Here is a 72089-nt window from a genome sequence, read left to right as displayed (position 1 = left end):
GTGGCTAGGCAGCAGTTCTGCAGAAAAGGACCTAGGGGTGACAGTGGACAAGAAGCTGGATATGAGTCAACATTGTGCCCTTGTTGCCAATAAGGCCAATGGCATTTTGGGCTGTATAAGTCGGGGCATTGCCACGAGATTGAGGGACATGCTCCTTCCCCTCTATTTGGCATTGGTGAGGCCTCATCTGGAGTACTGTGTCCAGTTTTGGGCCCCACACTGCAAGAAGGTCAGGATTGACAAAGCCCTGGCTGGGATGATTTAGTTGGTTCTGCTTTGAGCAGGGGGTTGGACTAGATGACCTCATGAGGTCCCTTCCAACCCTGATATTCTATGATTCTATGATTCTATAAGGATGTGGACAAATTGGAAAGAGTCCAGTGGAGGGCAACAAAAATGATTAGGGGACTGGAACACATGATTCACGAGGAGAGGCTGAGGGAACGGGGATTGTTTAGTCTGCAGAAGAGAAGAATGAGGGGGGATTTGATAGCTGCTTTCAACTACCTGAAAGGGGGTTCCAAAGAGGATGGCTCTAGACTGTTCTCAGTGGCAGCAGATGACAGAACAAGGAGTAATGGTCTCAAGTTGCAGTGGCAGAGGTTTAGGTTGGATATTTGGAAAAAAAACTTTTTCACTCGAAGGGTGGTGAAGCACTGGAATGGGTTACTTAGTGAGGTGGTGGAATCTCCTTCTTTTGAAGTTTTTAAGGTCAGGCTTGACAAAGCCCTGTCTGGGACGATTTAGTTGGGGACTGGTCCTGCTTTGAGCAGGGGGTTGGACTAGATGGCCTCCTGCGGTCCCTTCCAGCCCTGATATTCTATGATTCTGTGACTTGATCACAATTTGTCAGTACTACATGAGGAACAAATATATAGCAACAGACTTTTCTGCCTAGTGTACAGAGGTGTAATGGGATCCAATGGCTGGAAGTTGAAGTTAAACCAATTCTGAGTGGAAATAAGGGATATAATTTTAATAGTGAGAGTAATTAACCATTGGAGCAATTTACAGAGGGTCTTGGCAGATTCTCCATCACTGAGAATTTTGAAATCAAGGTTAGATGTTTCTCTAAAAGATTTGCTCTAGGAATAATTCTGGGGAAATTATCTGGCCTGTGCTCTTCAAAAAGTAAGGCCAGATGATCACAATGGTTCCTTCTGGGCTTGGAATCTATGAACATGTACCCAGGAGTCAACTGGAGGCATTTTGTCTGCAAGCTCATGCTTGAGATTACTGAATGCATTTTTTGTCCTCTGGGAGCAGACTGGGAGCATGGAGAAGACACTGGTGACTGTAGTGGGAAGAGAACCTACCGTATATCGACAATGAAGTTGGTGATCAGCTAGAAACCATTGCCAGTTAAGTTAAACTTGCTACTATGTACAAGTGACTGTATTACTGCTGTATTGTTGTATTTTTGTTGTACATCGTTTACAGTGTGCGTAACATTGCTAAACTGTTTAACCAACACATACGTGAAAATCAGCAGAGGAATGGCAGCGAAGAACATGAAGGCTTGGAAAAAACAAATTGGTAACACAGTGACTATAAAGTGGGTAAACAAATTCCCTGACAGTCCTGTCAAGGTTCCTACCCCACTCTGAACTCTAGGGTACAGATGTGGGGACCTGCATGAACAACCTCCTAAGCTTATCTTTACCAGCTTAGGTCAAAACTTCCCCAAGGTACAAAATATTCCACCCATTGTCCTTGGACTGGCTGCTACCACCACCAAACAGATACTGGTTACTGGGGAAGAGCTGTTTGGACGCGTCCTTCCCCCCAGAATACTTCCCAAAACCTTGCACCCCACTTCCTGGACAAGGTTTGGTAAAAAGCCTCACCAATTTGCCTAGGTGACTACAGACCCAGACCCTTGGATCTTAAGAACAATGAACAATCCTCCCAACACTTGCACCCCCCCTTTCCTGGGAAATGTTGGATAAAAAGCCTCACCAATTTGCATAGGTGACCACAGACCCAAACCCTTGGATCTGAGAACAATGAAAAAGCATTCAGTTTTCTTACAAGAAGACTTTTAATAAAAATAGAGGTAAATAGAAATAAAGAAATCCCCTCTGTAAAATCAGGATGGTAGATATCTTACAGGGTAATTAGATTAAAAAACATAGAGAACCCCTCTAGGCAAAACCTTAAGTTACAAAAAAGATACACAGACAGAAATAGTTATTCTATTCAGCACAATTCTTTTCTCAGCCATTTAAAGAAATCATAATCTAACACGTACCTAGCTAGATTACTTACTAAAAGTTCTAAGACTCCATTCCTGGTCTATCCCCGGCCAAGACCCAGCATACAGACAGACACACAGACCCTTTGTTTCTCTCCCTCCTCCCAGCTTTTGAAAGTATCTTGTCTCCTCATTGGTCATTTTGGTCAGGTGCCAGCGAGGTTACCTTTAGCTTCTTAACCCTTTCCAGGTGAGAGGAGCTTTCCCCTGGCCAGGAGGAATTTCAAAGGGGTTTACCCTTCCCTTTATATTTATGACAAGTCCCAATCACACTTTGTGGTCAGTAACACTGCATCCTAATTAAGGCACATGTTATTCAAAACTATCTTTTTCAGTATCTGGATCCAACACTAAATCCTGGAACAGCAATATTTAACAAATTGGTTACATCCATTCAGTAGATTATCTGAGAGACAGCATGCATAAGAAACAACTGGATCTATGTCAGCTACCGGTGTATCACAGAGCAACGTGACCCGTGGGAACAGGAAGCTGTTCCTGTTTCCTGCCCAGTAAAGTTTACCAGAAGGTGACAACTGGCAGTATGGGTAACCTGTAACATGAATGGCCAGTACTGTGGAGTAACGAATTACAAGACATTTGCATATAAAGGCCTCATTTGTAATGTCACCACTCCACTCTTCTGTTTTACTTCTCCTACACAAAGCACTGTTGGACACACTGCAATAGTGCCCATCCCAGTATTTTAGACCACTCAGCCTGCCACCAATAATAATTCAGGCGGTAACTGTAATTGCCCTACTAGGAAAGTGTTGCTATCTGCAGTGCCACAAGAACCAGACTACACCATGGAGACTGGAAAAGGATTGTTATGCTTGGATATAAGGTGCTGTCGTATGTACACATACATACTAGTGTAGCCCATAGCATTATTTTGCTAGCTGTTATATCCTACTAATCCAGCCAGCAGAATCAATTAATATGTTTCTTTTCCTGAAATTAATCTATTTTATCAGTATTAATTCCTTGGAATTTAAGATGTGCTGAGGCATGTGTTTCCTAATAATAAGTTTTGCCAAAATGCTGAAATGCAAGAAGCCTACCGGTCTGTATGATCTGGTAAGATCTGCTATATAGCAAAAAGTATAATCAGTTAAGAATATGTCAGCATAAAAGCTGGCAACCTTTGGCACAGATAAGAATGGTTCCTGAACTTTGGGGAACCAAAGGGAGGAACTATCCACATCACTTCACAGGTTTATCTGGCATCTACAACCAGTTGGTAACCGCAGGGTACACCACAACTTGGAGGTCACCAAGAAAGCCTAGGCTGACAGTTTTGGAGTGAGATAATCCTTATTAATATATTTAGAAAGTAAGTGTCATAATCCACTAACCTATAGGAGAAGGGTACCCATACATTTCTTAGGGTACGGAAATAAAATTTGGGTATAGTAGCTTAGGCCTGAATTACATAGGTCAGGATCCTATAAAATACCTGGTAAGAGGACAGATGGAAAGCTCTTCTAACACCTGAAGCTTCGGTGTCTCGGAGTGCTTTTTCCAGTTCTCCTATACTCCATAGACTATCTTTTCATCTATCTGTCTAGTCTATCTTCTATCACGCTATCAGCTCCGCTTGTGCAGTATAACTACTCAACATTCCTAACCATTGGGGAAGCCAGCACCATCGCGTAATCGGGCAAGCCAGGAGTGAGGCTGGTTCTTCACCTCCTATTATCATGTCCTCAAGGAAGGGTGTGAGTATGTTAGGTTAAGGTACTTATAATAGAAATATTACCACCAGGAGTTTTGGAATTCTTTTACTGTTTCACAGTTATAAGTTTCATTGCATTTCTTATTTTTATGTTAATGTCAATAAAGATTTTATCAATTTGTTATTGTCCTCAGTGTAAGTGTTCTTGTCAAGCATGCTGAGAGTCCTCTCCCGATATAGAACTCTCTGAATTGGATAAGAACATATTAATCTTCTGGTCGGATGCGATCAGTGGTGAGCCATAAAAACTAACCCATCAAATTCAGGTCAGCACTAGGCATACATACCCATATGTAACATACAAATATATACACATATCCCATACTATCCATACATTTTAATTATCTAAAAGTGCCCCCAAGGGTCAATCATAAAACTACATTCCTCAGTCATGGTCCCAGCCCTAACATTCCCAGATCCTCTATAAGTAACTAAAAACAATTGGAAAATAAAATCTGTCTATTAGTCGTATGAGGGAATGTGCAGACTCTGGGACCGATGGGACATAAGTGTGAGGATGGGAAAGTAAGGTGACCTCATAACAGTGTTTAGCCCACTGGATCATCTTCAGTCCATGAATTATGCTTTTCCGAGATGATGGGTAAACATCCTTCCCATAAAAAAGACAAAAAGTGGGGGAATGTAGTAGGAAGGGAGCCTGAGACATAAACCCTTGTATCAGAGGCCTGAGGCTTGGGCTAAAGTAGTAGACAAAGGTTTATGATATAAGGCAAAGAGAAGCTGTGACCAAGAGGCAGAACCTGCTTAGAGAATCTGGCCCTTCCTAAAAGATAAGATGAGGATGATAATACATAATAGAGATGTTTTGATCTAACCAAGATGTAGAAGGAGATGGGTGATAACTACTCACATGAGGGGCAATAACTAACTATATCAGAGGGGCAGTATGAAACTTGTTTGCATTGGGATATAAAGATTTATCTCAGAGGGAGTGTCTTTGTCTAGCCTAGGGAGGAATGGAAAGTCTCATCGTTCACTGAGCTGGTCCATTGTTACAGGCATACGTGTATCAGTGATCTGTCTTCGGGATACTAGTGCTGTGCTTCATTGACAATAAACCTGGCTGGGAGCCTTCATCCCTTAACAGATCTTGTGAGTTTCGCTTGAGGTCTGCTGTGCCAACTGTCTGCGAAGAGAGAACACACACACGCAGCCAAATGTCTAACCAAAACGACCAGCATACTGCTGGAATTGGGCCAGCCTAGGATGGGGAAGGAGAGTACAGACAGGGGAATATTAGACTATGATGGGAGATTGAACCAGCTGAGGAGCTAAGACCAGTGGTTCTTTCCACTGGTGAGATACCTGAAGTTACGTAAATAGCATTCAATAACAACAACTGGAAACCAAACTGAGTGAAGGTTGTGACACCCAGGCTGCAGTTCTGTGGCTCGCCAGGGGAAAGAGACCCAGAGCCCAACCACAGGTACTTGGGGCCATGAAAGGTCCCAGTGCTGGCCTTGGACTAACAATCACAACAACAACAACATTTCAGTAGAGCTGCCCACCTGTCCGTGTACACCCCCTGCCAGCCCCACAACCCGCAGTGCTGCCCACCTGTGTACACCCCCATCCTGTTTCTGCAAACTACAGCATTGCCCACCTTTCCGTGTACACACCATTCCCTACCCCCTAAACCCCCAGCACTGCCTGCCTGCCTATGTGGGTCCCCCCACCCCTACAACTTCCAGCCCTGCCGCACAGTGGTACCCCTCACCAAGGCCCAAAGACAGGTACCCAACCCACAGTAACAGCTCACAGAAATATCTCCTCAGGCGAGGTTAAACTGAGTGTCTGCCTGCACCGGGGAAAAGGGGGAGATCAGCCTGAACTGCCTTTGCGGGGGCGAAGGGAACCCCACTAGCAGCTCAGCCTGTGCAGGGAAGGAAAGAGGGACAGACTCGGTGGGAGAGAAAGAGGACGTGGAGACTAAAAGGAGCCAATGTGAATAACTCTTCGGCAAAATGACACAAAGCATTAATGTATTGCAGCCCATTAGAAACCCGGACACCCCTTCCTGCGGTTGCTTTTCCATGTTGGCAATTACTGACTGTGCCATGAGGCCGCACAGAGATTGCTCACAGGATTAGGCATGGTCTGGATGGGGGAAGGAGTCAGATAATCTGCTACGGCGTGGTCCACATGCCTTTACAGTCTGACACCCCATGCCACCCAAACAGGCCTCGTTACACCTCTTTGGTCTTTGCATTTGGCAGGATGTTTTGCTCAGTTTCAGGGCTCTGCACCACTGTGATCTGGATATCACATGCTCCTTCCCCTTCACATACACACACTGTGTTCCTAGATCTCTCCTGCTCAGATTTCAGCAACTCTCCTGTCAGTTCTTCCTTGGTCCAAACGAGCTCACCCATCCTTAGAGGCCACGGGACGACTCCAGCTGAAGTCACTGGAGGTTAATGGCTCGTGTACATCATGAATTTATTTTGGTTCCTATATGTGGATTTAGGGTGAATTCCTGGCCATGTTGGGAATTTTGCCACTGATCTTCATGGGACCAGATTTACCCTTAATGTTTAACTTTTGGCTCTGAGCTTTGAAAATCACGGCTTCATGTCCTGCTACACAGAATGCTACTGTTAGGGTACTGAAAGCATCTGAAGTAAACCCACACTTTTTGTGGCTTTCTGAGACTGAGAATGAAAGATGGGGATTCCAAAACACAGGGGCCCTGACCCTTGGGGAAGACCCCTCTCCATCCTGAAAATTTACCATTTATTCCTACCCTTTATTCCCTGTCTTTTAACCTTTAACCTTTAGGCCTGTGAGTTTGAGATTTCAGCAACTCTCCTGTCAGTTCTTCTTTGTTCCAAACGAGCTCATCCATCCTTAGAGGCCACAGGATGACTCTAGATGAAGTCACTGGAGGTTCATGGCTGGTGTAAATCATGCCATTTATTTAAGTCCCTACATGTAGATTTAGGGTGAACTGCTAGCCGTCTTTGGCAATGGAACCAGATTCACCCTTAGTGTTTAACTTTCGGTTCTGAGCTGTGAAAATCACAGCTTCTTGTCCTGCTACAGAGAGTGCTATTCTGTTAGGGTGCTGAAAGAGTCTGAAGGAAACCCACAGTTTATGTGATGCACTGAGACTGGGCATGAAGGACAGGGATTTCAAATACAGGGGCCCTGATTTTGCTTTCAGGGAAGACAGTGTCAACCAGCAGTGACCCACTGAAGGCAGAATGTGCGAGTGGAATCTGGCCAGTGTGTGACCCATTCTTGTTGTGAACTCTCTGGTAATACAGATACCCACTGCAGAGGCTTTGGCTACACTTCCTAACAGGGCAGTGAAGTTGTTGAGTTGGAAACGTGGACAGAACCAAACGAATACCACACAGCCCAGAAAATGAAAGCCCCTGAGACAGATCAAAGGACAAAGTAAGAGGCAAGAAACTGCTCTTAAAAACAGATATTTATCTAAACTATTCCCAGTACATTTGCAGTTCCAATTTTACCAGGTAAATCCCTTGGTGTTTCTGACAATACTAAACAGTTCAAGTCACCGTGCTGGTGAATTCTTGCCCTGATAATTCTTGACTTGAACCCTGAAACCCTTCCTGAGCCCTCAGCACTAACCTTAATACAGAAACAGGCAACTCACCAAAATCCTGCTCAGCAGAGAGAGGAAATCTCCTTACTGTGACAGGAAGGCAGAGCCCTGAGAATCAGTGTATGAATCTCAAAGGTCTGATATTTGGCATGCTGGAGAGAGTATGCTGCAAGAATCACCAATAAACATGGGGAAATAGTTTTATTTTTTTCCCCATGTTTATTCCCCCCCACCCCCGCTGTTCCTCAGAGGTTCTTGTTAACTGCTGGAAATGGCCCACCTTGATTATCACTACAAAAAGTCGTCCTCCCCCCCGCTCTCCTGCTGGTAATAGCTCACCTTACCTGATCACTCTCCTTACAGTCTGTATGGTAACACCCATTGTTTCATGTTCTCTGTGTATATAAATCTCCCCACTGTATTTTCCACGGCATGCATCCGATGAAGTGAGCTGTAGCTCATGAAAGCTTATGCTCAAATAAATGTGTTAGTCTCTAAGGTGCCACAGGTCCTCCTGTTCTTTTTATAGTCCAATACATTCTTCAATTAAGAAATTTTCTCAAGACTTTGTGGGCATTTGCTAGAAGAATTTCCTAAACACACAGTCGGTACAAGGAAAAGCTTATGAGAAAGGTGTCCTTCTGCAGGTGTTCAAACTGGGTGATTGAGTGTTAGTGGTACTACCAAGCTTGCTGTTCAAATTACTGGTTTAAGAGCAGGGAAAATTTGAGGTATTGAGGTATGCGGGCCCTGTCGACTATGTCCAGCATCCAGAGAAGAAAAAAAGAGACTCAGATAAGAACATAAAACTTTCCACACTGGATCAGACAAATGTTCCATTTAGTTCAGCATCCTGTCTTCTTACAAAAAGAAAAGGAGTACTTGTGGCACCTTAGAGACTAACCAATTTATTTGAGCATGAGCTTTCGTGAGCTACAGCTCACTTCATCGGATGCATACCGTGGAAACTGCAGCAGACTTTATATATACACAGAGAATATGAAACAATACCTCCTCCCACCCCACTGTCCTGCTGGTAATAGCTTATCTAAAGTGAGCAACAGGTTAGGCCATTTCCAGCACAAATCCAGGTTTTCTCACCCTCCACCCCCCCACACAAATTCACTCTCCTGCTGGTGATAGCCCATCCAAAGTGACAACTCTTTACACAATGTGCATGATAATCAAGTTAGGCCATTTCCTGCACAAATCCAGGTTCTCTCAGCAGAGAGGTAGCCTATTTCCTCTTTTTTTCCTACCGCCCCCACCTCCAGATGTTCTGGTTTAACTTGGATTTAAACTTGGAGAGTGGTCAGTTTGGATGAGCTATTACCAGCAGGAGAGTGAATTTGTGTGGGGGGGTGGAGGGTGAGAAAACCTGGATTTGTGCTGGCAATGGCCTAACCTGATGTGGGCTATTACCAGCAGGACAGTGGGGTGGGAGGAGGTACTGTTTCATATTCTCTGTGTATATATAAAGTCTGCTGCAGTTTCCACGGTATGCATCCGATGAAGTGAGCTGTAGCTCACGAAAGCTCATGCTCAAATAAATTGGTTAGTCTCTAAGGTGCCACAAGTCCTCCTTTTCTTTTTGCGAATACAGACTAACACGGCTGTTACTCTGAAACCTGTCTTCTGACAGTGGCCAGTTGCTTCAGAGGGAAAGAATGGAACAGGGCAATTATGAAGGGATGCATCTCCTGTTAACCAGTCCCAGCCTCTGGTAGTCAGAGGCTAGGGAAACCCAGAGCATGAGATTGTGTCCGTGAACAAACTGGCTAATAGCCATTGATGGACCTATCATCCGTGAACTGATCTAATTCTTTTTTGAACCTTGCTACAGTCTTGGTCTTCACATCATCCCCTGGCAATGAGTTCCACAGGTTGACTGTGCATCGTGTGAAGAAATACTTCCTCTTGTTTTAAACCTGCTGCCTATTAATTTTCTTTGATGCCCCCTAGTTCTTGTGGTATGTGAAGGAGTAAACAACACTGCTGTATTCATTTTCTCCACATCAGTCACTGTTTTATAGATCGATATCCTATCTCCTCTTAGTTATTAGAACGTTGTTCGGCCATACTGGATCAGACCAAAGATCCATCTAACCCAGTATCCTGCCTTCTGTCAGTGGCTAATGACAGGTGCCTCACAGGGACAGAACAGAAAAGGTAATCATCTAGTGATCCATCCCTTGTCACCCATTCCCACCTTTTTTGTCAAACAGAGGCTAGGGACACCATCCCTGCCCATCCTGACTAATAGCCTCTGATGGACCTGTCCTCCAGGAACTCTTTGGACCTATCCTGTGGAACTGTTTGCCAGAGGATGTTATGACGGCCAAGACTATAATTGGTGTCTACTGCCTTTGTGCCTCTAACAACCTGAGTCCCACTGAATGCAGATGAACCATTGGGCACCTAACTCACAGCTGTTCCTCTGAACATCTCCCTCCACCCTCCCTCTCCTTATTATAGCCAGTGCAGTGATTCTAGCAGCCCACCGGCTTCAGGGCACATGCTGATCACTGAAGTGTCTCAGGAAGCTGCTCCTGCCCATGGCATGATATTGTGCTATGGTGGGTCTATGACTGTTACGATACTAAACTGGGAGGAGTGGTAGATACGCTGGAGGGGAGGGATAGGATACAGAAGGACCTAGACAAATTGGAGGATTGGGCCAAAAGAAATCTGATGAGGTTCAATAAGGATAAGTGCAGGGTCCTGCACTTAGGACGGAAGAATCCAATGCACCGCTACAGACTAGGGACCGAATGGCTAGGCAGCAGTTCTGCGGAAAAGGACCTAGGGGTGACAGTGGACGAGAAGCTGGATATGAGTCAGCAGTGTGCCCTTGTTGCCAAGAAGGCCAATGGCATTTTGGGATGTATACGTAGGGGCATAGCGAGCAGATCGAGGGACGTGATCGTCCCCCTCTATTCAACATTGGTGAGGCCTCATCTGGAGTACTGTGTCCAGTTTTGGGCCCCACACTACAAGAAGGATGTGGATAAATTGGAGAGAGTCCAGCGAAGGGCAACAAAAATGATTAGGGGTCTAGAACACATGACTTATGAGGAGAGGCTGAGGGAGCTGGGATTGTTTAGCCTGCAGAAGAGAAGAATGAGGGGGGATTTGATAGCTGCTTTCAACTACCTGAAAGGGGGTTCCAAAGAGGATGGCTCTAGACTGTTCTCAATGGTAGCAGATGACAGAACGAGGAGTAATGGCCTCAAGTTGCAGTGGGGGAGGTTTAGATTGGATATTAGGAAAAACTTTTTCACTAAGAGGGTGGTGAAACACTGGAATGCGTTGCCTAGGGAGGTGGTGGAATCTCCTTCCTTGGAAGTTTTTAAGGTCAGGCTTGACAAAGCCCTGGCTGGGATGATTTAACTGGGAATTGGTCCTGCTTCGAGCAGGGGGTTGGACTAGATGACCTTCAGGGGTCCCTTCCAACCCTGATATTCTATGATTCTATGATTCTATGATTCTATGACTGAGCAGGGGCAATCTGTGCTGCCCTCAATCAGAAAGAGGCTATCAGATGGGAGGGATTATTATTCTGTGTTTGAAACAAGGATTTCCCAGAGACTTTCCATTGCTTGTTGCTTTCCCAGGGATTCAGCACAGGGCTCGTCAGCCAGGAGGATGAGGAGGAGATGCTCAGATTCTTGGATGATGGGCAGCAGCACGGAAATGCTGATAGATAAATGAGTTTTTTCTAAGCTTTGGGTCTTCCTTTTCTCTCCGGGGATTCAGTACCGCTGGACAACTCTATCATGTCTGCAAGACTGTGTGCCCTGACAACCCGAGGCTCTCTTATTGACGAATCATTTCCCAGTGGAGGCTCTCAGGCTGTAGTTCTCTCGGGTCTATTTTCTGCTATTCCCACTGCTCACAGAGTCTTGGGAGTCCTGGCCAACCTGAGAGTCTGCAGGGACTGTACAGGGGATTCATAAAGGTAGCTGAGTGTCAGACATGGGAGATTCGTACACTGATTCTCAGGGCTCTGCCTTCCTGTCGCAGTAAGATTTCATCTTTCTGTTCAGCGGGATTTCGGTGAGTTGCCTGTTTCTGCATTAAAGTTAGCACAAAGGGCTCAGCAAGGGTTCAGTTCCGAAAACACCTGGGCAGGAGTTCACCAGCATGGCAGCTTTTACTATTTAGTACTTTCAGAAATACCAGGGGATGTACCTGGTAACACTGGATCTACAAAATTATTGATTTTAAGATCAGTTCCTTTTCTCTTACTGTGTCCTTCTATCTGTCTCAGTAGCTTTCTTTTTTGGTTTCAGAGTAGCAGCCATGTTAGTCTGTATCCTCAAAAAAGAACAGGAGGACTTGTGGCACCTTAGAGACTAACAAATTTATTTGAGCATAAGCTTTTTGGGCTTTTTTGGGGGGCTGTCTCTTTTTCATCTGGTTCTCTCCAGTTTTTCAATTCAATTCAGAAACGTCGCTGCCCTGTTAGGAAGTGCAGACAAAGTCTCTTCAGGGGGTATCTCTGTTACGAGAGGGTTTAGAGCAAGAATGGGTCACACACTGGCCAGATTCTGCTCTAACATTCTGCCCTCACTGGGTAATTCCAGATTGACGCTGGGCCTCCCTGACATAACAATGAGAGTCGCCACGCAAACTGGGGTTTCCTTCAGACTCTTTCACCATTCTAACAGAATAGCACTCTCTGTAGCAGGAATGGAAGCCATGATTTTTGTAGCTTGGAGCAGGATCCACTAAGTTCAATGGCAAAACTCCCAACACAGCCAAGAGTTCACCCTAAATCCACGTGTAGGGACTTAAATAAATGGCCTGATTTACACCAGCCATGAGCCTTCAGTGACTTCAACTGGAGTCGTCCCACGGCCTCTAAGGACAGGTAAGCTCCTTTGGACCACAGAAGAACTGACAGGAGAGTTGCTAGAATCTCACACTCCGAGGCTTAGAGGTTCAGAACAATCAGGATAACAATTTTTTTCAGAGATGGAGGGTGTCTGCTCTCTGTGCCCTGCACCTCTGCGTCTGGAGAGGACGAGAAGCCCCAAAAGACAGTAAAAAAAAAGCACACATCTGGCTCAGAGGAAACCAGACAGTGTTGGAAATCTCCCCGGGGGAGGCCCAGGAACGCACAGTGGGGGTGGGGGGTGCGTCTTCAGTATCCGGATCACAGTGGCACAGAGTTCTGGAACCGGGCGAAATAGAGAATGCACATTCTGTCTAATGCACAGACCAAAGAGATGTAAAGAGGCCTCCTGGGAAGAGGGGTGTCTCAGACAGTAACGGCATGTGGACCACACTGTTGCAGACTGTCTCTGACACCACCCCCTCCCAACCACCCCTCCTCGCATGAGCAGCCCCACTACAGCCTTGTGGTAACATCAGCAATTGCCAAGATGGAAAAGCAGCCTCAAGAAGGGGTGTCTGGGTTTCTAACAGGCTGCAATACGTAAAGCTTTGTGTCATTTTGAGAAGTTACTGTCTCCACATCCTCTCTCCCTCCCACCGGATCTGTCCATCTCTCCTTCCCCGCACTGACTGAGCAGCTGCTGGGGTTCCCTTCATCCCCAGGGAGGCTGTTCAGGCTGATCCCCCCTTTCCCCCGGTGCAGGCAGACACTGAGTTTCACCTCATCTGAGGAGGTATTTCTGTGGCTGTCGCTGTGGGGTCTGATACCTGGTTTTGGTCCTGGGTGAGGGGTATCACTGTGTGGCGAGGCTGGAAATCTGGGGGGTGAAGAACTTACATGGGCAAGTGGCCAGCGCTGGGGTTAATGGGGGCATGGAGTAGGGTCTACACAGACAAACTGGCAGCGCTGGGGGTTCTGTGGGTGGGGAATGGCATGCACACAGACAGGTGTCCAGTGCCAGAGGTTGTGGGTCAGGCAGAGGGCTGTACTCAGACATTTTAAAAACAAGTTCACCTTAGAATGAAAGAAATAGGGACCCCAAAATCATTACACCTCTCTCAGAATCAACACAAAAGAACTGACAGAAGTATACCAGTATTTTATAGTAATAAATGCACAAACAATGTAAACAATGTGTATTACTTTTAGGATAGGAAGAAAATCAGTCTATGCATTATCAGTTTTATATTCTGCATTATCAGTTTTATATTCTGCCCCTTCTTTGTGAGGGCTGGACAGGAAGTGAAAGTCATATACTTATAATGTATGGAAGACAAGTTTCAAACAGCATATAAAGTTATAATGACAATTGAATCAAAGCTGGAAAGGGGAAAAACAAGAGAGCTGGTTTGCAGAATGAGAATGGAGGAAGTGTAGTTAATGTGTGTGAGGAAAGGGGAGGAAGATGAAACTTACAAGAAAGAAGTACGTTCACAATTCACTTATCTGATCCCGTCTCTTGTAGTGTCTCCCTCCACACTCCCAGCTTTGCAAGACTTGACTGCCCACTCATGTGAGACTTCTGCAAATGTCATCTTGCTTTCTTCCACATAGACTCTTATGGATATATGGTCCTCTTTGAACTAAGCTGTAAGACTGCTACCCTCTTCTCCAAATCTCTTCCCAAGACCTGTTTCGGTCTCAACTCCTAACACCAGCATTTACATAATTAAGCTGAAGGTCATTTGGAAAAAGTCAATATGTATTAATACAAATAAAGTAAAAACAAACAAAACAACTCTCCTTCCCCCTTCCCCACCCTTTTTTTTGTAAATTCTTCATCTTAGGCCGTAAGCTCTCTAGACCAGGCACCCTATCTACTTTTAGTTCTGTAGCACACAATGTAACAGGACTGCAATACTGATCAGAATATCTGGCCACTACTGTAATACAAATAATATGTTGTATTCCCCCTTTTCTCTTATCAAACAACGTGTTTTTTTTCAGGATAGGAACTGTTTCCTCTGATTAGGAACCAGTTACTATTCTTTGGGTGCTACCATAATCTTAAATAATAATAAGGAATGGAAATCAATCTCCTTAAAAGCTGAGTTAGAGAAGCATTTTGAGTGTTTTCGGAGAACTAAAATGTTGGTGTTGTAATAAAATAATCTTGAACAATAACCCCCCATCAAGAGCCATTTCTCCACATGGGCTTCCAGGATATTTGTGACTTCATATTTAAGGTTATAAATTAGGACTTTCATAACTTTCCAAAAACCCTGGCTTATTTTTCTCTGAAGAAAAAAAAAAATCCAGCAACTTCTGCTTGAACTGTCACAGGCTGAGTATAGGAATGTTGGAAATTTTTCTTTTAAAATTTGAGATAAATTGAACTGAGATTCTAAATATTCTTTTCATTTTGAAAATAGTTTCCTTTTATTATCCAATCATAATTTAAGTGACATAATATGAAAACTTCTGTATTGCTGAAATCTTAAATGAAAACTGCTTTCTGTAGCTTTATGTTACTGTAGTCATAGGTAGCAGGTTTAAAAGGAAGTATTTCTTCACGCAAAACACAATCAACCTGTGAAACTCATTGCCAGAGGATGTTGTGAAGGCCAAGACTATAACAGGGTTCAGAAAGGAACTAGATAAATTCAAGGAGGATCGGTCCATCAATGGCTACTAGTCAGGATGGTCAGGGATGGTGTCTCTAGCCTCTGTTTGCCAGGAGCTGGGAATGGGCGACAGGGGATGGATCACTTAGTAATTAGCTGTTAGTTCATATTTGATCACATATTGTTTGTTTCAGTCCAGGTTACCAACCATTCCTGATTGCTCTGAATCCATGCCCTGTCCTCTTCATTATTAACAATCGCCAAAATTATGTGTCATCTGTAAACTACATTAATATTTAGGCATGAGATGGGTTAGCAGCTCAGTTGGTGATATGTCTCTGCTAACACTTATCAGTTAACACCTTTAACATATGTCACACACAAAGTTGGGAGCCTGCAAGAAAGTGTCTCACCAAAGGAAACAGGTGAAGTAACAGAGATTCGGGCCTGTAGCCCTAAATACCAAGATCCTTGTGCCCTTCATGTCCATTCTATTGAGCACAGGCATAACACAGCATGATAATGCCACTTTCCATGAGGGAAACTTGGCTCTGTTCCAGCATAGGCATTAGGGTGACATCCTCTTGATTGTCAATTCACGCATATCCCTTCCACCTACTGAGGGGTTTCTTACACCTTCTTCTGCAGCACCTCAGGCTGTCACTGTCAGAGAAGGAAATGGGACTACATGGACCATAGGTCTGATCCGTGACACACTTCCTAACAGCTAGACGTTGGCTTGTGTCCTGAAACACGTGGGCTTAGAGACTTTCCAAAATATGTATTTTGCTGCAACTATTGTAACTGTATAGTCTCACTATCCATGTAAATGTCCAAACCATTCCTGATCCTTAGTTATCTCATGGACTCCACTACCTCTTGTGGTAATGAGTTCCTCAGGCTAATTAGGCACTGAGTGAAGAAAGCATCTTTTTTTTTTTCAGTTTTGAATTTGCCAAGTTTCGGTTTAACTGAATGTCCTCTTGATCTTGTGTTAGAGGACCAGGAGAACACATTCTGGATCTACGCTGTACCAGTCTGTATATTATTTTACAGTATTTCATGACCCCTCTTATTAGTCGCCTTACTAAGGTAACAATACCAGTCTTTAAACCTTTCTCTGTACGAGAGTTAGAATCATACAATCAGATCAGTACCAACTACACTCCGTTTGATACTGGCTGTTTTCCTGGGCCCTTGATCATTCTCATTGCCCTTCCCTGAACACCTCTTGCTCTGCAATACCCTGAGTGAGAAGGGTGCCCAGTATTACACAGAGGAGTCCAGAGAAGGGTGAAACATTGAGTGACTGATCTCATGGCATTGCATTTTCTGTATTTTTTTAATGATTTTCCATCCCACTCCTCCTGCATCTCAGTGTTTTGCTTAGCATCTGCCCATGCTTGCACTGTGAGCAGGGTTTCACAGAGCTGTGTAAGATGATACCCATGACCCTGTCCTGAGTTCATACAAGTAAAATTAGAACCTAGCAAGGTGTTTGAGAAATTCAAGTTTTTCACTCCAATGGCATAAATGTTCCCATTTTTGGCATCAAAGTATATCTGCTATCATACTACCCATTCACCTGGCTTGGTTATCTCCCTCTAAAGACTTGACAATGACTGAAATAATCTGGTGACATCTGTAAATGTTGCCACATCACTGCTCATCCTCCTTTCTCGTATTGACTGTACTGTTATCAAGTGTGTAACCCCCCGTGCATCTCTGTTTCTCTCCCTTCACAGGCATCTTCAGCAATTCTGACTGATGCTTCAACTACCTCATGGCATCTTTCAACCTCACCCCTTCTGACCCATCAGCATTCATCCTAACGGGCATCCCTGGCTTGCAAGATGCCCACATCTGGATTTCCATCCTTTTCTCTATGTTCTACATTATCATCCTCTTGGGAAATTTCATGGTTCTATTTATTGTAAGCAAAGAGCAGACCCTGCACAAGCCGATGTACCTGCTGCTCTGCATGCTGGCACTCACAGACATCAACACATCTAGCTCTGTCATACCAAAGGCACTGTGTGTATTTTGGTTCAATCTGAAAAGCATTACTGTGGGTGGCTGTCTCACCCAGATGTTCTTCCTTCATGCGGCTTCTGTTATGCACTCAGCCGTCCTCGTAATAATGGCCTTCGATCGCTATGTCGCCATATGTAACCCCCTGAGATACCCCACCATCCTCACGAACACACGAGTAGCTAAGCTAGGGCTTGTGGGTTTGATAAGAGCTGTTCTCTTCATTCTGCCCCTGCCCCTGTTCCTGAGCAGGCAGCCATTCTGTGCCAAACGCATTGTCCCGCACACGTACTGCGAGAACATGTCTGTGGTGAAGTTGTCGTGTGGAGACATTACAGTCAACTGGATGTACGGTTTGGTGATAGCATTTGTAGTCAGTGGGTTAGACCTTATGCTCATTGCCTTGTCCTATGTTCTAATCATCAGGGTTCTCCTCAGAATCTCCTCCAAGAGAGCCCACCAGAAAGCCCTCAGCACCTGCACAGCCCACATCTGTGTGATACTGACATCTTATACTCCCTCGCTCTTCTCCTCTCTGACACACCGGTTCAGTGAGGACATCGCTCCGCATGTTCACATCATTTTGGCCAACCTCTACATACTCGTCCCCCCCATGCTCAACCCTATCTTTTATGGGGTAAAAACCAAAGAGCTTCGTGACAAAGTGGGCAAATACATCTGCAGAAAGTGATCACTTTGGGCCACTGACTGTAAGCCTGTGTGACAAGAGGGGGAAGGATATCTCCTTGTTAATCAAGGGTGCTCTCTCCCCATTTGGATCAGCATAGCATTATGGAATTTCACAGTCGGAGAAGCTCCTCACATCTAATGTCTTATCACATCATCACCAAGCACTGCTTTCTCTGTTGCTGAGTTCCCTGTCCCTGAACGTTACCTGATACCTTTTAGTGTCACTCACCAGTTCCCACTCCTATCCCCTTCTCACTCAGCCTGTCCATGCCTTCCAGACCACCAGATGATAGTGCAGCTTTCCAATGCTAGGTGACTTTCCATTAGTTCCTGTGTGAACAGGATTCTTTCAGATAGCTAAAGACAAGGAAAGTAACTACAGTGCTAAACTTCTTTATCATCTGCACAGTGATCCAGTAAGCAAAATTTACCTGATTTTAGTACATCCAATCCTTCAGGAAGCCTGGAGGATAAATCAAAGTTTTCCACTGGAAAGTGCTAATACAGGAAACCTGCTGCAGGAATTGAGGACTTGGTGAGAGTTGTGAAACTGTGTGTTTTTGAGAACCGGACTTTGCTGTATTAAGCTATGATGTCACCTTGGTGTCAAATTACTAGTTGCTTTGTGAAGTCGATTTTGGTATTGCTTTTAAGCTGGACCTTATAAAATATACACCAGCCTTTCCCATGCTGGAAGATGTCAAAAGTCAGTATTGAGATTGTGATGGGTTGGATCACAGAAACCCCCTGGGGGCTGCCAACTGATGTGCCAAGACTACGACTTCTCCTGCTTTCCTGACCAGTCAGCTGAGGACTTCAGGGTCCTGCTTGATTTGAGCCAGACCCACTAGCCTGCTGCAAACCCAGACCCAGGTCTGAACCACATCCCCTAACATCTGTAGGCTTAATTGAAAGCAACTTAGAAAGTGTTCCTGTCCTTGACACTCAGATGCCCAACTCCCAATGGGGTTCAAACCCTAAATAAATCTGTTTTACCCTGTATAAAGCTTATACAGGATAAACTCATGAATTGTTTGCCCTCTACAACACTAATAGAGAGATATGCATAGCTGTCCCCACCCACAGGTATTAATACATACTCTGGATTAATTAATAAGTAAAAAGTAATTTTATTAACTACAAAAAGTAGGATTTAAGTTGTTCCAAGTAATAACAGACAGAGCAAAGAGATTTACCAAGCAAAATAAAACAAAACATGCAAGTCTATGTCTAGTATGGTAATAAAACGATACAGATAAAAACCTCACCAGTTCCAGTAAGCTTTCTTTTACAGACTAGTCTCCTTCTAGTCTGGGTCCAGCAATCACTCACCCTTCCCCCACCCCATAGTTACTGTCCTTTGTTCCAATTTCTTTCAAGTATCTTTTGGGGTGGAGAGTCTCTCTCTTTAGCTAGTTGAAGACAAAATGGAGCGGTCTCCCAGGGATTTAAATAGACTTTCTTTTGTGGGTGGAGACTCCCTCCTCTCTCCTATCCAAAGTCCAGCTACAAAATGGAGCTTTGGAGTCCCCGGACAAGTCACACGTCCACACATGACTGAGTTCCTTACCAGCCAAGCCACATTCCTGGGAAAGCCCAGATGTGGATTGGCGTCTCCAAGTTCAATGTTGGCTTAAGGGCTTCTTGGCTGGGCACTTACTGAGAATAGTCTTTTCTCAGGAAGCTGACCAACTGCTTCACTAAAATCTTCTTAGAATCAAACAAGTATGCAGCCAATATTCATAACTTTGAATACAAAAATGATACATGCATACAAATAGGATTAATAGATTCAGTAGATCATAACCTTTACAGAGATATGTTACTTGGCATATGTAGCATAAAACACATTCTAGTTATGTCATATATACATTCATAAGTATATTTCCTTAGAGTCTTATGGGGGGCACCATCACAGAGATTTCATGTTGGAATTTGTGAAAAACAGATTGCCACCAAACGTCCAGGTGAATGAATCACTTGCAGTGCTAAATCCTTCTACTGTGCATTACCCTGCATGACCTCTATTGGTTGATATCTCATTTTTTCCATTGTTTTCTGGAGACTTTGGACAGTTGGAGCATCAGTGGAGAGTTTTGCCTATGGTGCATAGGCCTCATACTCATGACAACCAAGTTGAGAAGTTTGGGGTTGAAGGTCTCAAATACATGGACGCCGCTGGAGACAAAGACTATAGGGAATATGGCATATTTGCTCTGCTGTTGCTGTCACTACCTTTTAGCAATGTACAGTTGAAATACTATTTTCCCAGATGAATTTAATTAAAAAAAAATTCAACAAGATGCAGGATGAGCTTTTAGAAAACATTCTTGATGTTACAGAGTACAGACAATGAGACAAAACCTGTTGTGAACATTTTGCACCGGTGAAAGAAATGATTGCACTGGTCACTGCTGATATGTGTGACCAGCAGCAGAAGCATTCTACTTCTGATGAAGACAGCAAGGATGAAACATTGCCTTTAGAGACTAATAACAATAAACTAATTCAACTCAAAATATAGACATTGACAACAGTCATTTAATGGAATTAGAAATAAATGATATTAAAATGTTCTTGTTGCTTTTACATTATCATAAATTCATAGAATATCAGGGTTGGAAGAGACTGCAGGAGGTCCTCTAGTCCAACCCCTGCTCAAAGCAGGATCAACACCAACTAAATCATCCCAGCCAGGGCTTTGTCAAGCCAGGCCTTAAAAATCTCTAAAGATGGAGATTCCACCACTTCTCTAGTTAACCCATTACAATACTTTACCATCCTCCCACTGAAATAATTTTTCATAATATTCAACCTACACCTCCCCCACTGCAACTTGAGACCATTACTCCTTGTTCTTGTCATCTTCCACCATGGAGAACAGCCGAGCTCCATCCTTTTTGGAACCCCCCTTCAAGTAGTGGAAGGCTGCTATCAAATCCCACATCCCTCTTCTCTTCTGCAGACTAAATTACCCCAGTTCCCTCAGCCCCTCCTCATAAGTCAGGTGTGCCAGGTCCCTAATAATTGTTGTTGCCCTCCACTGGACTCTTTCCAATTTGTCCACATCCTTTCTGTAGTGGGGTACCCACAACTGGACACAATACTCCAGATGTAGCCTCGACAGCGCCAAATAGAGGGGCATAATTGCTTTCCTCAAGCTGGCAATGCTTCTACTAATGCAGTCCAATATGCCGGTAGCCTTCTTGGCAACAAGGGCACACTGCTGACTCATATCAAGCATCTCATCCACTGTAATCCCCAGGTCATTTTTTGCATAACTGCCCCTTAGCCAGTTGGTCCCCAGCCTGTAGCAGTGCCTGGGATTCTTCTGTCCTAAGTGCAGGACTCTGCACTTGTGCTTGTTGAACCTCAGATTTCTTTTGGTCCAGTCCTCCAATTTGTCTAGGTCACTCTGGACCCTATCCCTACCCTCCAGCATGTCTATCTCTGCCTCCCAGCTTAGTGTCATCCATGAAGTTGCTGAGAGTGCAATCCATCCGATCATCAAGATCCTTAATGAAGATTTTGAACAAAACCAGCCCCAGCACCAACCCCTGGGGCACTCTGCTAGATATCAACTGCCAACTAGACATCAAGCCATTGAACATTACCAGATTTTTGTTGAGCCCAAAAATCTAGCCAGTTTTCTATCACTTTATAGTCCATTCACCCAATCCATACTTTTTTATCTTGCTGGCAAGAATACTGTGGGAGACCGTATCGAAAGCTTTGCTAAGCTCAAGATATATCACATCTATTGCTTTCCCCATATCCACAGAGCAAATTCTCTCATCATAGAAGACAATCAGGTTGGTGAATATATGTTGAATGTTCCTTATCACCTTCCTCTGCTCCAAGTGATTTAAAATGTATTACGCGAGCACCTGCTCCAAGATTTTTCCAGGGACTGAGGTGAGGCTGATGGTCTGTAGTTCTCTGGGTTCTCCTTCTTCCCTCTCTTAAATTTGGGCACTACATTTGCCTTTATCCAGTCCTCTGGGACCTTTCGCAATCACCACAAGTTTTCAAAGATAACAGCCAAAGGCCCTGAAATCACATCAGCCAAGTCCCTCAGCACCCTTGGATGCTTTAAATCTGAACCCAAGAACTTGTGCATGTCCAACTTTTCTAAATAGTCCTTAATCTGTTACATCACCACTGAGGGCTGCTCACCACTTCTGCATACTGTGTTGCTCAATACAGTAGTCTGTGTGATGATTTTGTCTGTGAAGACTGAGGCAAAAAAAGCATTGAGTACGTCAGCTTTTTCCACATCATATGTCACTAGGTTGCCTCCCCCATTCAATAGGGGTCCCACACTTCCCCTGACATTCTTGATGCTAACATATCTATAGAAACCCCTCTTGTTACCCTTCACACCCCTTGCTAGCAGCAACTCCATTTGTGTTTTGGCCTCCCTGATTACACCCTAGCATGCTAGAGCAATTTTAATCACCTCCCTTGTCATCTCTCCAAGTTTCCACTTCTTGTAATCTTCCTTTTTGTGTTTAAGCTCAGCTAAGATGTCACTGTTAAGCCAAGCTAGTGGCCTGCCATATTTGCTATTCTTCCTGCACATCAGAAAGGTTTGTTCCTGCACCCTCAATAAGGCTTCTTTAAAATACAGTCAGCTCTCCTGGACTCCTTTCCCCCTTGTATTAGCTTCCCAGGGGATCCTGCCCATCAGTTCCCTAAGGCAGTCAAAGTCTGCTTTTCTTAAGTCCAGGGTCCATATTTTTCTACTCTCCTTTCTTCCTTTTGTAAGAATCCTGAACTCGACCATCTCATGGTCACTGCTGCCCAGGTTGCCACCCACTTCTACTTCCCCTACCAATTCTTCCCTGTTTGTGAACAGCAGGTCAAGAGGAGCACAGCCCCTAATTGTTTCTTCCAGCACTTGCACCAGGAAGTTGTCCCCAACAGTCTCCAAAAACTTCCTGGGTTGATTGTGTGTTGCTGTATTCCTCTCCCAGCAGATATCAGGGTGATTGAAGTCCCCCATTAGAACCAGGGCCTGTGATCAGGAAACTTCAGTTAGTTGTCCGAAGAAAGCCTCATCTACCTCCTTCTCCTGGTCCGGTGGTCTATAGCAGACGCCCACCACGACATCACCCTTGTGCTCTTGCCTCTAAACTTAACCCAAGGACTCTCAATATGTTTTTCTCCAGTTTCATACCGGAGCTCTGAGCAATCATATGGATCTCTTACATACCGTGCAACTCCTCCCCCTTTTCTCCCACACTGGTCCTTCCTGAAAAGTTTATACCCATCCATGACAGAGCTCCAGTCATGTGAGTTACTTCAACAAGTCTCTGTTATTCCAATCACATTATATATTGACTGTGCCAGGACTTCTAATTCTTCCTACTTGTTTCCCTGGCTTCTTCCATTTGTGTACATGCACCTAAGATAACTATATAATTGCCCGGAGGCCTCCCCTATTGCACCCTCTTCTTTGTGCATTCCCACTTCCTCATTTACCTCAGGACTTAATGTGGTAAATATTTAGCCAATGCTTATGAATGTATTCTTGTAGGATATAACACATAAGTGTGCATCTGTTTGTAATTGTATTTGGGTGTAATCAACACCAAGTTCTGTTTGGACTAATAAAGGAACTCTTGTGTGGAAACATAGATCTACCATTGGAACAGAAAAGACACCAGGAAATAAACATAGTCTGATACATTCTTCAATTCAGAAATGGCCTCAAGACTTTGTGGGTGTTTGCTAGAAGAATTTTGTTGAATGCACAAGTACAGAGACAGCCTATACAAATAGGTGCAGCTGTGAGTGTTCAAACTGGGTGACTGAGTGTTATTGTTACTAACAAGCTTGCAGTTCAAATTACTGGTTCCATGACAGGGATCTTTTTGAGGTAGTGACGCATGTGGGCTCCATCGACTATGAGGTCCAGCAGCCAGAGAAGGAAAAGGAAACTGAGATAAGAACATAAGAATGAGCTTATCCCCCACCTGGTGAGCCTTCCTGAGAATGCTCCAGACAGTCTATGGATAATGGCTGCTATGACCCAGCAGTGCAGGCAAGGGAATGTGACCAGACCACTGAACTCTATTTTGGGTACCTATATATTTCCACAAACCAGACTTGGAACTGTTTTTGGAACAAAAGATTTCCACCACATCTTAATGTTATATAAATTCGGGTGTGACATCATCTATTTGTCTTACTCATACCCCACACAAGAGAGCTCCTGGAAATGCCTGAGGAACAAAGACTGAACTGGGGGAAAAGCTGGTCCCAGGCTAAAAGGATTTCTAGCCTGTGTAAGGAAACCTGGTGAACAGCTTGTATCACAAGCTAGGGTGAGAAATTGTTCATTCTTATCCAGTCTATCTAGTATCTTATGCTTAGTTTACAATTTTGTTTATTTGCTAGGTATTCTGCTTTGATCTGTTTGCTAACACTTATAACCACTTAAAATATATCTTTTTGTAGTTAAATAGTTTTTTTTGGGGGGGGGGGGCAGGGGGGGAGGGTGGCTTTATCTAAACCAGTGTGCCTTTGAGTGAAGTGTGCCTTTGAGCTAGAGAAAATCTCAGCTTGGTTAGCACTGCTTTGTTGCATATCCTACCAACATTGAGGGAAGGGCAAACTCTATTAATGAGCTTATATTGGACAGATCCCTGTGCAGTGCAAGACAGTATAATTTGGGGATTACTTTCCTGTGTGGGAGGGCAAACCTGGGGAGCTGGGAAATTGGCTGGTGTCTGCTGTTCGTTTTTGGGTGTCTTGGGTAGGCCCTCAAGTAGCTCCATTTGGGTTTGTATCACCATCTGCTGTCATGCTGGGTGATAACAGGGCCTGGTAAGGCTGTCTGTATCTCCAGAAAAGCAGCGTGAGCAGGGACAGTCCAGTTGGGTAGTTAGAGGGATGCAGCAATTCCCACAGCTCCCAGACTGTACCCCAGGGGTGACAACCCATCACACTCATACCCTCCAGAGTCCAAATTAGGTCCACAGGCACCTGTTTCACAAGAACGGGGAAAGGACTGTAGCCCAAACGAAAGATCCAGATTTAGCAGTTGTTTGATTCCTTTACCACTGTGTTTTCAGGGCACACCTACCTAAATTTCCACCATACTCAAATAACCCCCAGGCAACAAATCCAGGAAACTCCATGGCAGTTCCTTCATAAAATGTGGGACGACCTGTAAGATGACTTCCACATCATTTGGTCCTGGGAGTAGTGAAAGAATTGCACACTGAGTGGAGAAGTCCCATGGTACTAGTGCGGACGCAGGATAACAGAACCTGTGTCTGCATCGATTTCTGAAAGATCAACACCTGATGCAGAGAGCAGATGAATTATTAGAAGAGTTGGGAGCTGAGAGAGATACATTCAACTTTAGATAATGGCAAATACCTTTGATGCCAGAATGCTGGGAGAAGAAAGCCTTTCCCACACACTTTGGCTCACATCAATTCAGTATCACATCATTTGCCCTCAACAGAGTGGCAGTGACTTTCCAGAGGTCCCATATCTTGCGGCAGCATTCCCACACATAGTGCAGATGGCAGTACATTACACACAGAAAAGAAAGCCATCACCAATTGCTATGATGAAGAGTCTGCAACACTCAGTTTGCCCTAAAAATATGAGCGCCTGTTATAGGCGAATAATTTCTTTGCTCCTGGGAAAGGCTTTCAGGCTGAAGTTCTCCAGGGTCTATTTTCTTCTCTTCTCACTGCTCACAGAGCAGAGGGAATTATCCAGGAGCCCTGGCCAACCTGAGAATCTGCAGGGAATATACAGGAGAATGATAAAGGTCGCTGCCCAGCACAGCAACTGTCAGACAAATGAGATTCATCCACTCATTCTCAGGGCTCTGCCTTCCTGTCACCGTAAGGAGATTTCTTCTCTATGCTGGGTGGATTTTGGTGAGTTCCCATTTCTTAATGAAAGTTATTGCTGAGGGATTAGAAAGGGTTCCAGGGCCCAAACCAAGAACTATCTGGGCAGGAATTCACCAGCATGGTACTTGAACTGTTTAATGTTATCAGAAACACAACAGATTTAACTACTACAGTCTTGTGGCACCATCAGCAATTAACAACATGGAAAAGCAGCCTCAGGAAGGTGTGTCTGGGTTTGTAATGGGCTGCAATACATTCAAGCTTTATGTCAATTTGAGGAAAATTTACTCAAGCTGGCTCCGTTCAGTCTCAACGTCCTCTCTCCCTCCCACCAGGTCTGTCCCTCTCCTTCCCTGCACAGGCTGAGCTGCTGCTGGGGTTCCTTTAGCCCCCAGAAAGGCAATTCAGGGTGATCTCCTCCTTTTCCCCAGCACAGGCCCACACTGAGTTTAACCTCGTCTGAGGAGATATTGCTGTGATCGGTCACTGTGGGGTCTGTCACCTGGCTTTGGTCCTGGGTGAGGGGTATCACGGTGTGGCCGGGCTAGAAGTTGGGAGGGTGGGGGACAGACTGAGCAGGCAGTCAGCACTTTAGGTTGTGGAGGCAGGCAGGTGGATGTACACAGAGAAGTACTGGAGGTTGTTGGGGGCAGGCAGGTGGATGTACACAGAGAAGCGGTCAACACTGGTGATTGTGGAGACAGAGAGTGGGGAGTTCATGGACAAGTGAGTAGAGATGCTGAAATTCAATTTTTCTTCGTGATGGTTGGCATTTCACTGGTGAAAGGAAACATTGTTCTTTGCTCCTTAGTTGTTTCAATTTCCCATCATATTTTGACCCCGTGTCCGCATTCTCCTTCCCCATTCCAGGTTGCCCTGATTCCAACAGCATGCTGGTCACCAGTGTCTCCTCCATGCTCCCCAGCCGTCCCTGGCTCCTACACATTCCAGGTTGCCCCATACCACACACAGCTCTTCCTCTGCAGTGGGTGAGGTGCCTCCTGTGACACCTTCTCCATTGTCTGGAGGGAGACCAGTGACTGTGTCTCACCAGTGAGAAATCCCACACAGGGAGTGGCAAATGCCAGGGCACGTCTGCTGCTGATCTTGGTGCATTCATACACAATGTGCATGGCTTCGGGGACTGCTGCACAGGAACAATGCACAAGCTGAGAAGTATGCACATTGTATAACAAGAGTGGGCAACTCTGGGACATATCAGGGCCTATGTAAACACCACTCATTTTCAGGAGCAACTGTCAGCTGCCAGAAGCAGTGGGCAACTGGAACACAGACATTAAACCCAGGATGCTCTGGGCCCATTTGTTAGCCACCTCTGTTAGTCATTAATAGCAAGGATTTCATGTGGTCAAGTCATTATTTTTCTCTCCTAAAACATTCATCCATGCAGTGCCTCAAAAGATCTCTCTTCCTCATGAAATACACATCTAATGTAGATTTCCCAGGTGCCATCACCATGAAAATAATAAATGCCTTCCTTAATCTCAGGCACAAGCTTGCAGGCAAAATGCCTCCAGGCAACTCCTGGGGACATGTTAATAGATTCCCAGGCCAGAGGGGATTGTGATTATCCGGTCTGTATAACACAGGCCTGAGGATTTCCCCAAAATTATTCCTAGAGCAAATATTTTAGAGAAATATCCAACCTTGATTTAAACTTTCTCAGTGATGAAAAATCCTCCAAGACCCTTGGTGAATTGTACCAGTGGTTAATTATGCTCACCATTTAAAAATGTACAACTTATTTCCAGGCAGAATTTCTTTAACTTCAACTTCCAGCCATTGGATCATGTTACACCTCTGTATGCTAGGCTGAAAAGCCTATTAGTAAATATTTGTTCCCTGTGTAGGTACTTAGCAGACTGAGATTTTTTAGTCTATTTAGTTTACCAAAGATGGTTCAGGGGTGACTTGATGACAATCCATTGCTATAAGGCAGGTTTCCTAACCTTCTAATAATACTTGGCCTCTTCAGTGTATCAACATCCATGTTTAATTTTAGGCACCAGAACTGGACACAGGATTCCAGAAGCAGTCGCACCAGTGCAAATACAGAGGTAAAATAAATTCTCTACCTCTCCTTGAGCTTCCCCTGGTTATCATCCCAGGAACACACTGGCTCTTTTTGGCTGCATGGTCACACTGGGGGCTCATGTTTAGCAAATTATTCCTTCATACCCCCAAATCCTGTTCAGAGTCACTGCACTTCCCATGAGAGACCCCCATCATGTAAGCATCATCTACGTGTTCCTAGATGTATGTATCTATCTACATGTTTATATTAGAAAACATATTGTTTGCTTCGACCCAGTTTACCAACCAATCCAGTAGCTTTGAATCATGGAACTGTCCTCTTCATTATCTACCATCCCCAAATTTTTGAGTCATCTACAAACTTCATCAATATTCAGGCATGAGAAGGGTAAGCACCTGATTTGCTGACACGTTTCTGCTTACAGTTGTCGGTTTACACCTGTAACTTATGTCTCACACAAAGCTGGGTGCCAACATGAAACTGTGCCAACAAAAGACACAAGGGAAGTAACAGAGGTGCAGGCCTGTAGCCCTAAATACCAAGACTCTTGTGTCCTTTGTGCCCATTCTGTTGAGCACAGTCATAGCTCAGCATGATAATGCCTGTTTCCATGGTGGAAACTTGGCTCCTTTCGAACACAGGAATTGCATTGTGGATCAGACCTATGGTCCATCTAGTCCAGTGTCCTCTCCCTGACAGTAACAGCCCCAGGTGCTGGAGAAGAAGGTAGAAGAAACCCAGCAGTGGGTGGATGGGGGTGGGGGGTGACCTGTCCGTCATGAGGCTGCCACCCTAATACCTCACAGCTAAAGACTATCTCAGGCCCTGAAACACGTGGGTGTATAGGCTTTCCAAAATATTTATTTAGCTGTAAGTATTCTAACTGGATAATGTCACAATCCATGTAAATGTCCAAACCCTTCCTGATTATTACTTAGTTTATGGCCTCAACTACCTCTTGTGGAAATGAGTTCCTCAGTCCAATGAGTCATTTAGTGAAGAAAGCATTCTTGATTTATCTGTTTTGAATTTGCCATTTTTCAGTTTATTTGAATGTCCTCTTGATTTTGTGTTATAAGACAGGGGGAACAAATTCTCCATGTACTTTCTACCAGTCAGTATTTTACAGACTTCTCTCATATCCCCTCTTATTCATCTCCTTTGTAAGGTAACAGTCCCAGTCTTTGCAATCTCTCTCCATATGAGAGATTCCCCAGCCCTTGATCATTCTCGTTGCCCTTGCCTGAACCCCTGTATCCTAAAGTTTCCTGTGTGAGAAGCATGCCCTGGAGTACACAGAGGAGTCCACGGGAGGGTGAAATATTAATCTCATGGCAGTGTATTTTCTGTACAATTCCCCATTTCATTCCTCCTGTACCCCAATGTTTTGCTTAGTTTCTGTCCATGCTCATTCTGTGATTAGGTTTCAGAGTAGCGGCTGTGTTTACCACGGTTTAAGTGATATATGTTTACCACGGTTTACGTGTTAGTCTGTATTCGCAAAAAGGAAAGGTGTACTTGTGGCTCCTTAGAGACTAATAAATTCTGTGATTAGGGTTTCACAGAGCTGTGTACCATGACCCCAGGACCCTGTCCTGCGTTCATACAGTTAAATTAGAACTTTGTAAGGTGTGTGAGGAATTCAAGCTTTTCTTCCAATGGGCGTACATGTTGCAGTTATTCACATTAAAGTTCATCTGCCATCATGCTGCCCATTTACCTGGTTAGTTAGCTCCCTGAGAGGACTTCTCTGGACTTGACTATGACCGAAATAATCTTTTGTCATCTGCAAATCTTGTCACCTCACTGCTCACCCCCCTTTCTAGATTGGTAATACCTATAAAATATTTAGTGTAGTACTTGTTATAAAGCATGTAACCCCCCTCACTGTGCTTCTCTCCCTTCACAGGCACCTGGAGCATTTCCGAGCCTGATCAGCACGTCAATCATCTCATGGCAACTTTCAACCTCACCCTTTCTGGCACTTCAACATTCATCCTATTGGGCATCCCTGGCCTGGAAGCTGACCACATCTGGATTTCCATCCCTTTCTTTATATTCTACATTATCAGCCTGTTGGGAAATGTCACCATTCTGTTTGTTGTAGGCAAAGAGAAGACCCTGCACAAGCCGATGTACCTGCTGCTCTGCATGCTGGCGCTCACAGATATCGGCATGTCTACCTCCATGGTGCCAAAGGCATTATGTATATTTTGGTTCAATTTGAAACGCATCACTGTGCGTGGCTGCCTCACCCAGATGTTCTTCCTTCATGCAGCTTCTGCTATGCACTCAGCCGTCCTCGTGACAATGGCCTTTGATCGCTATGTTGCCATATGTAACCCTCTGAGATATGCCAACATTGTCACCAACGCACAAATAGCTAAGCTAGGGCTAGTGGGTTTGATAAGAGCTGTTCTCTTCATTTTGCCCCTGGCCCTGCTCCTGAGCAGGCTGCCATTTTGTGCAAACCACATTATCTCCCACACGTACTGTGAGCACATAGCTGTGGCAAATATATCATGTGGGGACATTGCAGTCAATAGGATGTATGGCTTAATTATAGGATTTGTAGTCATCGGTTTAGACCTGACACTCATTGCCCTCTCCTACTGTCTGATCATCAGGGCTGTCCTTAGAATCTCTTCCAAGAAAGCCCACCAGAAAGCCCTCAACACCTGCACAGCCCACATCTGTGTGATGCTGACGTCTTATACTCCCTCCCTCTTCTCCATTCTAACACACCGGTTTGGTCAGGGCATCGCTCCGCAGGTTCACATCATCTTGGCCAACCTCTATTTTGTCATCCCCCCCATGCTCAACCCTATCATTTATGGAGCTAAAACCAAAGAGATTTGTGACAAAGTGGGCAAATACATCTGCAGAATGTAATCACCTGGGGCCACTGATTTTAAACCTGTGTGACAAGAGTGGGAAAGGAGATCTCCTCGTTAAACAAGGGTGCTCTGTCTCAATTTGGCTAAGCTCAGCAAATTGATAGTTCACAGTGTGAGAACATCCTCACACCTAAGGTCTTATCACTCTATGACGAAGCACTGTTCTTTCGGTTGCTGAATTCCCTCTCTCTGATCATTCCCTGACCCCTTTCAGCGTCACCTGTCAGCCCAAAACCCCCCCACACCCTGTCTGTTGGCCTTTCCATGACTTCCAGACCACCAGAATATACTGCAGCTTTCTGACTCATGGTGGCTTTCCATTAGTCACTGTATGAATAGGGCCTGGATCAGTTTGGATGAATGGAAGCAATGTTTTATTATCATATGTGCAGCAATCTTGTGAATAAAATTTACCTGATTTTTCTACGTCTAATCCTTCAGGAGGCCTGGAGGGGAAACTAATACAGGAAAGCTTCTGCAGGAATTGAGGACATTCTACTAGAGCTTGTTGGTGAGAGCTATGAAACTTTGTGTTTTTGAGAACTGGACCACTGTGTTTAACTACAACGTCACCTTTGGGTCAAAAACTTACCACTTTTAACAGTTCATTTGGTTGTCGCTTTTCAGCTTGGACTTTCAAAACACACACTAACCGTTCCCGCCTTCTAAGGCATCAAAACTTGGTGTCAAAATTTCATGTTGGGGTTTGTCGTGAAACAGGGATGGCCACCAAACATCCTGGTGATTGAATCACTTGCAGTACTAAGTCCTTCTACTCTGCTCAGCCCTGCACAATGTTGATTGGCTGATCTCATTTTTGCCTTTGTTTTGTGGAGACACTGGAAAGTTGGAGCAGCAGTGGAGAGTTTTGCCAGTGGTTCATTGGCCTCATACTCAGGACAACCAAGTTGAGCAGTTTTGGACTGAGGTTCTCAAATACATAAATGCTGCTGAGGACAAAGTCTCTGGTGAACTTGGCTCATTTGCTCTGTTTTTGCTGTCACTACCTTCTAGCAATGCTGAAGTTGAAAGACTGCTATCTCAGCTGAACTTGATTGAAACAAAACTGCGCAAAAGGCTGGAAGAGGAACTTTCAGAAAACATGCTTTGAGTTAGGGCGTATATGCAACAACACAGAATTTGTTGAGAATAGTTTACGCCAATGAAAGAAATGATCGCACTGGTCATTGCTGACATATGACTAGCAGCAGAAGCATTCTCCTTCTGACGAACACAGCAAGGATGAAATATTGCCTTTTAGCAACTAACAGTAACAAACTAATTCAACTCAAAATATGGACATTGAGTACCATGATTCAATGCATTAGAAATAAATATATTTTTTTGTTTTTGCACTACATACATTTTGGGCTACTTTGGGGCTATTTTTAACATTTGCTATTTTTAGTTTGAAATATCTGCCAATTCTCAATCGGGATACAAGTACCAACATTGGGGTTTTGAATGTGATTTGATTTTCATCTCGCTTTGTTTTTAATGTGGATGAACTCCTGCTGGGACTTGTATTATTTGTTTTTTTAAATCCAGTTTGTACTTAGGTATCTAACAAAAACTTTCATCTGTTACTTGATGTAGAGACCAATGTGTTTAAAAAAAAAACAGCTTTGTCTCAATAGATAGGTTGGGCTACTTTGGGATTAGTTTTTAAGTGATTTGGGGCTATTAAGGCTGTACAAATCTGGAAGCTGCAGTATGGAGTGAAAGTTGGGCTGGAGGCAGAGCAGCACCACTGAGGCAGAGCTGTGGGGGGGCTGAGCAGACTGGAGCCAAACGTTGGAGCAGCGGAGGGGCAGGTGGTGACAGTGGGGATGGTTGCTGCTCCCCACTGCCAGTGGGAATGCCCAGAAACTCCCTCCTACTCTGGGAGAGGAGCGGTTAGAGAACACTTTGGAGGGAAGGGGCAGTTGTAGGGCAAGTCCAGGTGCAATGGGGCAAGCTAGCAGTGACTTTATGGGGGTCAGAGCTTAGGAGAAGCAGGGTGTGAAGGTTGGCTTTGTGTATGGGGCAGAGGGAGGGAGGGGAGAGTCTGGGTTGAAGGTGGGGTTGGCTCTGCATGGAGCAGGCAGTCGAAGGGAGGGAGGTGACGGCTCTGGGCTTGAAAGTGGGGGCTGGGCAATAGCAGGGTAATTGAGGAGGACCCCTGTGTGAAGGTGGGAGTTAACTGTGGGGCTGGGGGACAGAAGGAGGGGCAGGAGAGGGGAAGAACCCGGGGTGAAGGTCGGGGTAGGGGCTTGAGGCTGGATTGGGATGGAAAAGTGTGTGCGCGCGTGTGTCTTAGTGGCCCTTTCTCCCTGCAAAAAACAGTCAGCAGCAAATTCCTCCCCAAACCCCACCCCGGTAACTTTACTGGTTCACTTGAAGTTATGAGAGAGGTGACGCAAAGGGAGAAATAGGCTAAAGAAACTAATTTTTGGAAAAAAAAGTTTTTTAAACATTATTGTACCAAAGTAGAAAATTCAGCTTTCAAAAAACGAAACATAACTTTGGGTGGAAGGGGGGCGGGGGGAGATGCAGATGAAATTCCACTGAAGGCTACATTTGGGCCTAATATGGCTCATAAATGTGCCAATTAAGCACTTGTTTTCAGGGCCCCAAGCAGGTCATGAGCTTTTAAACAAAAAAGAAAAAACTAACAAACAACACCCACCCGCCCACACAAGTACACTAAATTCAAAAGTATTTTTGATATATTGATGCTAGCCCAGTTTGTTCTCTAGGGGCTGAGTGGAAGTCCCAATCAAATCAAATATGTTTGGCGCCAGGCCTACAAAAGGTTAATCCGGCCCTGATGGGGAACCAGGGCTGAGCTACAGCAGGGTGCAGCAAGGCCATAGCCAGGGGAGTGGATGCAGCCATGCCACAAGTAACATGGCAGCCAAGCATGATGAGTGGCTGTGGAGAGCAAGGTGGGGCCATGGGGAGAGGGGCCAGCACAGGGAGACACTGCGAGACAGGAGGACTTTGAAGGCTGGACTCAGAATGGGGGACATGAACCCGATGGGAAGGAAGATGCTGGGCAGAAGGGTCCTGCCACTTAGAGCCTGAGGGAGTGTGGCCACTGTCATAGCAGGTCTCTCACCCATGGTATCACCACACCACAGCCCAAGTCTGAGGGGAGGCCTGGGGTATGTGGGGAACAGACTGAACTTTTCTCACACCCCAGAGACAGCTGTTTGTGGTGGTTTACATGCCCATAGGGAAGGTTCCGTGTTTCCCATATTTCTTTCTGTTTGTTCCTTATTTTTCTTGCACTTGCCATTTAATCAATTGTAGGTGGTTTGACTGTAATCAATGATCAGTGGGTCAGGGAAGTGACTGGTGCGGAGAAAGTGCCGAGCACCATAGCCACTGTCCTGAGTAATCATGATGAGATTGGGGGTCAAACACAGGGCCGGCCTTTGACATGGGCACTTCAGCAATGGCCCAGGGCGACATACTGAAAGGGGTGCAGTTTGATACCTCCCATGTGACCTGACCTGCTGACCAAGAGCTAGGTTGCCCCGGAGGCAAAGGTGGCCCTATTGACTGTGCCCACTAACCCAATCTGCCCTGAGGGCAACAGCAGCTTATTGCCCCGGACCATTAGGGCACATCACCCAAAAGGCAAGCACAGCCACACTGACTTGGATCACTGGGCCCTATCGCTGTGAGGCAAAGGTTAGTCAGAAAGTCTTAGTCATGGGGCCATAACATTCTTGCCCTGCGCCAAAGGTGAATGGGCTGTACTTGCCCCACAACAGTGACAACTTTCTGAATCAGAAAGTTAAGAAAACATGTAGGGGGGTCATAGATTGTGGTTCTGGCTTTGACCAACATTATTTAGCTGCAAAGTGAAAGTGGTGGGGAACTTGGGGAAGTGAACATGAGCTGATAGAATTCAAGATTCTAAGGAAAGGAGGACATGCGAACAAAACACAGACACTGGACTTCAAAGAGGCAGATTTCAGCTAACTCAGAGAAATAGTAGGCAAGGTTCCACTGAAAGACAAATTAGAAAGAAAAGGAGTAGAAGGGGGCTGGCAGTTCCAAAAAAGATATAATTCTAAAGGCTCAAAATCAAGCTATTCAGATGCAGTGGAAAGATAAGAAGAGCCACTCAAATGTGTCCACACAAGGAACTTTCTAGCTAGTTAAAACCCAAAAGGAATACATACAGGAAATGAAAGGAGGGGCATGTCACAAAGGAAGTATATATGGCAATAGCACGTGTGTGTAGGTACAAAATCAGGAAAGCCAAAGCAAAGAATGAGTTATAGCTGGCAAGAAATGTTAGAGAGCACAAGAAGGGGTTCTACAAATATCAGACTATAAAGAAAAATCAGAGAGGATAAGGGTCTGCTACTCAGTGGAGAAAGTGAGCTTGTAACAGATGATAGGAAGCCAGAGCAAAAACAAATCATACCAAACCATACTGGTGGATGGGGGGAAAAGCAATGGACATAAAAGCCATGCTAAAGTCCAGGTATATTGACATATCCCCACGTGACATTCCGATAAGTAAGCTGGAGAAATGCAGGCTCAGTAGAACTACCATTAAGAAGATAGATGATTGGTTCAAACAATCACAAACAAAGAGTAACTATTAATGGAATGCTGTCAGATTGGAAGGAGGTCTCAAGTTGGGTTTCACAGGGATCTGTTCTGGGGCTGATGTTTTTTAATGAGCTGGATACAGGTGTGACGGGTTGGAACACAGAAAACCACTTGGGAACTGCCAACTGATCTGCTGAGACTACTTCTAACCCATTTTCCCTGCCAGCTTGGGATTCCAGAACCTTGCCAGTTTGACCAAGACATGTTAGCCTATTACAAACCCAGAACCAGGTCTAAACCACGTCCCGCAACAGCTGCAGCCTTAACTGAAAACAGCTTAAGAAGTGTTCCTGTCTCCAACACTTAGATGCCCAGCTCCCAACGTGGTCCAAACCCCAAATAAATCCATTTTACCCTGTATAAAGCTTATATAGGGTAAACTCATAAATTGTTTGCCCTCTATAACCCTGATAGAGAGATATACACAGCTGTTTGCCCCCCAGGTATTAATACATACTCTGGGTTAATTAATAAGTAAAAAGTGATTTTATTAACTACAAAAAGTAGGATTTAAGTGGTTCCAAGTAATAGCAGAGAGAACAAAGTAAATTACCAAGCAAAATAAAACATGAAAGTCTAAACCTAATACAGTAAGAAAGTGATTACAGAGGAAATCTCACCCTCAGTGATGTTCCAGTAGGCTTCTTTTACAGACTGGCCACCTCCTAGGCTGGATCCAGCAATCACTCACCCCATGGTTACTGTCCTTTGTTCCAGTTTCTTTAAGGTATCCTTTGGGGGTGGACAGGCTATCTCTTGAGCCAGCTGAAGACAAAATGGAGGGATCTTCCAGGGGCTTTAATAGATTCTCTTGTGGGTTGAGACCCCTCCTCTCTCCTATGCAAAATCCACCTTCAAGATGGGCAGTCATTGCCCACCTGCTATCTTGAATGTCTCCAGGAAGACTTCTTATGTGGATTGGAGTATTTGAAGATCCATTGGCAGTTAAGTGTTTCTTGATTGGGCACTTAATTTGCACATTCCTTTCTCAAGAAGCTGACCAAATGCTTTACTAAGGCTACTTAAACTCAACAAGTACACAGCCAATATTTGAAATATTTGTATTTCAAATACAAATATGACACATGCATACAAATTAGGATGAATATATTCAGTAGATCATAACCTTTGCAGAGATATGTTACATGGCATATGTAACATAAAACATATTCCAGTTTTGTCATATATAAATACATAAGCATATTTCCATAAAGAATTATGGGGTGGAATGTCACAATAGGAACAGAGACAATATTGATAACACTTGCAGATGACCTCTCAAGGTCCCTTCCAGTCCTACACTTCTATCAATCTATGATACAAGGCTGGACTCTGTCTTAAAGAGTTACCACACAAATCCAAAGAGTCTGAGGGTGAGAGTTTGCTTGCTCTTCCCTGCATCCTTAAGCAGTCAGCCATAAAATAGTTCCGCTCTGAAACACCAGAAACCAAATCTGTCCTCAGACCCTGAAGTGCAGTGTGCTCACTTACAGAATGAGCATGGAGACATTCCTGTTCCAACACCATTGTCTTCCCAACAAGCTGGCCAAACACAACCATTTGGTCATAGGGCTAAACAAATTTCCTAACAGCTTTTACTCCATCTGAGACCCTCTCAAAGCTATCCACACTGGATCTTTCAAAAGGAAAGTCAGTGGATCCATTCACAACAGAAAATTTCTGGCTGTTAGGAACTAAAACTTTCTTGATTAAATCACTTTCATGCCCTTCAGTTGCAGCAAACTGCTTGAACAGATTACCAAGAGGATTCCTTTCCCTAGGAGCTTCTCTAAGCCACAATTCATCCCTCACAGAAATTATGCCCTTACCCTCTTCACCTGGAGCTTCCTCTGAAGGAAAACTTTCCTGAGCAGCAATATACTCTTTCTGGGTCTCACTGACATCGAGGATCACCTTGGACTTATCAGGTGGATCCCGACACAATCTCCTTTCAGGCAAACTGCTAGATTTCATAGTCAAAAGGTCAGAAACATTCTCCATGCCTTTGCCACCTACAAGCTTTTCCTTCTTGCTACAAATTTTCAAACTGTCAGTAGGTAACACAATCAAATTACCTTTATGCTCTTTTTGTGCCCTGTTTAGGATATCACCCTGATCAATCAGAGCTGATACACCCTTTTCCAGCCACACATTAGCAAAAGGCAAAATACAAGCACCAGAATTGTCTGGTTTCTGGGATTTTGGTAGCACACTAATTGGATGCAACCTAGTTACAATGCCACTCTCCCTAGGAGACACAAACTTAGGACCATTTCCTTCCTGGGCTTCAGTTGAATTCAGAACCAACTCTGAAACAACTGCACTATTCTCAACCATCCCAGATTGAAAGGCATCTTCCGTCTGCTTCACAGACAAAGAAGAGCTGGAGACACATTCTCCTTTACCAGACACACAGCTCGGGATCTCATTCCCCTTGTCTCAGACAACTGCTTGGAGACCGGGGTAGCTCCCTCCATAGGCAAGTCAATACCCCTGACAGACACAGGCACATTTCCTTCACTGTCACAATTCTCCACACAGGTAACAGGTAAGGTCCAGGGACACTCATCTTCCACTCTCCTCGCCTTCCCAAACTGCTGATTAGACAAAGCATCAGCTCACAAGGCTGCTTGGCTCATCCAAACTTTTCTTACCAGGCACATGGCCACTCCTAACAGATAAACTGCTGCTCTCCTCACTACACTGAGCTACTTCCAGCAAATCACAGTTACCCTTTTTAGGTTCACTGTTATAATCTGTACTAGCCAAAAATCCATTACCCAACAAAAATCTACCCTTTTCTTCCTCAGCTAGGAAGGCTTTAGCCTGACCATCCACTTTAATCTGCTCCTGAGAAACATGTTCCTGACCAACGAGTTCTTTCTGTGCTTGATCTACTTCCAGGTTTACTTCCGAGACATTAGACAGACATTTAGAAATTTCATTCTCAGACAAACTGTTCTTTTCCTCACACAAACATTTGGAGAAACCCTCCCCAGGCAAATCAATGTCCATAATAGACACAGGTTCAAGATAATTCCTTTCCTGTGACTGGCTACCTGGACTGAACAAAGCTTTAATATTTTCCCCAATCAAAAGATCCTTAGGAAGAAAGGTCCTTACACCAGTTATAACTTCATGCTTAGTACCATTCCATTCAAGGTGGATTCTGGCTAAAGACATGCTTACAGTAAGCTCATAGAGGACTACAACATTCACACTCTTATTTGGGAAGTAATCTTGCTCTTTACAAGATCTGCTTTAACAAGAGTGACGTTAGAAGCTATAATTTGCCCTAAACAGCTTTTACCATTGACTTTTACACACTCTATGAATTTGCCCTTACCACTCCCATGCAGAGCATTGGCACAATTTATGGGGTCACCTTGTATTGAACTCACAGGCACAGGCACTTAACATTGTCAGATCTCTCCGTTCTTGGTTTGTAGCTTTCTTTTTACAGCTTATCCCATTTTCTGAGCACAAATCTTCCAGGGTTTTTTTGTCAAGGAACTTATATGCTTTTTGCTAAGCCATTGCAACTGCTCTTTAACCAACCAAACTCTCACGACCAAAATTCAAATTTGGATAGCGTGCAGTTCTGACCCAAAGCTTAATTGACCTGGCTTAATAGACGTGGATCCTAGCACAACTACACCACTGTAATGGTGCTGGCTTTGTGGGACCCAGCTGAGAGTGTTAATCCTGGACAAATTGCTTAAAGCAGGGCAGTTACAGCCCAGGCCTGGGGTTCCTTTGCACACCAAGGCAAACCAAACCAGCCAAACAGAGAAGAATTTGGTTTTACCCCACTGGCTAACCATAAGTCATACAAGCAATTCCCTTGGACAATCAAGTTTCCCAGTATCACCACCAGGGCCACTCGTTATTTGGACGAACGGTTATGAAAACCAACACCCCAGCAAAGGAAAAAAGGGTTCTCCTGATCCCAAGGGACCAAGCCCCAGACCCAGGTCAATACACAAATCAGATCTTACCCACCAATCACGCTCTTGCCAATCCTTTAGCATCTAAAATCTAAAGGTTTATTCATAAAATGAAAAAGATATAGATGAGAGCCAGAATTGGTTCAATGGAATCAATTACATACAGCGATGGCAAGGTTCTTGGTTCAGGCTCGTAGCAGAGATGGAATAAACTGCAGGTTTTAATAAAGTCTCTAGAGAACATCAACAGCCAGGACGGGTCATTCAGTCCTTTGCTCAGAGTGCCAGTTTTAGGCAACAAGCAGGACTGAAGACAAGATGGAGATGAGGCAGCTGCATTTTCTAGTCTTTTCCGGGTTTAAGGACACCTCTTTCTTCTTACTGTGGAAAATTACAGCAAAATGGAGTTTGGAGTCACATGGGCAAGCCACATGCCCATGCACAATTCAGTTCTTTACAGGAGGCAGCCAATGCTCACATGCCATTTTCAGCGTTCTCAGGAAGACTTCTTATGTGGACTGGAGTCTTCCAAGGTCCATTGTCAGTGAAGTGTTTCTTGGCTGGGCACTGAATGTGCACATTGCTTTCTCAAGAAGTTGACCAAATGCTTTACTGAGGCTACTTCAGAATCAGAACACATTGATATGCAAGTACATAGCCAATATTCATAACTTCAACTAAAAAAACCGATTCACCTATATAGATAGTATAATCATAATAAGCAAATCAGAACCTTTCCATAGACAACATTTGTACAGTATTTCTTCTAATAAATATCAGTGGTTGCACCAACGATCTATACGGTCACAGATTAAATTAATAAGGTCACAGGGGTTCGTTCTGCTTTGAGCATGGGTTGGACTAGGTGACCTCCTGAGGTCTCTTTCAACCCTAAGTTCTACGATTCAATGAACAAAAGCCCAAAGATCACTTACTGAGGGTGGGAATGGCCTGTAGAAGGGACAGCCTGAGAAGGAAGCTTTCTTCTCTCATAGGAATACTAGGCTTCACTGATCCCTCTCATTTGCTATTTGGACTACCCCAGCAGGGCAGAGCCTTAGGACTGAGCTGGCCCTAGGAGGCTGGGCCACACCATAGGAAGAGGCAGTTGTCGCTCAAAAAAAAAAAAGAAGAGAGAAACACCTTGCTGCTGTATGGGCCACCACAAGGTGTCTCTTAGGGTGAGCAGGCACCCTTCACGGTACCTTACCACAGACGGAGACCTTGGGACTTTCGCAGGGAGGTGGTAGGAAGTGGCCAAGAATGGCCACCTTACATAGGCAGCGGGTATAATACGCCAAGGGAGGCTAAATCTCCACTGTGCTGCTGACCCACTTGCCACATTTGAAAGTGTGGACACCTGGGCTGTGGTGGCTCATGCCCCACCTTGTCTCTGCCCCTCATGCCCCTCCCCTCTTTTCTTCCATGACTTCACCTATGCTCCATTCTTCCTGTCCTTGCAACACCTGGTTACCATGGCCTTTGCTGAGTCCTGACTTCCTCCTCTCCCCCATCCCCTCCTCCTCTGAACCCCCTGTCTGCCACACAGTGAGTCCCTCTTCTCATCCACTCACCTTCCCTGTGGCCCCCCACCTCCCACATGCTGAGTCCCTCCTCTGCTCCACCCCCCACCCACTGCTCTCTGAGTCCCTCCCCATAATCCCTCATCCCCCAAAGCTTCTATTCCCTGTGGCATCTCTGTGTAATAGAGAACCACATTTCAAAGTGGTCCCTGGCCTCCTGGCCTCCTGTGTTCAAGCTCCCTTTGCTAAGTTGTTCCAGTATCAGCAGGCACAGTGGCAGGAGGAGTCCCACAGCTGGACCAAGTGTAGGATCCAGATCTCAACCAAAAAGCAGAGGCATGCAAATGCCATAAGTGATTAAGGGTATGTCTGCACTACAGGATTAGGCCAATGTTATTTAAGTCGATCCTCAGCCTCCGATTTATCTTCTCTCTTTCTCATGTATTTACTTGTCTGTCCACCCTCCCATTGCAATTAGCAGAAACTGCCTGCCAGATTATGACCTTTCATCTAAAAACCTGTTTTCTAATTAACCCTTAACTATGTGGTGTTCTATATTGTTAATTCATTGTGGCCAGTGCACATCACATGGCTGCGATTAGCTTGAGAACATTCTTAGGTAAACATCCCTCAAAATCCAGGGTAACATAGGGCAGTTCCAAAACCCTCTCTTGTTATGCGGGTTTAAAGTAAGTACCGTGAGGTGAGTACATTCTGCAGATGTATTTGACCACTTTGTCACGAAGATCCTTGGTGTTGATCCCATAAATGATAGGGTTGAGCATGGGGGGAATGAGGTAATGGAGGTTGGACAAGAGGATGTGAACGTGCGGAGTGATGCCCTGACCAAACCTGTGTGACAGACTGGAGAAGAGTCCAAGAGGATAAGACATCAGTAGCGCACAGATATGGGCTGTGCAGGTCTTGAGGGCTTTCTGGTTGGCTTCCTTGGAAGAGATTCTGAGGAGCGTCCTGATGATCAGACCGTAGGACAGGCCAATTAGCGTCAGGTCGAACCCAACGATTACAAACGCCATCAGCAAGCCGTACACTCTGCTGGCTGTGTTGTCCCCACATGACACCTTTGCCACAGCTATGTGGTCACAGTACGTATGGGGGATAATGCGGTTGGCACAGAATGGCTGCCTGCTCAGGAGCAGGGGCATAGGCAGAATGAAGAGAACAGCTCTTGTGAAACACACTAGCCCTAGCTTAGCTATTCGTGCGTTGGTGAGGATGGTGGCGTATCTCAGAGGGTTACATATGGCAACATAGCGATCAAAGGCCATTGTCACTAGGACAGCTGAGTGCATAGTAGAAAATGCGTAAAAGAAGAACATCTGGGTGAGGCAGCTCTTCACAGTAATGCTTTTCAAATTGAACCAAAAAATACACAGTGCCTTTGGCACAAAGGAGGTAGATGTGGTGATGTCTGAGAGCGCCAGCATACAGAGCAGCAGGTACATCGGCTTGTGCAGGGTCTGCTCTTTGCCTACCACAAACAGAACTGTGAAATTTCCCAACAGGCCCATAATGTAGAACGCAGAGAAAGGGATGAAAATCCAGATGTGGTCAGCTTCCAGGCCAGGGACGCCGGTTAGGATGAATATTGAAGAGTCAGAGGGGGAGAAGCTGAAATTTGCCATGAGGTGGCCGGTGCATCGATCAGGCTCAGAAATGCTCCATGTGCCTGTGAAGGGAGAGAAGCACAGCGAGGGGGATTACACAGTTTATAACAAATAGTATGGTAATTATTTTATATTTTTATTTTAGGCACATTGTATAGTTTTACAATTCTTGGTATTAGCAACACATTACTTCCAAAAATCACCACTGGTAATAACAACAAATCCATTGCAAGTGTCCATCTACAATCATTTTTGTCATGCCACACCTTTGGCCCAATACTATTGGGATTTTGGGGTTTTAGGGTTAACCTGTGTCCTCTCTTTCCAAAATTAAGTTCTCTCTTTCCTCCTTGTCCTGAAGGATTAAATCCTGATTTCTCTTGCTTAACAGAATCCACTGACTGATTGGGTGTGCCCTCTGTGCTAACAGCTATTAGCCAGTCTTTCTTCTTCCTGTCAGCCAGGTAATTTGCATCCAGCCACACACAGAAGCCCCTTTACCAGTGTTCAGATCCTTAACTCTTACCAATTCCAAGGCTGGACTCTGTCTTAAAGAGATACCATCCATTTTCCTAACATATTAGATACAAGATTCTGTTGTTCTTCCATTACCAACCTCTGTTTCCACATGGAAACAGATGTTAAATTCACTGAGAGACTACAAGTTATAGGCAAAATGTCTAGAGGTGAGAGTGTACCTGCCATCCCTGGCCTGCATTCTTGAGAGATTAACTACACAGCTCTTCTGCTCTGCAGACTTAGCTACCCAGTCTTCCCTCTCAACCTGAGACACAGACTGTTCAGAGTGATCACTTTAGATAAAAGAAAAGGAGGACTTGTGGCACCTTAGAGACTAACCAATTTATTTGAGCTTAAGCTTTCGTGAGCTACAGCTCACTTCATCGGATGCATACTGTGGAAAGTGTAGAAGATCTTTTTATACACACAAAGCATGACAAAAAACCTCCTCCCACCCCACTCTCCTGCTGGTAATAGCTTATCTAAAGTGATCACTCTCCTTACAATGTGTATGATAATAAAGATGGGCCATTTGCAGCACAAATCCAGGATTTAACAAGAACGTTGGGGAGGTGTGGGGGTAGGAAAAAACAAGGGGAAATAGGTTACCTTTCATAATGACTTAGCCACTCCCAGTCTCTATTCAAGCCTAAGTTAATTGTATCCAATTTGCAAATGAATTCCAATTCAGCAGTCTCTCGCTGGAGTCTGGAGTTTTTCTGTTGTAATATCGCAACTTTCCTGTCTGTAATCGCGTGACCAGAGAGATTGAAGTGTTCTCTGACTGGTTTATGAATGTTATAAATCCTGACATCTGATTTGTGTCCATTTATTCTTTTACATAGAGACTGTCCAGTTTGGCCAATGTACATGGCAGAGGGGCATTGCTGGCACATGATGGGAGAGAGGCCAGTCCTTGCCTACATACAGCCCCCCAACCTGAAGCAAATATTCACCAGCAACCACATACCACACAACAGAACCCCTAACCCAGGAACCTATCCTTGCAACAAAGCCCGTTGCCAACTGTGCCCATATATCTATTCAGGGGACACCATCACAGGGCCTAATCACATCAGCCACACTATCAGAGGCTCGTTCACCTGCACATACACCAATGTGATATATGCCATCATGTGCCAGCAATTCCCTAACAATTTTCTTTTTATCTGAAGCCTTTTCATATAACTATCCATACTGGATCTTTTCAAAGGAAAGTTAATGAATTGATTCTTAGCAGAACATTTCTGGCTATCAGGAACTGAAACTTCCTTGATTAAATCACTTCCACACCCTTCAGCTACAGCAAACTGCTTGCACAGATTACCTTTACCTTTTCCTAGGAGCTTCTCTAAGCAACAATTCACCCCTCACAGAAATTCTGCCCACACCCTCTTCACCTAGGGCTTGCTTTAAAGGACCATGTTCCTCAGCAACAACAGACTTTCTGGCCCATCGGGGCAATTTTTACACAGTCTCCTTTCAGGCAAGCTCATAGCCTCACTAGATGAAATGTTAGAGGTACTTTCTTTCCCACTGCAACTTTCCTGACCGTCACCAGCAACATGCAAGTTATCAGGCTCAATAGGCTTAGGAATCATTTCCTCCTGGTTACAAGTTTCCACATTGTCAATGGGCAACATAGTCAAATCATCTTCATGCTCTCTTTGTGCCCTAGCTGATCAATCTGATCACACAGACCTGGTATACGCTTTCCCAGCAACACCCCAGCAACAGGCAAAATAAAAGCACCAGAATTGTTTGGTCTCTGGGATTTTGTCATGACACTAACTGGATGCAACCCAGTCACAGTGTCATTCTTCCCAGAAGACCCAAATTAGGACCATTCCCTTAATGGGCTTTAGTTGTATCCAGAACCAACTCTGAGACACGTGCATTACCCGCAACCGTCACAGGCTGTACTGGTGTCTGCCTTGGCATTTGCCCCTTGTGTGTGATATATCTCACTGGCGAGACACATTCACTGATTACCCCTCAGCCAAGGGAGCGGGTGTGACAGGAGGCACCTCACCCCCTGCAGAGGAAGAGCTGTGGAGAGCGTGGGGTGGCTCTGAGATGGTCAGATCTAGGGATTATTGGGGAGCATGGAGCAGATACTAGCGACCAGTGTGCTGTTGGAATCGGGGCAGCCTGGGATGGGGAAGGAGAGTATGGAGAGGGGGGCACAGAGAATAATGGGAGATTGAAAAAGGTGAGGAGCAAACTGACGTGTTTGTCCCAGGTGGCACCTGGAGCTGGGGTTCCACCGAGTCCTCTGACTCCTCAGCCTGAGCTTCCTCTCTCAATGGGCTGTTGTGACCCGCTAAAGACCCGCTCCCAGTGTTGCCTCCACCAGCGTTCCCACAGGCAGGGACACACCTGGCTGCAGGTACAGGCAGGCTCTGACCAGCCTCTGCGTGAGCCAACGATAGAGAGATTACAGCCAAAATAACCCCCAGCTCCCTAGCCCATGACCCCAGAGCTGCACCGGACTGAACTGGTCCAAACTCCAACCAGTATGAATTTCTTTCCTGGTTTCCCCTCCCTCAATGTGGGGACACAGTGCACGCTTTTGGCAACCAAGCTGATATTCCCCCGCACCTCACACACTTCACTTAACGGCATCCTGGGTTTCGATTAAAACATCAAACAAGTTTATGAATTACACCTTGGGTTTCTCAGGTTTCCATACACAGGTTACAAATCCCTTTGGCCGGGGTCCAGCACTTCCCTCAGTCAGGCTTATTTCCTCACATCTTTCCCGTCCTCTTGAGTGGAGAGGCCCTTCCCAACCAGCTACCGAGATTGAAGGCATCTTGCCTCGTGGGCATTACTGATGTGTAACTACAATTGAAAAACAGGTCATAGAATACCAGGGTCGAAAGGGACCTCAGGAGGTCATCTAGTCCGACCACCTGCTCAAAGCTGGACCAATACCCAATTTTTGCCCCAGATCTCAAGTTGCAGTGGGGGAGGTTTAGATTGGATATTAGGAAAAACTTTTTCACTAAGAGGGTGGTGAAACACTGGAATGCGTTACCTAGGGAGGTGGTAGAATCTCCTTCCTTAGAGGTTTTTAAGGTCAGGCTTGACAAAGCCCTGGCTGGGATGATTTAACTGGGAATTGGTCCTGCTTCGAGCAGGGGGTTGGACTAGATGACCTTCAGGGGTCCCTTCCAAACCTGATATTCTATGATTCTATGATCCCTAAATGGCCCCTTGAAGGACTGAACTCATAACCCTGGGTTTAGCAGGCCAATGCTCAAACCACTGAGCTATTCCTCCCTCCTACATATTAATACATAGTCAATATGCATGACTTCAGGTACACAAATGATACATGCATACAAACAGGATAATCATATTCAGAACATCATAACTTTTCCAATGACATCTTACATAACACATCTGACATGAAATGTATCAGAAATATGCTATAATCATATCATAATAATATCACAATGAGAAATAGGGGTGCAGTGTCACACAAAGGTTAATTGTTCTTTCTACGGGTGAAATGCCTGAAGTTACACAACAACAACAACGATTGGAAATAAAACTGAGTAAATGTTGTGACACCCAGGTTGCAGTTCAGTGGCTGCCAGGGCAAGGAGACCCATAGACCAGCACAAATGCACCCAGGGGCAGGAAAGTTCCCAGCGCTGACCTTAGACCAACAATTACAAAGAAAATTTTAATTTCTACAGCACTGCCCACCTGGCAGGAATATACCGCTCCCTGTCCCCAACACACTCAGCTCCACTTGTCTGTCCCTGTGTACCCGCTGCCTGTCCCCACAACCCTCAGTGCTTCCCTATTCTCTGTGTACACACCCTGCTTGCCTGCTCTACCCTCAGCACTGCCCACTTGCCCATTTACAACCCGCTTCCTTCCTCCATAACTCTGAGTGCTGGCTACTCGTCCATGTAGGTCTCCAACCCCGCACAACTTCCAGCCCTGGCACACAGTGCTGCCCCTCACCCAAAACCAAAAACAGGAGCAAGACCCCACAGAGGCAGCTCACAGAAATATCTCCTCAGACGAGGTTAAAGTTAGTGTCTGCCTGCATGGGGAAAAGGGGGAGATCAGCCTAAACTGCCTTTCTGGGGTGAAGGGAACCCCAGCAGCAGCTCAGCCTGTGCATGAAAGGAGAGAGGGACAAATCCAGTGGGAGGGAGAGCGGACGTGGAGATTAAAAATAACCAGGCTCAGTAACTCTTCCTCAGAATGACTGTCAAATTTTCTTCCCCATTCTGAACTCTAGGGTAGAGATGTGGGGACCTGCATGAAAGACCCCCTAAGCTTATTCTTACCAGCTTAGGTTAAATCTTCCCCAAGGTACAAACTTTTACCTTTTGTCCTTGGACCTTATGCTGCCACCACCAAGTGTTTTAAACAAAGAACAGGGAAAGAGCCCACTTGGAAACATCTTCCCCCCAAAATATCCCCCCAAACTCTACATCCCCTTTCCTGGGGAAGGCTTGATAAAAATCCTCACCACTTTGTATAGGTGAACACAGATCCAAACCCTTGGATCTTAAGAACAATGAAAAAGCAATCAGGTTCTTAAGAAAAGAATTTTAATTAAAGAAAAGTAAAAGAATCACCTCTGTAAAATCAGGATGGTAAATACTTTACAGGGTAATCAGATTCAAAACATAGAGAATCCCTCTAGGCAAAACCTTAAGTTACAAAAAGACATAAAAACAGGAATATACATTCCATTCAGCACAACTTACCACCCATTTAATCAACACAGAAATCTAACGCATATCTAACTAAATTACATACTAAGTTCTAAGATTCCCTTCCTTTTCTGTTCCCGGCAAAAGCATCTCTCTCTCTCTCTCTCTCTCTCTCTCTCTCTCTCTCACACACACACACACACACACACACCCCCTTTGTTTCCTCCCCTCCAGATTTGAAAGTATCTTGTTTCCTCATTGGTCATTTTGGGTCAGGTGCCAGCGAGGTTCCTTAGCTTCTTAACCCTTTACAGGTGAAAGGATTTTGCCTCTGGCCAGGAGGGATTTTATAGCACTGTATACAGAAAGGTGGTTACCCTTCCCTTTATATTTATGACAATGACATAAAGCTTTAACATATTGCAGCCCCTTAGAAAACCAGACACCCCTTCCTGTGGCTGCTTTTCCATCTTGGCAATTGCTGATGTTACCACAAGGCTGTAGTGGGGCTGCTCATGGGGAAGGGGCGGTTGAGATGGGGGATGGTGTCAGATACAAGCTGGCACAATGTGGTTTACATTATGTTGCAGTCTGAGACCCCCACCGATCCTAGGAGAACTTGTGATGCTTCTTTGCTCTGTGCATTAAGCATGATGTTCATTCCCAGTCTGGATACTGCACATCCCCACTCCTCTCCACACACTGTGCATTCCTGGACCACCCCAGGGTTAGATTTCTCACACCACCTGGTGAATTCCTGCCCAGATGGTCCCTGACTTGAACCTGGAACTTTTCCTGAGCCCTTAACAATAACTTTAATTCAGAAACAAGCAACTTACCAAAATCCTGTTCAACAGGGGTTGCTAATGAATGTACAAATCTCACATGCCTGACACTCAACGTGCCAATCAGCGACCTTTATGATTGAACTGAACAGTCCCTGCAGACTCTCTGGCTGGCCAGGACTCCCGGACAATTCCCTAGGCTCTGTGAGCAATGGAAAGAGCAGAAAATAGACCCTGGAGAACTTCAGCTTGAGAGCCTCCCCCGGGAGTGGAGAATAATTGGCCGATAATCAGGGCTCAGATCGTTAAGGGATCCTGAGTGTAATGTACTGCCAACTGCACTGTGGGTGGCAATGCTGCCAGAAGATACGGGACCAAGACCTATTTTTAATAAATTGTATCAGCGTACACGCTGCATACCGCCCGTTCAATTGTAATGCCCCATCCATTAGTCTCTGAAAAATCAATGCCACTCCATGTAGGCCAAACGACGTGATCCTGAATTGACGAGAGCCAAAGGAGGTGAAAAGCTTTCTTCTCCCAGGATTCTGCCATCAAAGGCATTTGCCCGTATCCCTTTGTGAGGTCTAAAGTGGATATATATTTGGCAGCTGAAACTCTTCTAAGTGTTCATCTATTCTGTGCATCAGAAATTGATGCAGAAATGGGTTGCTCACTATGCGGCACACGGGGGGTGAGTAGACGAGCCGGAGGAGGGGGGGGATGATGAGCCAAGCACGCGGGCAGTAAGTTCTTCCTGTCTTCCACCCCTTCCTCCATGGCCCTCCTCTCTGCCACTCTCTGAGTCCCTCCTCTCCTACACCCTCATCCCCCAAGGCTGCTACCATATGCGACTCACCAGCAAAAAACAGAGCATATTTTTGAAAGTGGACCCTGAGCTCCTGGCCCCCTGTGTTCCAGCCCCCTTGGCAGAGCTAGTCCAGCATCACCAGGTACAGCAGCAGGAGGAGTCCGACAACGGGGCCAGGTATAGGAGCCAAACATCAACCAAAGAGCAGAGACGTGCAAATGCCGTAGGCGATGAAGGGTGTGTCTACATTACAAATGTAAGCCAATTTTATTTAAATTAGCATAGAGCCTCTGATTTAATAAGTCAATTTTCCATGTCCCCACTATGCGCATTGTGCAGGCTGAGTGCATCTTCACTGCCAGGGCTTGCATCGATGCACGGAGCGCTGCACTGTGGAGAAATATCCCACCGTGCATGGAGCCAAGAGGAATTTTGGGTTGGGCTTGCAATGCCTCATGTGACCAGAACATTTGCGCTAGTGGTTATAGAAACATGGCATTAGCCTCCCACAATGCACTTATCTCCCTCCCTCCCTGAAATCAATAACAAACAAACCAAGGCTTTTTCACGCCTTTTTTCCAAAGCCTGGCTTACCTGCACAGATGCCACAGCACAGCAAGCATGGACCTCGCTCAGCTGTACACTGTTGTTGTGGGCATTACAAATCCCTGGCACCTTATCCTGCAGTATTTTCTCAGCCGAAGCAGGTTCCTCCAGGTGCAACAATAGGATCCAATGCAAGCAGCCCTGGTGGAAGCCATAGGTGGAGCATTTTGCAGATGCTGGTGACAATCGTGTGTCACCTTGACATGGTGGAAGTTGCCGATACACGCATTTTAGAAAAGCAGGATGTGCCCTCAGGAATGTGTCTAACAGGGTCTCAAGGCTGTAAACTCTGGAAAAACCCACACCGGGCTAATCAATAATCAGAAGGAAGCCTCTTGCTTGAGCATTGGAACTGCTTGCTTAACAAGTTTTCCTTAAGGGACATGTCATTCTGTTACTAATATATAAATAAGGTGGAAAAGTTTGAGGACTCTTTGGGATAGGACTCTCCCTCTGGATGCATCTTGTGCTCCCCACTGGTAGAAGGGCTGCTGCTGTGACACTCGAGAGCCACACTCAGCTTTGGTCATTATCAAGGGTTGGGGGTGTTTTACGACCCTGTTGCAGACGTGTGTCAGTGCTTGAGACTAAGTAAAATGTATCTTTAAGTGAAAGTGCTCTTGTGTCATCCTGTTTGTGCCGGCCACCTATCAGTTGGACGGCTGTGTCTCCTCTGGTTTATTTCCTGACACCACCTCACATAGAGTAGAAGTTACCAAGAGCTCTGGGTTGAAAGAAGCCTGAGTAACAGGGGGACAAAGACAGCTTGCTTACAATTGCACTGCAATATGAGAGAATCACAGAATAACACAACCACAAGGAAACTTGAGAGGTCATCGAGTCCAGTTCCCTGCACTCGTGGCAGGACTAAGTATTATCTAGACCATTCCTGACAGGTGTTTGTCTAACCTGCTCTTAAAAATCTCCAATGATGGAGATTCCACAACCTCACTGGGCAATTTATTCCAGTGCTTCACCACCCGGACAGTTAGGAAGTTTTTCCTAATGGCCAACCTAAACCTCCCTTGTTGCAGTTTAAGCCCATGGCTTCTTCTCCTATCATCAGAGGTTAAGAAAAAACAGTTTTTCTTCCTTCTCCTTATAACAACCTTTTACATACTTGAAAGCTCAGTCTTCTCTTTTCCAGATTAAAAAAGCCCAATTTTTTTAACCTTCCCTCAGAGGTCATGTTTTCTCAGAGTCCATTTCCAGCAGTTGACAAGAACATCTGATGGTGGCCCACCTTGATAATCACTACAAAAGGATTTTCCCCCCCTGTTCTCCTACTGGTAATAGCTCACCTTACCTGATCACTCTCCTTACAGTGTGTATGGTAACACCCATTGTTTCATGTTCTCTGTGTATATAAATCTCCCCACTGTATTTTCCACTGAATGCATCCGATGAAGTGAGCTGTAGCTCATGAAATCTTATGCTCAAATAAATTTGTTAGTCTCCAAGGTGCCACAAGTCCAAGTGTGACTGGTACTATCGGGGAATTTGTTGACCCAATTTGCAGTTACTGTGGAACTTAATTTTTTTACCAATTTGTTTTTTCCCAAGCCTTAGTCTTCGTTGTTGACATTCGTTTCTTGATTTTTACCAGTGTGTTGGTTAAATAGTTTGGCAATGTTATGCACATTGTAAAAGATGTACATCAATAATACAGTACAACAATAATACAGAAACCCAGCAATAACCCAGTTGGTTTTACATAGTAGCCAAGTTTAACTTAACTGGCAATGGTTTCTAACTGATCGCCAACTTCATTGTCCATATATGGTAGGCTCTCTTCCCACTACAGTCGCCAGTGTCTTCTCCATGCTCCCCAGTCATCCCTGGCTCCCACAACCTCCGAACCACCCCACGCACCCAACAGCTCCTCCTCTGCAGGAAGTGAGCTGCCTCCTGGCACACCTGCTTCCTTGCCCGGGGGTAATCGGTGACTGTGTCTCACTGTACAGTAATCTCACACAGAGATTAATGCAAAGGCACCCGTGGTGCTGCTCTTGTTACACCCCTACACACTGTGTGCAGCTTGGCAGACAGCTACACAGGAACAAGGCACAAGCTGAGAAGTAGCCACATTATATAATGGAAGCAGGCAACCCTGACACATGTGAGAGCCGAGATCAATACAGCTGCCATGTGCAGGAGCCAGTGGCAGCTGCCTGAAACAGTGGGACACAGACAATAAATCCAGGACTCTCTGCAATCATTTGTTAGCTCTTAGCCATTCACAGGAACGGTTGTGCATTCCTCAGTGTGGAGATTTCATGGGCTCAAGTCATTATTTTTCTCATCTAAAATGTTCATCCATGCAGTGCCTCATGGGATTCCTCAGCTTCATGAAATACACACGTAATGTAACGTTTTCAAGTTGCCACCCTCACATGAGACTTTGTCGCCATAGGGCTACATTTACCATGGCCATGAACAGAAAAATGACTTCAGTAAGCTCAGGCACAACCCTGAAAGCAAAATGCCTCCAGCTGACTCCTGGGGACATGTTTTTAGATTCCAAGGCCAGAAGGGATCATTGTGATCATCTAGTCTGACTTTCTGTAGAGCACAGGTTGGAGAATTTCCCTAAAATTATTCCTAGGGCAGATCTTTCAGAGAAATATCCATCCTTAGTTTAAAACTTCTCAGTGATGGAGAATCTGCCATGACCCTTGGTAAATTGTTCCAATGTTTAATTACTCTTACCCTTTTAAAAATGTATGCCTTATTTCCAGTCAGAATTGTATCATGCTACATCCGTGTATGCCAGACTGAAAAGCGTGTAGTTAACTAGTTGTTCCCCATGTAGGTACTTAGAGACTATTGTCAAGTCACCCCTTAGCCACCTTTGTTAAGCCAAATAGATTGAGCTCCTTAAGTCTATCCCTATAAGGCAGGTTTTTTGATATTTTAATAATTCTTGTGACTCTTCTCTGAACCCTCTTGAATGTATCAACATCCATCTTTAATCCTGGACACCAGAACTGGACACAGGCTTCCAGCAGCAGTCGCACCAGAGCGAAATAAAGAGGTAAAATAACTTCTCCACCTGTCCTTGAGATTCCCCTGGTTATCATCCCAAGATCACATTGGGTTTTTGGCTGCAGGGTCACACTGGGAACTCATGTTTAGCTAATTATTCCTTCAGGCCCCCAAATCTTATTCAGAGTCATTGTGCTTCCCACTATAGTCTCCCAGCATGTCAGCTTTGCCTACATTCTTTGTACCTAGATGGATCTATCTACACAGCTATATTAGAACACACATAGTTTTCTTCGACCAGTTTATCAACCAATCCAGATTGCTCTGAATCAGCGACCTGTCCTCCTCATTATTTACCATCACCCAATTTTTGTGTCATCTGCAAACTTTATATCAATATTGAGGCAGGAGAAGGGTTGGCAGCTGAGTTGCTGACAATTGTCTCTGCTTATACTTCTTAGTTAACAACTGTAACTAATTGTGACAGGATCCTAAGGGCGCAGTCTGGAAAGGTGGGACGGCAGTGTCCCCTTAACTCTCCAGCCTGGGCCGTCTCTCACAATGCTTTGCTAGTGACAAACAGCAAACTCCTCCAGGCGTTGTTATCACTCAGCACAAGCACATGTGGAGCCCCACACCCAGCTAGATTGCATGAATGCTCCCAAAGCCACTCATGAATCACACAGAGAAAGGCACCAGCCAAATCCCCCCAGCTCCCAGCCCTGTATCTCAGGAATATACCGTCTTGCACCGCTCAAGATGAGCAGGGCAAGTTTATTAATTAGTTCAGCACTTCATCAATAGAAAGTGGATATGTTATGTTTGATGCATATTCAATAGGGGATTTTTCCCTTTTTCGTCATTTGTATTCCCTCACCTTACTAATGCCGCAGTGTCTATTTCCTATAGGTCAGTATATCACTGACCTCAACTTATTATCATATGCGTCAAGTCATTACCATGCCCCCTTTGTGATTAGGTATCACCTTTGTTATTTCTGTCCTAACCAGTCATTTCATTCTGGTCTGACCTGGTTATTTTGTTTTTTTCCAAGTTGTGGTGTACCTGTTAAGATTAAAAGGGTATGAATTTAGGAAAGTCCCTATGCTACCTTGCTTTAACACATCATATGTGGATCTTATGCTTTAGCTCAACACCATCTATCTAGGTGACAAGTCCTGAACATAGGTGAGCCAACTTTACTACCTGGGTGAATGGTCCCAGACATGTATATGATAACTTTGCCTTAGTGCAACATACAGGATGTGGCCTTTAAGTCCTTTATGTTACAGCCAAACTACTTTACTATAAAGCTGTTATAACTTTTTATAATAAAACAAATAATCAAAACCATAAGGAAATAAGAAATCTATAGGAAAATATATCTTTATAGGCAAGCAAGCAGGTTAGCCCTATAGGCTACATGGGGAAAGGAGAAAAGGTCAAATGTGGGGCCATTGTGTTCTGTTCTATAGCCTTAGTCCCTGGAGAACACAAGTCCAGGCATGTCTGCTGGGCACTGTTGTGTTGCCAGGCAAGGCTGAGTAATTCCTGTGATATGACCTTGTGCAAGCCAGTCATTGCATTGTAGCTCACTTGCTGGACAATGGATGTTGATGATTGTTTGACACCTGCCCAGGCTTTGTTTACTTTTTCTTGCTGTTCTCTCTGTGGAGCTGCTGATTCCCAGCTCACAGCATGATTAAGTGACAACCATCAAATGCACTCTCATAACTTCATATGCACTAATGCTTACATATTTAGATAGAACAATGACTTTCAGCAAATCATAATCTTTCCCTGATACCTCACATGGCCTGCTATATACGCAATATCATGATTATCTATCAATGAGAAATATGGGGGTTACAGGGCACTCCTGATATATTCAGTATCACACTTATTTCTCAGACAAAGCTGAGTACGTGCAAGAAAGTGGCTCACTCAAAGAAAACACGGGAAGTAACAGAGGTGCAGGCCTGTAGCGATAAATACCAAGATGCCTGTGCCCTTCATGCTGATTCTGTTGAGCAAAAAGTCATAGCCCAGCATGACAATGTCTCTTTCCATGGGGAAAAGCTGGCTCCTTTCCAAAGTGGGCCTTGCATCATAGATCAGACCTATGGTCCATCCAATCCAGTTTCCTCTCTCTGACAGTGACAGCCACAGGTGCTGCAGAAGAAGGTGAAAGAAAGCCTGCAGTGGGTGGATGGGGGATGACCTGACCATCGGGAGAGTGTCACCCGAATGCCTAACAGCTAGAGATTGGCTTGTGCCCTGAAAAACATGGGTGTATAGGCTTTCCAAAATATTGATTTGGCTGTAACTATTGTAACTGGATAGTCCCACTCTCCATGTAAATGTCCAAACCCTTCCTGATTCTTGCTTAGCTCATGGCCTCAACTACCTCTTGTGACAATGAGTCCCTCAGTCTAATTAGGCATTGAGTGAAGAGAGTAGTATTTATTATCAGTTTTGAATTGGCCACATTTCAGTTTAATTGAATGTCTTCTTGATCTTGTGTTATAAGATGGGGGAACACATTCTCAATGTACTCTGTGTTAGGATATAGATATTCAGGTCTGTCTGTAAAGGCCTATACTCTAAGTATTTAGGTGTATTCTTATCACTTGGCTAGATATAGAGGCAAAAAAGAAAGAATCAAAATCACTCTCTGCCGGTGTAAGGGCCTTCTCTTACTGTCACAGTCTGAGGCTCTGTTCTTAGGCTAAGGCCTTTTGCTAAGCAGCAGAGGCAGCCATAAGCTAGGAAGCGACCGGTCACCTCCTCACATTCCAAACTAGTCACGTTGAAATAAGGTGCTATTGGGCTGTTAGGCACTATCAGGACAGGAGTGTATGCCTATCACCTCCAGAGAAAGGGAAGTGCCTAGAAAATATAAAAGGAAACTTAGTTTGATAGCATCCTGTCTGGCAAGAATTCACTTATCAATAGCTGGGATGTGAAATCCTCATTTCTGTATTGTTTTGTCATTGTAGTTCCCACTTTGCTATTGTTTGTCTGTATAATCTCTGTCTGGTTCTGTGATTGTTGCTGTCTGCTGTATAATTAATTTTGTTGTTAAGGTATAGCTAAGCAGAAGTCAAGTTTCATTATATAATCTGTAGTCAATGAGGAAGTGAGTGGGTGTGGGTGGGAGAGGGTGGGTGTGGATGGGGGAGATGGGAACAGGGAATGGGGGTAAGAAAATTAGAATCATGTTTTGCTGAAAGGGGAAATGGGAAAAGGGAATGGGAGTGGGGAAATTGGAATCATGTTTTGCTAAAGGGGGAAATGGGAACAGGGAATGGGAGTAAGGAAGTTGGAATCCTGTTTGGCCAAGGGCAGGAATGGGAACAGGGACACAGGTGTAAGGCTCTGTAGTGTCAGAGCTGGGAAGGGGGACAGTAAGGAAGGAAACTGGAATCATGCTTGCTGGAAGTTCACCCCAATAAACATTGAATTGTTTGCACCTTTGGACTTTGGGTATTGTTGCTCTCTGTTCATGCAAGAAGGACCAGGGAAGTAAGTGGGTGAAGGAATAAGCGCCCTAACACTCTGTACGAGTCAGTGTTTCATAGACTTTTCTCATGTCCCCTCTTATTCAACTCCTTTATAAGGCAACAATCCCAGTCTTATTAATCTCTCTCAGTTTGAGAGTTTCCCTAGGCTCTTGATCATTCTCTTTGCCGTACACTGAACCCCTGTAGTTCTGCAATACCCTCTGTGAGAAGGGTGCCCAGGACTAGACAGGGGAGTCCAGAGGAGGGTGAAACATTGACTGACTGATCTCATGGCATTGTATTTACAATATGAGTCCCCATCCCACACAGAAAACAAGAAAAGGGCACATTTAGTGCCCATTTAGAAAAAGGGAAATAAGGACAATCTCCTTCCTAAGCAGTTTTTAAGGTCAGGCTTGACAAAGCCCTGGCTGGGATGATTTAATTGGGTATGGGTCCTGCTTTTGAGCAGGGGGTTGGACTAGATGACCTCCTGAGGTCCCTTCCAACCCTGATATTCTATGATTCTATGATTCTATGACAACCCAGGAAATTACAGACCGGTCAGCTTAACTTTTGTACCCGGAAAGATAGTGTAGCAAATAATTAAGGAATCCATTTGCAAACATCTAGAAGATAGTAAGGTGATAAGCAATAGTCAGCATGGATTTGTAAAGAACAAATCATTTCAAACCAACCTGATAGCCTTCTTCGACAGGGTAAGGAGCCTTGTAGATAGGGGGAAAATGGAAGAAATGGTTTGTCTCGACTTCAGTAAATCATTAGACACTGTCTCATACGACCTTCTCATAAACAAACTAGGAAAATACAACCTTGATGGAGCTATTATAAAGTGGGTGCATAACGCTGTTGCTAAAAAAGCAAACATCATTCTGGGATATATTAGTAGGAGTGTTGTAAGCAAGACACGAGAAGTAATTCTTCCACTCTACTCCATGCTGATTAGGCCTCAACTGGAGTATTGAGTCCACTTCTGGGCACCACATTTCAGGAAAGAGATGGACAAATTTGAGAGATTCCATAGAAGAGCAAAAAGGATGATTAGGGGTCTGGAAAACATGACCTATGCGAGAAGATTGAAAGAATTGGGTCTGTTTAGTCTGGAAAAGGGAAGACTGAGAGGAGACACAATAACCATTTTCAAGTACCTAAAAGGTTGTTATAAGGAGAAGGAAGAAAAACTGTTTTTTCTTAACCTCTGAAGATAGGACAAGAAGCAATGAGCTTAAATTGCAGCAAGGGAGATTTGGTTTGGATATTAGGAAAAACTTCCTAACTGTCAGGGTGGTTAGGCACTGGAATAAATTGTCTAGGGAGGTTGTGGAATCTCTATCACTGGAGATTTTTAAGAGCAAGGTAGACAAACTCCTGTCAGGGATGGTCTAGTTGGTGACTGGTCCTGCCGTGAGTGCAGAGGCCTGCACTTGAGGACCTCGAGAGGTCCCTTCCTGTCCTATGATTCCATGATTCCTTGGATCCCAATGTTTTGCTTAGTTTCTGTGCATGCTTGCACTGTGAGCAGGGTTTCACAGAGCTATGTACCATGACGCCCAGGTCCCTGTCCTGAGTTCAGACAGTTAAATTAGGATCTTGTGAGGTGTTTGAGGGATTTACGTTTTCCCCTCAAATTGGCGTACACGTTGCAGTTATTAACATCAAAATTCACCTGCCATCTTGTTCCCATTCACCTGGTTTGGTTAGCTCCCTCTGAGGACTTCTCTGGCCTTGACTATGACCTATATAATCTGGTGCCATCTCTAAATGTTGCCACCTCACTGCTCATCCCCCTTTCTAGATTGGTAATAACTATAAAATATTTACTGTACTATTTGTTATAAACTGTGTTACTCCATGGCTGTGCTTCTCTCCCTTTGCAGACACCTTGAACATTTCTAAGCCCAATCAATGCATCAACCTCACCTCATGGCAGACTAGGGACTGCCATGAGGTGTTATCAGGATGTTCTCCACATGTGACCCTGAGGCACTGAGACCACGAGAGGGAGAGTGAAGTTTGGCTGCTCTACCGCCTGAGTTGGGGGCCAGCTGGCTTTTAGCTCATGCGGTAGAGGATCATGGCTTTAGCCCCAAAGGCCCCAGGTTCAATCCCATTCGCTGATGACCCAGGTCCATTAACATTACACACACATAAATAAATCACACTGTCTCTTTCTCAGGCATCTCCTCCCACATCTTGATTACAGCAGCATCCTGGCAAAACACAACTGCTTCCTTTGAAAGGTAAAAGCAAATTTTTAATCGCTGTCCCAATGTAAAAGGATAGCAAAGTACGCATTGGCTAAATCAAAAACTGGAAAAGCACTGCTCCCCAACACACACACAGTGGATGCCATTGGTGGTGTCCCCCAATCCAAGGGGGGAAATTAACTACCAGCCTCCAGGTCTTGATGTCACTGTTAAGGAACAGCCAGAGAACAACATTATTGGGGCTTAACTGTTTCAGTAAAATCTCTTGGCTTTAAAAGCCCATGGATTGTTTCTTTCAGGCGGCTTCTGTCTCCCTTGGATATCTGTACCGCTTCTGGGGTGGGGTATCGGGGCCTGTAACTAGGGTCTCTGCCTCCATTTTGCCACATTCTGTTTTATTCTTGGCCCACGCCTTCCAGTGTTTCTGCAATTGGCAACATTCAGATACCTTAAGGGCTGCTATCTGGTGCTTGCTAAAATTTCCACTGGCTCCCAGGATGTGCCAGAAGGCATTTTCCTTCGAACCTGATTAGCAAAATCAACTAACACTCTTAATTCTCTTAAGACATCAGTTCCCAAAATCCCTTCTCCTCCCGAATTCATTCAGCCAAATTGGTCTTTATTTCCCCTCTTTCACACTTAATACAAAATATTTCTGCGGAAGGGAACAACATTCTTTGTCTCATTAAACCCCTGGAAAGTCTTAACTACAGCCAGAGGGTCTAACAGGTTCTTATTCTGAGTACTCATCAAAGAATAAGTGGCACTTGTATCTAACAACAAATTCTGTCCAAAAGCCCCTCCCTCAAACTTCACATAAAACATGAACCTCCTTCACCCATCAGTGTGCCATAAAAAGGTGCCATGTTTGCGGCTGTCCGGCCTCCCTACAGGAGGCAAATGGCTGTGGTATTGGTGCACTCGGGGGTTTTCCTGCATGCTCAGTCAGCCTGAACAAAAATTCCAGGGTGGACAAGCCTTAGGGGATATCTCTAAATGTTCACCTACAAGGGGTCAAGAGCTTTGACTTGACCCTTGAAGCGCCTGACTTCATTCACTTTCCTTTTTTCACTTTTGCGCTCCTTCAACATTTTATTTAGGAGAGGCCATAGCTTTAAACAAGATTGTTTCATGCAGACACGAACTTTTCAATCTTTGGGCCAGATCCTTCATTTGGAAATTTACTGATTTTCTCAAAAGTGCTTCCTAGGTACTAATCTATAATTGCCTGGCAACTATATCCTCAAAGACAATAAATACTTTCAATGGGGGGTGGGGTGGCAGGAGAAAGAGAAGGGAGAGAGAGCGGAGGCAAGAGAAAAAGCAAAGAGAGAGAAAAAGTGGAGAGGGGGAGAAGAAGCAAAGAGGAGAAATGAGAAAAGCATGACTTCAGCTGTAAGGAAAACCTAAGCAGAGAAAAGTAGAGAGAAAAACCATGAATCTAGAAGTAGGCCCCTGGGGGCCAAAGCATCTGGAAACCCCTACCCCGAGCTCCTATTCTGGCACCAAGAGGTGAGTGGGAATTGCTGCCACATATGCCAGAGTGAGACCAGTCATTACAAGGCTGTGCTCTGGGTTAATGGCTCAACCAGTTTTCCTGAGGCTCTAGTCTGGTCTGCTCACTACGAAATTAGGTTGAATTTATAGAAGTCGTTTTTTTAGAAATCGGTTTCATATATTCCAGTGTGTGTGTCCCCACAGAAAATGCTCTAAGTGCATTAAGTGCATTTACTCGGCGGAGTGCTTCCACAGGACCGAGGCTAGCGTCGACTTCCGGAGCGTTGCACTATGGATAGCTATCCCACAGTTCCCGCAGTCTCCGCTGCCCATTGGAATCCTGGGTTGAGATCCCAATGCCTGATGGGGCTAAAACATTGTCGTGGGTGGTTCTGGGTACATATCGTCAGGCCCCCGTTCCCTCCCTTCCTCCGTGAAAGCAAGGGCAGACAATCGTTTCGCATCTTTTTTCCTGAGTTACCTGTGCAGACGCCATACCACGGCAAGCATGGAGCCCGCTCAGCTCACTGTCACCGTATGTCTCCTGGGTGCTGGCAGACACGGTACTGCATTGCTAAACAGTAGCAGCAACCCATTGCCTTGTGGCAGCAGACGGTGCAATAGGACTGGTAGCCGTCATCGTCATGTCAGAGGTGTTCCTGGCCACGTCGGCCAGGAGCGCCTGGGCAGACATGGGCGCAGGGACTAAATTTGGAGTGACTTGATCACTCTTCAATAGTCAGTCCTATTGAACCATCTTATGGTGAGCAGGCCGGCGATATGGATTGCTAGCAGTCCTATTGCATCATCTTCTGCCGGGCAGGCAAGAGATGAGGATAGCTGTTAGGATATAGATATTCAGGCCTGTCTGCAAAGGCCTGTACTTTAAGAATTTAGGTGTATTCTTATCACTTGGCTAGTTCTAGAGGTATAAAAGAAAGAATCAAAATCACTGTCGGCCAGTGTAAGCTCCTTCTCTTACTGTGACAGTTTGTGGCCCTGTGCTTAGGCTCAGGCCTTTGGCTGAGCAGCAGAGGCAGCCATAAGCTAGGAAGCGACCGGTCACCTCCTCACATTCCAAACTTGTCACATTGAAAGAAGGTGCTATTGGTCTGTCAGGCACTATCGGGACAGGATTGTATTCCCATCACCTCCAGAGAAAGGGAAGTGCCTAGAAAATGTAAAAGGAAACTTCGTTTGATAGCATCCTGTCTGGCAAGAACTCACTTATCAATAGCTGGGATGTGAAACCCTCACTTCTGTATTGTCTTGTCATTATAGTTTCCACTTTGCTATTGTTTGTCTGTATAATCTCTGTCTGGTTCTGTGATTGTTTCTGTCTGCTGTATAATTAATTTTGCTGGGTGTAATCTAATTATTGTGGTGGGATATAATTGGTTAGCTAATCATGTTACAATATGTTAGGATTGGTTAGTTAAATTTCAGTAGAATGATTGGTTAAGGTATAGCTGAGAATATTACTATATAAATTAGGGGCAAACAGGAAGTAAATTGGGATTTGAAAATAAGGAAAAAGGAACTTGTATTTAAGCTTGCTGGAAGTTCACCCCAATAAACATCAAATTGTTTGCACCTTCGGACTTTGGGTATTGTTGCTCTCTGTTCATGCAAGAAGGACCAGGGAAGTGGGAGAGTGAAGGAATAAGCTCTCTAACAATAGCTAGCAGTCATATTGTACCATCTTCTGCCGAGCAGCCCTGAGATGTGGATGGCATGCAGTCCTTCTGCACCATCTGCTGCCAGCCAAGATGTAAAAGATAGATGGAGTGGATCAAAACAAGAAATAGACCAGATTTGTTTTGTACTCATTTGCTTCCCCTCCCCTCCCCCATCTTGGGGACTCATTCCTCTAGGTCACACTGCAGTCACTCACAGAGAAGGTGCAGCGAGGTAAATCTAGCCATGTATCAATCAGAGGCCAGACTAACTTCCTTGTTCCAATAAGAACAATAACTTAGGTGCACCATTTCTTACTGGAACCCTCCGTGAAGTCCTGCCTGAAATACTCTTTGATGTAAAGCCACCCCCTTTGTTATCTTAGCTCCCTGAAGCCAACCCTGTAAGCCGTGTCATCAGTCGCCCCTCCCTCCGTCAGAGCAACGGCAGACAATCGTTCTGCGCCTTTTTTCTGTGTGGATGCCATACCAAGGCAAGCATGGAGGCCGCTCAGCTTACTTTGGCAATTAGGAGCACATTAAAGACCACACGCATTCTCCAGCAGTATATGCAGCACCAGAACCTGGCAAAGCAATACCGGGCGAGGAGGCGACATCAGCGCAGTCACGTGAGTGATCAGGACATGGACACCAATGCATGCATCATGGTGCTAATGGGGCAGGTGCATGCCGTGGAACGCCGATTCTGGGCTCGGGAAACAAGCACAGACTGGTGGGACCGCATAGTGTTGCAGGTCTGGGACGATTCCCAGTGGCTGCGAAACTTTCGCATGCGTAAAGGAACTTTCATGGAACTTTGTGACTTGCTTTCCTCTGCCCTGAAGCACATGAATACCAAGATGAGAGCAGCCCTCACAGTTGAGAAGCGAGTGGCGATAGCCCTGTGGAAGCTTGCAATGCCAGACAGCTACCAGTCAGTTGGGAATCAGTTTGGAGTGGGCAAATCTACTGTTGGGGCTGCTGTGATGCAAGTAGCCCACGCAATCAAAGATCTGCTGATATCAAGGGTAGTGACCCTGGGAAATGTGCAGGTCATAGTGGATGGCTTTGCTGCAATGGGATTCCCTCACTGTGGTGGGGCCATAGACAGAACCCATATCCCTGTCTTTGCACCGGAGCACCAAGCCAGCGAGTACATAAACCGCAAGGGGTACTTTTCAATAGTGCTGCAAGCTCTGGTGGATCACAAGGGATGTTTCACCAACATCAATGTGGGATGGCAGGGAAAGGTACATGGCGCTTGCATCTTCAGGAACTCTGGTCTGTTTCAAAAGCTGCAGGAAGGGACTTTATTCCCAGACCAGAAAATAACTGTTGGGGATGTTGAAATGCCTATAGTTATCCTTGGGGACCCAGCCTACCCCTTAATGCCATGGATCATGAAGCTGTACACAGGCAGCCTGGACAGTAGTCAGGAGCTGTTCAACTACAGGCTGAGCAAGTGCAGAATGGTGGTAGAATGTGCATTTGGACGTTTAAAGGCGCGCTGGCGCAGTTTACTGACTCGCTTAGACCTCAGCGAAACCAATATTCCCACTGTTATTACTGCTGGCTGTGCGCTCCACAATATCTGTGAGAGTAAGGGGGAGACGTTTATGGTGGGATGGGAGGTTGAGGCAAATCACCTGGCTGCTGGTTAAGCGCAGCCAGACACCAGGGCGGTTAGAAGAGCACAGGAGGGCACGGTACGCATCAGAGAAGCTTTGAAAACCAGTTACATTACTGGCAAGGCTAAGGTGTGAAAGTTCTCTTTGTTTCTCCTTGATGAAACCCCCTCCCCCTTGGTTCACTCTACTTCCCTGTAAGCTAACCACCCTCCCCTCCTCCCTTCCATCACCGCTTGCAGACGCAATAAAGTCATTGTTTCTTCACATTCATGCATTCTTTATTCATTCATTACACAAATAGAGGGATGACTACCAAGGTAGCCCAGGACGGGTGGTGGAGGAGGGAAGGAAAATGCCATACAGCACTTTAAAAGTTTACAACTTTAAAATTTATTGAATGCCAGCCTTCTGTTTTTTGGGCAATCCTTTGTGGCGGAGTGGCTGGTTGGCCAGAGGCCCCCCACCGCGTTCTTGGGCGTCTGGGTGTGGAGGCTATGGAACTTGGGGAGGAGGGCGGTTGATTACACAGGGGCTGTAGTGGCAGTCTGTGCTCCAGCTGCCTTTGCTGCAGCTCAACCATACACTGGAGCATACTGGTTTGATCCTCCAGCAGCCTCAGCATTGAATCCTGCCTCCTCTCATCACGCTGCCGCCATATTTGAGCTTCAGCCCAGTCTTCAGTCCGCCACTTACTCTCTTCAGCCCGCCACTTACTCTCTTAAGCCCGCCACCTCTCCTCCCGGTCATTTTGTGCTTTCCTGCACTCTGACATTATTTGCCTTCACACATTCGTCTGTGCTCTGTCAGTGTGGGAGGACAACATGAGCTCAGAGAACATTTCATCACGAGTGCATTTTTTTTTCTTTCTCATCTTCACTAGCCTCTGGGAAAGAGAAGATCCTGTGATCTTTGAAACACATGCAGCTGGTGGAGAAAAAAAAAGGGACAGCGATATTTAAAAAGACACATTTTATAAAGCAGTGGCTACACTCTTTCAGGGTAAACCTTGCTGTTAACATTACATACATAGCACATGTGCTTTCGTTACAAGGTCGCATTTTGTCTCCCCCCACCGCGTGGCTACCCGTCAACCCTCCCCCCTCCCCATGTCTAACAGCGGGGAACATTTCTGTTCAGCCACAGGCAAAGAGCCCAGCAGGAACGGGCTCCTCTGAGTGTCCCCTGAAGAAAAGCACCCTATTTCAACAAGGTGACCATAAATGATATCTCACTCTCCTGAGGATAACACAGAGAGATAAAGAAAGGATGTTGTTTGAACGCCAGCGAACATACTCTGCAATGCTTTGTTGTACAATGATTCCCGAGTATGTGTTACTGGCCTGGAGTGGTAAAGTGTCCTACCATGAAGGACGCAACAGGGCTGCCCTCCCCAGAAACCTTTTTCAAAGGCTTTGGGAGTGCATCCAGGAGAGCTGCGAATGCCAGGGAAAATTAATCCTTTCACATATTTGCTTTTAAACCATGTATAGTATTTTAAAAGGTACACTCACCGGAGGTCCCTTCTCCACCTGCCGGGTCCAGGAGGCAGCCTTGGGTGTGTTCAGGGGGTACTGGCTCCAGGTCCACGGTGAGAAACAGTTCCTGGATGTCAGGAAAATCGGTTTCTCCACTTGCTTGCTGTGAGCTAGCTAAAAGCTCATCATCATCATCTTCTTCTTCATCCCCAAAACTTGCTTCCGTGTTGCCTCCACCTCCATTGAAGGAGTCAAACAAAACGGCTGGGGTAGTGGTGGCTGGAGAGAGTCCAGCAAAGGGCAACAAAAATGATCAGGGGTCTGGAACACATGACTTATGAGGAGAGGCTGAGGGAACTGGGATTGTTTTATCTGCAGAAGAGAAGAATGAGGGGGGATTTGATAGCTGCTTTCAACTACCTGAGAGGTGGTTCCAGAGAGGATGGTTCTAGACTATTCTCGGTGGTAGAAGAGGACAGGACAAGGAGTAATGGTCTCAAGTTGCAGTGGGGGAGGTTTAGGTTGGATATTAGGAAAAACTTTTTCATTAGGAGGATGGTGAAACACTGGAATGCGTTACCTAGGGAGGTGGTAGAATCTCCTTCCTTAGAAGTTTTTAAGGTCAGGCTTGACAAAGCCCTGGCTGTGATGATTTAATTGGGGATTGGTCCTGCTTTGAGCAGGGGGTTGGACTAGATGACCTCCTGAGGTCCCTTCCAACGCTGATATCCTATGATACTATGATTCTATGATTAACCCCCTAAAATGGCATGCAGCTCATCATAGAAGCGCCATGTTTGGGGCTCTGACCCGGAGCGGCCGTTCACCTTTCTGGTTTTCTGGTAGGCTTGCCTCAGCTCCTTAAGTTTCACATGGCACTGCTTCGGGTCCCTGTTATGGCCTCTGTCCGTCATGCCCTGGGAGATTTTGACAAAGGTTTTGGCATTTTGAAAACTTCCTCAGCTAGGAAGGCTTTAGCCTGACCATCCACTTTAATCTGCTCCTGAGAAACATTTTCCTGACCAACGAGTTCTTTCTGTGCTTGATCTACTTCCAGGTTTACTTCCGAGACATTAGACAGACATTTAGAAATTTCATTCTCAGACAAACTGTTCTTTTCCTCAGACAAACATTTGGAGAAACCCTCCCCAGGCAAATCAATGTCCATAATAGACACAGGTTCAAGATAATTCCTCTCCTGTGACTGGCTACCTGGACTGAACAAAGCTTTAATATTTTCCCCAATCAAAAGATCCTTAGGCAGAAAGGTCCTTACACCAGTTATAACTTCATGCTTAGTACCATTCCATTCAAGGTGGATTCTGGCTAAAGACATGCTTACAGTAAGCTCATAGAGGACTACAACAGTCACACTCTGATTTGGGAAGTAATCTTGCTCTTTACAAGATCTGCTTTAACAAGAGTGACGTTAGAAGCTATAATTTGCCCTAAACAGCTTTTACCATTGACTTTTACACACTCTATGAATTTGCCCTTACCACTCCCATACAGAGCATTGGCACAATTTATGGGGTCACCTTGTACTGAACTCACAGGCACAGGCACTTAACATTATCAGATCTCTCCGTTCTTGGTTTGTAGCTTTCTTTTTACAGCTTATCCCATTTTCTGAGCACAAATCTTCCAGGGTTTTTTTGTCAAGGAACTTATATGCTTTTTGCTAAGCCATTGCAACTGCTCTTTAACCAACCAAACTCTCACGACCAAAATTCAAATTTGGATAGCGTGCAGTTCTGACCCAAAGCTTAATTGACCTGGCTTAATTGACGTGGATCCTAGCACGACTACACCACTGTAACGATGCTGGCTTTGTGGGACCCAGCTGAGAGTGTTAATCCTGGACAAATTGCTTAAAGCAGGGCAGTTACAGCCCAGGCCTGGGGTTCCTTTGCACACCAAGGCAAACCAAACCAGCCAAACAGAGAAGAATTTGGTTTTACCCCACTGGCTAACCATAAGTCATACAAGCAATTCCCTTGGACAATCAAGTTTCCCAGTATCACCACCAGGGCCACTCGTTATGGGGATGAAGGGTTATGAAAACCAATACCCCAGCAAAAGAAAAAAGGGTTCTCCTGATCCCAAGGGACCAAGCCCCAGACCCAGGTCAATACACAAATCAGATCTTACCCGCCAATCACGCTGTTGCCAATCCTTTAGCATCTAAAATCTAAAGGTTTATTCATAAAATGAAAAAGATATAGATGAGAGCCAGAATTGGTTCAATGGAATCAATTACATACAGTGATAGCAAAGTTCTTGGTTCTGGCTTGTAGCAGAGATGGAATAAACTGCAGGTTTTAATAAAGTCTCTAGAGAACATCAACAGCCACGACGGGTCATTCAGTCCTTTGCTCAGAGTGCCAGTTTTAGGCAAGAAGCAGGACTGAAGACAAGATGGAGATGAGGCAGCTGCATTTTCTAGTCTTTTCCGGGTGTAAGGACACCTCTTTGTTCTTACTGTGGAAAATTACAGCAAAATGGAGTTTGGAGTCACATGGGCAAGCCACATGCCCATGCACAATTCAGTTCTTTACAGGAGGCAGCCAATGCTCACATGCCATTTTCAAGGTTCTCAGGAAGACTTCTTATGTGGACTGGAGTCTTCCAAGGTCCATTGTCAATGAAGTGTTTCTTGGCTGGGCACTGAATGTGCACATTCCTTTCTCAAGAAGTTGACCAAATGCTTTACTAAGGCTACTTCAGAATCGAACACATTGATATGCAAGTACATAGCCAATATTCATAACTTCAACTAAAAAAACCGATTCACCTATACAGATAGTATAATCATAATAAGCAAATCAGAACCTTTCCATAGACAACATTTGTACAGTGTTTCTTCTAATAAATATCATTGGTTGCACCAACGATCTCTACGGTCACAGGTTAAATTAATAAGGTCACAGGGGTTCGTTCTGCTTTGAGCAGGGGTTGGACTAGGTGACCTCCTGAGGTCTCTTTCAACCCTAATCTTCTACGATTCAATTCAACCTTCTACGATTCAGCCTGAGAAGGAAGCTTTCTTCTCTCATAGGAATACTGGGCTTCACTGATCCCTCTCATTTGCTATTTGGACTACCCCAGCAGGGCAGAGCCTTTGTACTGAGCTGGCCCTAGGAGGCTGGGCCACACCATAGGAAGAGGCAGTTGTCGCTCAAAAAAAAAAAAAGAGAGAAACACCTTGCTGCTGTATGGGCCACCACAAGGTGTCTCTTAGGGTGAGCAGGCACCCTTCACGGTACCTTACCACAGACGGAGACCTTGGGACTTTCGCAGGGAGGTGGTAGGAAGTGGCCAAGAATGGCCACCTTACATAGGCAGCGGATATAGTACACCAAGGGAGGCTAAATCTCCACTGTGCTACTGACCCACTTGCCACATTTGAAAGTGTGGACACCTGGGCTGTGGTGGCTCATGCCCCACCTGGTCTCTGCCCCTCATGCCCCTCCCCTCTTTTCTTCCATGACTTCACCTATGCTCCATTCTTCCTGTCCTTGCAACACCTGGTTACCATGGCCTTTGCTGAGTCCTGACTCCCTCCTCTCCTCCATCCCCTCCTCCTCTGAACCCCCTGTCTGCCACTCACTGAGTCCCTCCTCTCTACCACTCACCTTCCCTGTGGCCCCCCAACCTCCCACATGCTGAGTCCCTCCTCTGCTCCACCCCCCACCCACTGCTCTATGAGTCCCTCCCCCTAATCCCTCATCCCCCAAAGCTTCTATTCCCTGTGGCATCTCTGTGTAATAGAGAACCACATTTCAAAGTGGTCCCTGGCCTCCTGGCCTCCTGTGTTCAAGCTCCCTTTGCTAAGTTGTTTCAGTATCAGCAGGCACAGCGGCAGGAGGAGTCCCACAGCTGGAACAAGTGTAGGATCCAGATGTTAACCAAAAAGCAGAGGCACGCAAATGCCATAAGTGATTAAGGGTATGTCTGCACTACAGGATTAGGCCAATGTTATTTAAGTCGATCCTCAGCCTCTGATTTAAGCAATTCTGTTTTACATGTCCCCACTATGTTCATTGTGTCGGCTAAGCGCATCCTTACTAGCAGGGCTTGTCAGTATGCTCTTGTCTAACACTGCAGTTTATTAGATCGAGGCACACACAGACATAACCAATAGGTCTAGAATATCCCAGATATTTACCTAACACCTGGAAAGGAACTGAATAATAAACAGCAGGTTCGCAGTGGGCAGTTGGTCACCCATTGGGGAGAAAGGGTATCAGGAAAAAGGTCTCTCAAGATGGTTTCTGAGGACTGCTCCAAAGTGCAATATAATTAGCTAATCTTTTATAATGTCTACAAAGCATAGAGGTCATAGTGACCCCTACTGGATCACCACTTTTTCCAACTTTCAATAAACTTTGAATATCAGAGGTGTTTAGATTCAAGGTTTTCATCCATTTATCTTCTCTCTTTCTCATGTATTGACTTGTCTGTCCACTCCTCCCATTGCAATTAGCAGAAACTGCCTGCCAGATTTTGACCTTGCATCTAAAAACCTGTTTTCTAATTAACCCTTAACTATGTGGTGTTCTATATTGTTAATTCATTGTGGCCAGTGCACATCACATGGCTGCGATTAGCTTGAGAACATTCTGAGGTAAACATCCCTCAAAATCCAGGGTAACATAGGGCAGTTCCAAAACCCTCTCTTGTCATGCGGGTTTAAAGTCAGTACCGTGAGGTGAGTACGTTCTGCAGATGTATTTGACCACTTTGTCACGAAGATCCTTGGTGTTGATCCCATAAATGATAGGGTTGAGCATGGGGGGAATGAGATAATGGAGGTTGGACAAGAGGATGTGAATGTGCGGAGTGATGCCCTGACCAAACCTGTGTGACAGACTGGAGAGGAGTCCAAGAGGATAAGACATCAGTAGTGCACAGATATGGGCTGTGCAGGTGTTGAGGGCTTTCTGGTTGGCTTCCTTGGAAGAGATTCTGAGGAGCGTCCTGATGATCAAACCGTAGGACAGGCCAATGAGCGTCAGGTCGAACCCAATGATTACAAACGCCATCAGCAAGCCGTACACTCTGCTGGCTGTGATGTCCCCACATGACACCTTTGCCACAGTTATGTGGTCACAGTACGTATGGGGGATAATGCGGTTGGCACAGAATGGCTGCCCGCTCAGGAGCAGGGGCATAGGCAGAATGAAGAGAACAGCTCTTGTCAAACACACTAGCCCTAGCTTAGCTATTCGTGCGTTGGTGAGGATGGTGGCGTATCTCAGAGGGTTACATATGGCAACATAGCGATCAAAGGCCATTGTCACTAGGACAGTTGAGTGCATAGTAGAAAATGCGTAAAAGAAGAACATCTGGGTGAGGCAGCTCTTCACAGTAATGCTTTTCAAATTGAACCAAAAAATGCACAGTGCCTTTGGCACAAAGGAGGTAGATGTGGTGATGTCTGAGAGCGCCAGCATGCAGAGCAGCAGGTACATCGGCTTGTGCAGGGTCTGCTCTTTGCCTACCACAAACAGAACTGTGAAATTTCCCAACAGGCCCATAATGTAGAACGCAGAGAAAGGGATGGAAATCCAGATGTGGTCAGCTTCCAGGCCAGGGACGCCGGTTAGGATGAATATTGAAGAGTCAGAGGGGGAGAAGCTGAAATTTGCCATGAGGTGGCCGGTGCGTCGATCACGCTCAGAAATGCTCCATGTGCCTGTGAAGGGAGAGAAGCACAACGAGGGGGATTACACAGTTTATAACAAATAGTATGGTAATTATTTTATATTTTTATTTTAGGCACATTGTATAGTTTTACAATTCTTGGTATTAGCAACACATTACTTCCAAAAATCACCACTGGCAATAACAACAAATCCATTGCAAGTGTCCATCTAAAATCATTTTTCTCATGCTACACCTTTGGCCCAATACTGTTGGGATTTTGGGGTTTTAGGGTTAACCTGTGTCCTCTCTTTGCAAAATTAAGTTCTCTCTTTCCTCCTTGTCCTGAAGGATCAAATCCTGATTTCTCTTGCTTAACAGAATCCACTGACTGATTGGGTGTGCCCTCTGTGCTAACAGCTATTAGCCAGTCTTTCTTCTTCCTGTCAGCCAGGTAATTTGCATCCAACCAGACAGAAGCCCCTTTACCCGTGTTCAGATCCTTAACTCTTACCAATTCCAAGGCTGGACTCTGTCTTAAAGAGATACCATCCATTTTTACTAGCATATTAGATGCAAGATTCTGTTGTCCTTCCATTACCAACCTCTGTTTCCACATGGAAACAGATGTTCAATTCACTGAGAGACTACAAGTCATAGGCAAAATGTCTAGAGGTGAGAGTGTACCTGCCATCCCTGGCCTGCATTCTCGAGAGATTAACTACACAGCTCTTCTGCTCTGCAGACTTAGCTACCCAGTCTTCCCTCTCAATCTGAGACACAGACAGAAGTGATCACTTTAGATGAAAGAAAAGGAGTACTTGTGGCACCTTAGAGACTAACCAATTTATTTGAGCTTAAGCTTTTGTGAGCTACAGCTCACTTCATCGGATGCATACTGTGGAAAGTGTAGAAGATCTTTTTATACACACAAAGCATGAAAAAATACCTCCTCCCACCCCACTCTCCTGCTGGTAATAGCTTATCTAAAGTGATCACTCTCCTTACAATGTGTATGATAATCAAGGTGGACCATTTCCAGCACAAATCCAAGTTTTAGCAAGAACGTCCAAGGAGGGGGGGAGGTTTCCACATTGTCAATGGGCAACATAGTCAAATCACCTTCGTGCTTTCTTTGTGCCCTAGCTGATCAATCTGATCACGCAGACCTGGTATACCCTTTCCCAGCACCACCCCAGCAACAGGCAAAATAAAAGCACCAGAATTGTTTGGTCTCTGGGATTTTGTCATGACACTAACTGGATGCAACCCAGTCACAGTGTCATTCTTCCCAGAAGACCCAAATCTAGGACCATTCCCTTAATGGGTTTTAGTTGTATCCAGAACCAACTCTGAGACACCTGCATTGCCCCCAACCATCACAGGCTCTACTGGTGCCTGCCTTGGCATTTGCCCCTTGTGTGTGATGTATCTCACTGGCGAGACACATTCACTGATTACCCCTCAGCCAAGGGAGCAAATGTGACAGGAGGCACCTCACCCCCTGCAGAGGAAGAGCTGTGGAGAGCGTGGGGTGGCTCTGAGATGGTCAGATCTAGGGATTATTGGGGAGCATGGAGCAGACACTAGCGACCAGCGTGCTGTTGGAATCGGGGCAGCCTGGGATGGGGAAGGAGAGTATGGAGAGGGGAGCACAGAGTATAATGGGAGATTGAGAAAGGTGAGGAGCAAACTGACGGGTTTGTCCCAGGTGGCACCTGGAGCTGGGGT

At 45.2% G+C, this 72089-nt stretch overlaps 4 protein-coding genes across 4 annotated transcripts; 2 read left to right on the top strand and 2 right to left on the bottom strand.

Moving 5' to 3' along the window:
- Nucleotides 1-16831: 16831 nt before the first annotated feature.
- On the top strand, nt 16832-17770 carry LOC144278508 (olfactory receptor 52N4-like). The gene has a single exon (XM_077839845.1). The coding sequence runs from the start codon at nt 16832-16834 to the stop codon at nt 17768-17770; it is 939 nt and encodes a 312-aa protein (XP_077695971.1).
- Nucleotides 17771-29622: 11852 nt separating this feature from the next.
- Nucleotides 29623-30597, top strand: LOC144278499 (olfactory receptor 52E2-like). Its single transcript, XM_077839833.1, has one exon. It carries the CDS (start codon nt 29659-29661, stop codon nt 30595-30597), a length of 939 nt encoding a protein of 312 aa, XP_077695959.1. The 5' UTR covers nt 29623-29658.
- Nucleotides 30598-41360: 10763 nt separating this feature from the next.
- LOC144257958 (olfactory receptor 52P1-like) lies at nt 41361-42332 on the bottom strand. Its single transcript, XM_077806231.1, has one exon. It carries the CDS (start codon nt 42330-42332, stop codon nt 41361-41363), a length of 972 nt encoding a protein of 323 aa, XP_077662357.1.
- Nucleotides 42333-69394: 27062 nt separating this feature from the next.
- On the bottom strand, nt 69395-71052 carry LOC144259662 (olfactory receptor 52P1-like). The gene is made up of 2 exons (XM_077807966.1): nt 71046-71052; nt 69395-70410 (listed from the first exon to the last, which is right to left on the bottom strand). The coding sequence occupies exons 1-2, from the start codon at nt 71050-71052 to the stop codon at nt 69395-69397; spliced, it is 1023 nt and encodes a 340-aa protein (XP_077664092.1).
- Between the last annotated feature and the right edge of the window lie 1037 nt (nt 71053-72089).

Source organism: Eretmochelys imbricata, chromosome 1, assembly GCF_965152235.1.
Source record: "Eretmochelys imbricata isolate rEreImb1 chromosome 1, rEreImb1.hap1, whole genome shotgun sequence".
Classification (NCBI taxonomy): domain Eukaryota; kingdom Metazoa; phylum Chordata; order Testudines; family Cheloniidae; genus Eretmochelys; species Eretmochelys imbricata.
The sequence above is the reverse complement of the archived record's forward strand: the minus strand, read 5'-3'. Positions and strand labels throughout refer to the sequence as shown.

Excerpts from the sequence above, each read along its gene's own strand:
- LOC144278508 (XM_077839845.1), top strand. The coding sequence starts at position 16,832 with ATGGCATCTTTCAACCTCACCCCTTCTGACCCATCAGCATTCATCCTA.
- LOC144278499 (XM_077839833.1), top strand. The coding sequence starts at position 29,659 with ATGGCAACTTTCAACCTCACCCTTTCTGGCACTTCAACATTCATCCTA.
- LOC144257958 (XM_077806231.1), bottom strand. The coding sequence starts at position 42,332 with ATGGCAAATTTCAGCTTCTCCCCCTCTGACTCTTCAATATTCATCCTA.